The sequence below is a fragment of the Lactuca saligna genome, chromosome 3 (genome assembly GCF_052625555.1).
Source record: "Lactuca saligna cultivar CGN05327 chromosome 3, ASM5262555v1, whole genome shotgun sequence".
NCBI lineage: Eukaryota > Viridiplantae > Streptophyta > Magnoliopsida > Asterales > Asteraceae > Lactuca > Lactuca saligna.
In genome coordinates this window covers 167,846,752-167,918,840 of record NC_136419.1, presented here as the reverse complement: position 1 = coordinate 167,918,840, position 72,089 = coordinate 167,846,752, and the positions used below count along the sequence as shown (strand labels likewise).

The window sequence follows — 72,089 nt, the reverse complement described above, 5'->3', positions numbered from 1 at the left end:
TACCTATGGCCTGTGTGGTCTTGGAATTACCCAATGAATGTCTCCTAACGCCGCGACGGGGACCGGTAGAAGCAGACACAAATTGACTCACTACATGAACTGCATAAGCGGACGAATAGCAGTAATATATACCAGACCCTTATTACCTCCGTAGAAGTCACATTCTGGGGAGGCTCGGCTTCTACCCAGGGCAGAAGGTGGAGAAGGCTGGGCCGTAGCTACTATACTAGGATAAAAGTATGACCTCTTTAAGATCTGTGATAGATCTTTCCGATGATATCCATGGCCCACCCTCGAAATGGCCAAGGCTTTATAATCGGGTATAACTCGGAAGCCGGCTTGTGCTGGATTCCTGCATACCTCTGGCAGGCATCGCAGCTCTTAGCATGTGCTATGTAATCTGCAAGGACCGTAGGCCAGTAGTGGCCATGTCTCCGGATCTCTCGAATTTCCCTCAGCGCGCTCGATCTACCTATCTTTTTGAGTTTGATTGGTTTTCGCTCCAGCTGACCTTTCCATTTAATCACTGACAAAACCTACCTTTCCATTTTTCTTACCCTATGAGCTTTCAGCAAAGGACAGATTTCTTGGTCCATTGACATCGATCAAAGAAATAGACCTCCTTCTTTCACTTTTTTCGTTGTCTTCCAATTCAAATAGCCCCATTAAGTGAGTGTTCCGTGAGAAAAGAGAGGCTGACATCTTTTCTTATCTATCTATTTTCGTAAATGAAGAAGATAAGTGAGAGCTTACTGACTGCATCTTCTAAGAAGGGCTTGGAAGAAGAAATAGAATCTCCTTTCTTTTTCGAGAAAAGGTCCCATCCTTCAATATCATGATTGGGTCGACCATGCCAGATCATGAGTGAAATATCATGATCGGCTCGACTAGGCCAGATCATGAGTGAATAGAAAATAGAAAATGTACATAGCAGTTCCAGCTGAAATACTTGGAATAATTCTACCACTTCTACTAGGAGTAGCCTTTTTAGTGCTAGCTGAACGTAAAGTAATGGCTTTTGTGCAACGTCGAAAGGGTCCTGATGTAGTGGGATCATTTGGATTGTTACAACCTCTAGCAGATGGTTTTAAATTGATTATAAAAGAACCTATTTCACCAAGTAGTGCAAATTTCTCCCTTTTTAGAATGGCTCCAGTGGCTACATTTATGTTAAGTCTGGTCGCTCGGGCCGTTGTACCTTTTGATTATGGTATGGTATTGTCAGATCCGAACATAGGGCTACTTTATTTGTTTGCCATATCTTCGCTAGGTGTTTATGGAATTATTATAGCAGGTCGGTCTAGTAATTAGGGGGCGGCCGTTCGGTCGCCTATGATACTAGGACCAATAGGTCAAAAATGGGTTTGTGCCGCAGGTGTTGAACGATCCACTCTACACAGGTGTGGGCTTACAGGGCTCATAAAGCCTTTCATTCATCAATAGGGCCCTGGTCGGTCACTTTTATGGGCCGGGATCGATAAGTGGAATGGAAGTCATAAAAAAAATATCTTGATCTTCGCACCTCAGATCAAGAGGAAGGGTAGCTTGTCAAGCTGGCCTAAAATTTGAATTATTATTAATTATTATATATATAAATATATATAATTAATATATAAATAAAAACGTTGTCTTTTAACCGGCTGTTCTTCTTTGTCAACGCTACTAAGGACCTACAGGTTCGCAATAATTCAAATTGGTTATTTTAAAAAGAAAAGGCGCTATTTAGCCCTACATTAGTAGAAGTAAGCGGCTGAGTTAGCCTAGCCTACCCTAAAAGTGGTATAGTAGGGTATAGTAGGCGAGCGAGTTAGCGAAGACGCTTAGGCTAATAGAAAAGAGAGCGTCGGTGCGTAGCCTTCATTCTACTACGCTACGAAAAGGTTACGAAATCACTTAGCTCGACGTTAGGAGAGTCAAGGGGGAACGCCATACCTACATAGAAGAACCGCTGTTCGCTGACTTTCTAAGGTATAACCTTTCGCCCCCTACTGAAAAGGGGAAATTAGCTTTGCACCACTGATAGACTACTTAAGATTCAATTCAAAAGGCCCTACTTAGTTTCGCAAGCCTTTGTCATTGTCAGTCTACTAAGTAGGGCCTGAAGCCCCCTGTGAATCCGTAAATCTGAGGAGCATGCCGCAACAAAAGGATGGTCCCCTATGCATTTCATTCTTTCCGGAAGGGAAAAAAAGAAGTACCCCCCATCATAGTGAACCCCTCCTTGTGATCGGGATGAGGTAGATGCCTCCCAGCCGGGGGCGGATCGAATCGGAGTTTCCTTAGGTAGCCACCGACCTACAGTTATCCTTAAACTTCCGTGCTTGGTGGAGAAGAAGCGAACAAAGTTACGCTCGCTTGCTGTCTTGTTCTCTGTCGCGAACTGGGATCGCTCGCCAGCTAGGTCAGATTGGAGCAACATTGTATGAGAACATATTACCCATATTCGGGGACAAGGGGCGAAACGACCTCTCGATCTACTTACTGCAGCCCAGGAAGAAAAACGTCGTCTAGGCGTTACCTGTTGCTCCGATCTCCCCTACGCCTAGGGCGTTGTCTGGGCCCACCAAGAGCCATAGTTAGTTGCTGTTTCCATTTGGTAGTTTTTTTATCGTTGTTGATACCAGCAAGACCCAGCCAGATGATGTCTGCTGGTTGGTAGTGAGAGGACTCTTAGTACCTGCATACCCAAAAGGGGGCGCTGGTTCAAAAACAAGAATTTTTATCTTTCTTGCTCTCCCTTAGCAGTGGGAAAGGAGTCTATCTATCTGCCTAGCTTTGGTAGATTTCCCCCAACGCAATCCACAGAAATTCCACGAATCCCTTGGTGGATAAGTCCGACGACTCAGCAGCAGTGCGGAATTTTCTTTCTCGTCTGCTGGATCTGATCTATAGTTAGGGGCAATACATACCAAAAGGTTCGAAGAAGGATAATGAGTGAAGATCTGCCCCAGCCAAGTCGTCGACCGCTGCGGTACCTGAACTGAATGCTCTGAGGTTGAAAGGCAAGTAGATAAGCAGATTCCTACCTGTATTTTTCTTGTCTCGATTCGTCCACTGCTGCTACTGATAATGGAAAAGGTTATTAAGTTTACTTCTTTGCCTTCTTGAAGGTGGTTGGGCATTAACCAACACAACAGTGAAACCCGGTCCAGCTTTCGCTCCCTCCGCTTCCTCAGGGCCCTCACTTCCTCACTCAACTCACTCAGACGCTCGCCTCACGTCACTTCGCTCGCCTTGGGAGGAAGGCTACTGACGGTAGCGAATCTCAGAATACGAAGAAGATCAGAAAGGCCATCATAAGAGCAAACAAGGCAATGGCTTCCGTGAGAGCAAAGCCTAAAATGGCATAACCAAACAATTTAGTATCCAATTCCGGACTCCGTGCTACTGAATGGATCAACGAACTGAATATCTTTCCAATTCCGACTGCTGCTCCAGCTAAAGCAATTGTAGCAGTTCCAGCACCGATTTGAAACCCTCCATAACATCTTTCAAAGTTATCATTTCAGTCTATTAATTGGAAGCAGTATTTTTCTTCTTGAAAGCGAGTTAAGTGGCTCTCAGGGGCACGAACGGTATAACAATAAGTACTGATTCGACTAGCTCGAACGTGGGGAACGAATGCTTGAATGTGAACAAATAGTTGACTCTTGCAAGTTTGTGGCCAGCGATCACCCTCTAAGCTGCTTGATAACGAACTAAAGGGCTCGAAGCTATAGAAGCTCTACAAATAGCAGTTCTTATGAATTTATGGCACAGTTCTTTAAGCTGGGTAAAGGTAAAGTAAACAGTAAACAGCAAAGACTCCCTATATCGAACCCCATTTTTTGATATGCCTTAGTCTAAAGAGCTGGCTTAGTACATATCCATAAATATGTATTTTTGACTGCGGCATAGCTATCCCGTAGTTTTCCTTTTCATAAGATAAAGGATAGCCGTATAGGTATAGTATACGTAAGTTTACCTATATCTATGTATTTACCTTATATGCCTAAAATTGACAGATGAGTCGGGATCCTAATCTTACTATTACAATTAGAGGATCAGCTCTTATTTGCAATCTTCCTTAAAGAAAGTCTAAGGTAGTTGCAGGTCCATTTTACTTTTTTTATAATGTGCGGGATTTCTACTCTGAGTAGGCTTCTTCGTGCGTGCCATTCTAGGAGTCTTCATTTACTCCGGTATAAAAAGGGTTATATCAAGGTCATTAATTTCTTTCTGGTCCACCAATAATTTTTTTTTTCAACTAAGGTTTATTTAAGTCCGCCACAGCATGCCTTTTCCGTCTATAGCGGATAGGTAATTTAGCTACCTCCGCAGCAACAATTGCTTCAACGGGAGCTGTCGTCGTGGGATCCGTAATAGTGAGTATTGTAACTGATACCGGGAGTTTCATATCTAGTCTGCTTACGAAATGCTTACGCTTACCAAAAGGACTAGGGCATCTTGTCAAAAGAAAAAGCGAGCGGTGACTCTATCGGAATCTATAAAACTCGACTGGAAGCGGGTGGAACCCACAATTGAATCTGTCCTGTCTAGAGGTCTACGCCCTTAACCACTGCGTGTTTACTGACACACTATCCCACCTTAGGGCAGCCCCCTTATTTCAAATAGAATACCTATCCTATTAGCTCTGAATAGCTCTGAAGCAGGAAAGATTCTTTTCTTTTCTACACTACATTCTGGACGGAAAGGAGATGGTTGTTGAACATCTTCCTAGGCCCCTTCCATTGTACTCTTCCCTTCTTCTTCCCCTCCGACCTGTGCTATCCATTCTGCATGCAGTATTATAATATTAGTAGGTCTTGGGTCTAGGAAATGCCAACAGAGAAGCAAGCCGAACCACCATAAGCGGATCCTGAGCATGAGTCAGTACGTCAACAATCATAAAAAAAAACCTCCATATAGCACATTTCCCGATATAAGGATTCTTTGTCAGGTCTTTCCAATGTCGGGGACAGCAGCAAAGCACCTTTTTTATTCACAAATGATTGTGATTGTGGAGTTGAGGCAGGGAACGGTGCTAGATGACTTGGCGATTCTACCCTACCTTTTTCCCAGGATTTGATTGCTGCTTGACGAGAAAAAACCGCATGTTTGGCTCTATATTCAACTTTTTGGCTTAGTAAGCTCTTCTTTCTCTTTCAGGCACTTTACCTCAGCAAAGGACGCGATGAAGGAGTCACCATCTGTCACATGGGTGATCAGGGCGGACATTGTTCTTTCGTCAGTGCAGTCAGATTGGATCTGAGGCAGAATGGATAGATAGAGTCTGGTTTCGCCAGGCGCTCCTGTCCCTTTCCATAGAGGATGGCTCCCCCCTTGGGCTAACTCAATGACCCCACCCACTTATCGTTCCTACCCGACCTTACTTCTGAAGGCGAATAACTCATTATCGATAAGAGAAATTCGTGATCCGAGCATTAAGATAGAGTAAAGCACACAAGCAACTAAGACAGAAGGAACTGGAACAAGGTTTACTCAACTCATCTCGACACGCATCATGAATCAACTAGACTCGTGACAACCTATATAAAAAAAATTTAGGTTATTTAATGAAAAGAAATTATCTGATTCATTGAACGCTATCTCTTCGCCTGTGGTGCCACTTGTCGTTCAGGAAGTCAATTTCCTTTTCGAGGGAAGATAGTTTGAGCTTCCTTTCCCTTTTGCCTCGAATGACTGCTTTAAAGTCAATTGTGATAGAGCTCTTTGAAAGGAGGTTAAGGCATCTGGATTAGGTGTAGGACTAAGGGACTGAATTGGCACCATCTTTTCAGCTATGTCAAAGAGTCATTTCCACGCCACGGATGCTGGAGTTGTCTAAGCCTAGGCTGTCTACTATGGAATGAAGCTAGCATTGGAAGCTTTCTTTTACCGAATAGATGTGGAGACAGGCAGTGCAATGTGGGAGCCGTGCTCCAACAAGACCCGAGCCTAGCATTGGACACATTGTGGATGATATTCAAGCTAGAATTTATTCTTTTTAAGTTTCTAATTGAATGCGGATACTCATAAGAATGGTAAGAGGGTGGCACATCAATTAGCTAAACTATCCATTTAATCATCAGGGATGGGGAAAATATGGTTATAGGAGATTCCGGAATCTAATAAGCAGTCCTTCTGTGTAAAGTTAGCTAGTGTGGATTCGCGGAAACTCTTAATATTATCGGGCACAACAAACAACCAGAAGCCATATCTTTCGTCGCTTGCTGCCAAACAACCTATTGCTATTGACAAGAGTCGGTCAATGCCATTCAATGTCCAGCCAATAACCAATTGAGGAAGCAAGCCGAATCCTTATATACGAGAGAATAAAGGGATCATAGCGGTGAAGGAGGACGACCGGAGAGAGGAGCTTACGAAAATAAGCTACTAAAAGCGACGAGGGCAACATGTCTTTACTGGGGAAAGCTGCCAAATCATTCATATTATCGGAAGCTCTTGTCAAAGGATTTTACCTCTGTTGGACCTAAAGCTTTCAAATCGGAACCTGAAAGGTAAGGCGCGTTGGTTAAGTATCTCATTCCACAAAAGTTGCACAAATCTCTTAAGACATGAGAATAGGAAGGCGTATACCTTACGTACTTTTTATTAGCCGGTGTGTTGATGATCCTCGTGTTATAATTTCTATCTATTAGTTGATGATCGAGCTCTTTATGATTGAATGAAGTGAAAGATCAAACTCAAAGGGCTCTCCCTTTATCGTCATCATCGCTATCATAGTTGCTATCATCGTCGCTAAAGCTCCTCCACTTTCCTCCTTCCTTTGCTAACGCTCCTCCCTTTGACCAAAAACACAAAAGACGGTGCATGAGGGAGAGAAAGATGTTGCTCTCATACCAGATGCTTTGAGCAAACTAGCCTATCTCTCGGCAGGATGGTGTGCCCAAACTGTCATTTCATTCGAGGCGGGATCGGAGTAAGGGGCGAAGTCTTGAGCATCGGTACTCGCAGCCTCTAGGTTTAGGTAATCGTCAGATTTCCAAAGCCGACAGGCCTTCACGCCCCGACCCTCAGATGCGGGGTTCACTGAGCAAAGGAGTCGGCAGATGTTACATTTTTTTAGACTCCACCTTCGCGAAACTACTAAAGAGAAGGCTAACAGTCTTTAGCGCAGCTTATTAGGGATTTCCCAACGAAAAGGCTTTGTCGAACCCTCTTACGTTAACCTACCTTCTTGCCAGCGAAATAAAATTTGAGGTCGCGCATTCAATGACTGCTCTAGAGCCGACTTATTCGGGCATTTCCAACGCTGTGAATAGAAAGAGATTTTTACCCTTCTCTCTCCCCATATCTGTCTGTTTCGACCAAGCGAATAAAGCCGGTGGCTGCTGCTCTACTATATAAGTACCGTGCGTGAGGAAAGGATCTCGCGTGGTAAAGCATCTCGACGCTCAATAGCCGTAGTTGACTATAGACCTTCACGAGTTACTTGTCATCACCCGGAATCACAAATCTTTACCAAGTGCCAGAGATTGGTTTGGAACTTTCTTGAAGCATCAAGCTTGGCATCCCAAAGCCAGCGTAGTCCAGGCGAACTTAATAATCCAATTTTCAAAACTGTGCCCAGCCAGCCTATCCCAGATCGGGCACTTATCAACGATCGACGTGACATGAGTCAAAAGACAAGGCTTCTAGTTCCAAGCGCTTGCCCTCATGCCTGGTAAGGTCATCCAAGGAAGAGGCACGAGCTAATCTTTTACTGGATGAAGGCCGGGGCGGTATAAAGGATAGGCTAGTCCAGCTAGATTCTCTCAAGCTAAAAGGGTAGTTTACCCGCATTGGCATTTGTAACAAAAAGAAAGACTTTGAAACCAGTTAAGACTTCAATGATTTATTTCTATATACAAAAAAGTAGGTGATAAATAAAAAGAAAGACTTACAGTATGAACTGTAAGAAAGGTTTAAACTATTGATTTATCCCGCCTAAAGAAAGAAATTATAACACGAGGAAGAAAGCCTACGGACAGCCTAATCTTCATCTCTAGAGGTTTGGAAGGAGATGTCTATGCAGTGACTGGAGTTCAAGAAGGAAGGACATTCTATTAAAGTAAAAGGAAGGGAAGCAAGATCATAAAGGCCAATGTCAGGTCTTTCTCGCCAACTCGGATTCGGATAGTTGATTCCCGATTGGTTAAGCTGTTGACATCCAAAGGAAGATGTGACATTAGAATCTTCCGTGGCAGAAGCCTATGGATAGAGATCACCTTCTCCGCTCTACGCTGACTTGGTCAAGGTACTAAAATAAAGTAAAGAAGATCATTGAAATCAGTGCCGTCTTCTCGGGTCAGAATTAAGGGAAGATAATTACTGAAGCTGGCTGGCTTGAAATTGAAAGAAAGGTCGCTTCAAGAAGCTATGCCGGATCCTTTCGTTGTTCTCTCGCTCCTCTCTCGGGACTGTAAATGGATTAGAAACCTTTGGCATTACATTCAAACTTGAAACAAGGCATGTGTAACCGAGTCAGGGTCGTAGCGATAGGACTAGTAAAGTCAAGCCTTACCTTACTCTTGCAAGTCTTTTCGTGTGCTTTGTTGTTCTCAGATGCTACATAACGGCTCCTATAGCAGAATAACTGCTATTAGTACGAATCCCCTGCTAGTATGCCTTCCTTTCGTACCGATCGTCACTGTCTTTCCTTGATGACTCAAATCAATAAGACAAAGAGTTACTAATAGCTGTAGTTAGGGCCTTTGCCAAAGAAGAAAGACTAACTTCTCCGATTTCTGTTCTAGAGCCGAGAGAAGAATGCACACTGCCTATCCTGCTTGAAGATTGCCAGATTTGCATTTGCAATAGCAAGACTCTTATATTAAAGTAAAGATATTGGTTGTGTTTGTTTTGTTTGATAAGTCTCTCCTTACTAGACTCGTGACCCAGGAACTCCCCCTTAAGGTGCATTTATGGTGAGTAAGCCGAGTCCCTTTTTTTGGATAATCCTTCAGTGCACTATCAAGTAGTCGATCAAACAATCCCTTTATGACTCCGCTTTCTGAGTCGTCCACTAATTCAACTAGATCAAGGCGTCTGAGTATAAGTTAACAATCCTAAGAACGTTCTAAATTCTTGATTTAGAAATTCCGTCAATCAATGGCTAGTCAAACTAAGAAAGAAAGCCAGAACCTCCATGACTAGGACAAAAAAAAGACGAATGGAATCCTTGCCTTTTGCCTCTATGGCCATCCAACCCTCTCAAGAAGACCATTAGTTAGAGTACTTTCTTTCTTTGTAGTTATCAGGCATGTGAAGATACAATCAACTTAGAAGGAAAGTTGTTGTTGCTCAACTTTAGAGCACCATCTCACCATGTCATAAGCTTTCCAGATGTCAGTCCAGTGCCAATTCAAAAGAAACGCTCTTGGCCGATTAGTTGGCTTAAAACGGCCGATATGAGCTGAGATATCGGTCCTATGAATCTGTTCCCGAGGGTCGAGCTGCGTTAAGCTCTTATTCTCCGATTCTGTTAACGCCGTCAACGCGAACTGCCGATGCGGCTTCTGACTATGCTTTCTGCGGTCTTCGTTTCGACTCTTCCGCTGTGAAAAGAATAGGTTGTTCTCAGGTGTAAAGGAAGAGCTTCTAGTAACAAGTGAGGTAAGGAACCCCAAGGAAAGAAGAAATCAAAGCTCTCTAGCCGGGATATCAAGATTCATGTGCGAAGGGACAAGCGAAAGGCTTCCTGGTATAAGAAAGAAAGTAGAGCTAGGCAAGGTCTTCTGTGAGTGAACGAGATGAGGATCGAGGCAGTTAAGTTCCACCAGGGAAGGTGGGAGGGGGTAAGGTAAAGTTGAGATAGGATCGTAAACCGCCACCCTTCCGCATCCGGTTGAGCCGATTGATCGAATGGCCTCATCAACAATAAGGTGGACTTCAATTGACGCGATAAGGTGTTAGAAGCACCCTGATGGGCCAGGGTATGCCGATGGTTGGAGGGCTACTTAACATCATTCTCTAATAAATCAGCCCCATGAGATCATCCCGTTGCACCCCTCACGCAACGTTAGAGGGCTGGGTCCCCTCCCAAGTCAAGTTATAAGGTAAGCGCTGTGCTAAGTTTAGAAGTCCGTCTATGTCGATTCAGTTGCAGTTATTCGCCTTTCTTGCGAGCCAGAAGTTTGAGTTGTTTTCCTTTCATTCACCCTCTCCCGCTATCCTAAGCCTTTCTTTCGTCCTGCCATTCTTTCTGCTAGCTATCTAGTGGGAGAAAAAAGAGAAGCCCCTCCTGTTGGCGTGCTATAAAATTGAATTTGAGTGATAGGCCAATGCTAAGTGTTCCATGTCGTTGGATAGTCGGTTCGAGGGCAAGGAAGGAAGTTCTCATTTTTAAGCCTGCGAGCTAGTAATTCCTCTCCTCGATAAAATGGGCATACCTTTAGATTTCCTTCGCTTCGTAAAGTAAACGACAATGGAAAGAGTGAAAAAAAGAGTGGAAGTTGCCCCTCCTAGGGTTCCAATTTTAGTTTTAGGTTACATTGGAGTCTCTTACTAGTCCATTTCTAATCCCTTTTAGCCAGTTTCCTTCTATCCCATTGAAGCAGTTGTACCAATTGCAACAGTCTTAAGGCCATTAGTTGGAGTGCTAAGTGTTGCTTTGGCAATCGAGTTTTTTCTTACATCCAGTGCTACATCTAGAGGTCCAGTCCCCTAGGTCATTTGATATCTCTAGTCTGAGTTCCGTTCAACAAGCCAGTTCTGTTAGATCGCTTACAGTCCCCGTAGTGTCCAGTAGCTGTCTCTTTTTCTTACCTTAACCTTAGGCAAGCGAAAGACAGAGGCTTGAAATCAAAGTTAAGATATCTCCATCCGGTGGGAGTTGCTATCCATATAGTTCCATGGCAGTTCTACTTGTAGCCATTGATAGTTCTCTTGCATCTGCTTTCAATCCAGCAGAGTAAGGGGCAAAAGGATCTGACGCAAGTTGGAGGATCGACAGAAAGCTAGGGTTTTTATTCTCCCTTATTATCCTTTTCTAAGGAACTAAGGAGTTAACGATATCTCGCTTAAGGAGATATCTAGCCAAGCGATTCACCTGATCCAGACACGCCAATAGGCGGGTTTAAAGATAGTAAGTAAGAGTAGTGGCATTCTCATCAAAAGGATAAGTAAGTTCGCAATCCAGTGATAAAGTGAAAAAAGGTGCTTTTTTCTGCGCATATTCCCTGGTGAGGATATGCATATAATATTTTAGGTATTAGAGTGCATCAAGATTATAGGTTACAGTTTCTAATCTATAGGATTGATTCTGGCTTCTGTAGGACTACTAACTAGATTATGCTTTCTCTCCGGGCCTTTGCTAAAAACGTTGGAAGGAAATCTGTGTGAAGGCTTTCTGTGGGTAAGGCAAAGGTAGATGTAATATTGCGATATGTGTCTTACCTTGGTAATTCCTTTATTTACCTAGTGGGTCTAACTTTATGTCTAAGGAAGAGGATAATCGCCCTAAAGAGCCTGCCTAGTCCTTCTCGAATCCTGAGAGTTCTGTTCCATTTCGTAAGCGAGTGTTCAGTGTGAAGTACTTCCATTCGCCCCTCCTCCAATTGCGGACTCCTTGTCAGAAGAGTTATCAAGCGCAAGGGAAAAGACTAGCAAGCCAATTACAGTCTTAAGGGTTGGTGTTCGAATTCTCTTCTCATTGGATCCAGTTGGAATTGTAGTTCTCTTTGCTGTTGTGCCAAGCGAGGGAGTTCTTTGATAACTCTACCAAGAATTAGGGTGCAGGCAAGTTTACTCGCTTCTCCTCGAATTGCATAAGAAAGATGGTTCTGGAGAGAAATCCTACCCGCAAGCATTTGCTTATAGAATGGTGGAGGGAGGAAGAGGTAGCAATACATTCCGCCTGATGCTTGATCACTGCATTCGTGATATATCAAATGAGCTCTCCGATCTATGATGAAGAGTTCCTGTAGATAGGATCATATTTCTTTCTAGTCCTAAGCATTTTAATTGGACCTTTCTCCTTGACTTAAGTTTTGGAATATTTTCATCCGGGATTGGAACGACCTATGTTGTAACGGAGGAGAGAAGGTGAACCAGCTTCCTTTGGTCACCTCTCCCGTCTGGTCGAGTAGCTTTCGCTCCTTCCTACTTACTTTATTATAATATAAGCGGGTGGCCTATTGGGAGCTTTTTAGTCATAGTGGGAGTTTCGGAAATAACTTTGCAGGTCAAGATCATAGGAAGAGGGAAGAACAAGGGAGAACATCTTTTTGAAAAGAAGACGATTCCAAAAGAAACTCAAAATGGAGAATAGGATGCCTTAAAGGTAAATAAGAAAGATCATAAATAAAAAAGAAAGAAAATAGCTGCTTAGCCCGCGGGAAACAGAAGGTTAGGTTAGGAAGGGAGAAAGGATATTTACCAAGACTACTGAAATAGCATAGATTCGGCTTGGGAGTTCTCACTCGGGCTACTAATCTCCTCTTCTCCTACTCATAAGAACCAGAACAAGCACTCGTAATCGTCCCTAACCTCTGTCTCTAACCTATTCCTTTTCCTCTGTCCTTTTACCCTTTGAACAGCAAGCCGGAACTGGATTACATTTCAATAGAGAAAGCTATCAATGGTCACATTGAGACGGGAACAGATGGGAAGTTCGCCCTCCAGTTCTATTCCTTTGGATGAGATGGCGGTGAGCAATCTATAGAGAGCAAGGGATGCTAGCGCTCTTCTACTCATATTCCTTGCTTCAGTTGGTTCAGGAAGCTTTGGCATCGAGATGCATTACGATAGCTATAGCTAGGCCAGGTGGGATTCTCTCTCTATCTAATGGTTATGAAAAAAGTGATGAATCAAGTGGATCCTTTGCCCCTTACCTCAGTAGCTGGGAAGGCAGGCCCTTAGCTTCAACTAGTTCAGTTTGAGTCTTTCTCAGGAGTAGTTGCATTGCAAGTAGGCAGAAAATAAGTAGTGCGTTAGCTTATCTGTTCATTTTCAAACAACCCTTGTTTGTGCTCCTTTATCTTTCTAAGCCGCTCTCGCTAGCAGGGAATCTAGTTCAGCAAGGTCCATAGGGTGAGCTCGCTTGAAACTGGGGCGCGTCTGGTGGTATCGTATATAAGATCACACGCCTGCTTGCTTTTAGGAGCGATCTGTTCATCCAACTCGAAATATCGTAAGTAAGAGAAGAAGAAGAATCTGACGCCCAAAATTCCCATGTCTTTCTTGGTTGGACCAACCGGCGAAATCCGTCTTCCTTAATTGGAAGAGCAAGAACAAGTCTCTCCATTTTTTTGGGGGAGCAGAGCAGTCAAAGAATGAAACAGATCAAATGATTGTTCTAGAATGGCTATTTCTCACAATTGCTCCTTGTGATACAGCGGAACCATGGCAATTAGGATCTCAAGACGCAGCAACACCTATGATGCAAGGAATAATAGACTTACATCACGATATCTTTTTCTTCCTCATTCTTATTTTGGTTTTCGTCTCACGGATCTTGGTTCGCGCTTTATGGCATTTCCAAAAAGAAAAAAATCCAATCCCGCAAAGGATTGTTCATGGAACTACTATCGAGATTCTTCGGACCATATTTCCTAGTATCATCCTGATGTTCATTGCTATACCATCATTTGCTCTCTTATACTCAATGGACGAGGTAGTAGTAAATCCAGCCATTACTATCAAAGCTATTGGATATCAATGGTATCGGAGTGCGCCTCTTCACGAGGGTGATTTAAGTGCAACGAAATGCCTTAAGAATATGGTTCGCGAAGCATCTGGCTTACCGGTAATCTCCCATTCCCGCCGTCGAGAGACTTAAATAACTATAGCATGCCAGAAACGGGGAGTTGAGATGGTTAGACCTAGACCCCGAAATGCTCCCAGCATAGAAGCCTATGGTTCCATCTTGTTGTTGTTGGAGGTACACATCCCTCTTCTCGGTGTGGAGCGATATACGAGAAATAGATGCTCAGCCTGAAATGTCCGATAACGGCGCTGAAGTAGTGAATCTATCGGCACCATAGCTGTGGCATACAACTTTGGACCTAACGGCCGGCCCAGTAACCTTTCGGAATGGGGGATCCCCGTTGGCAACAACCACGGTAGTAGTTGCAGAACTACTGGGCTGGGAGAGGACAACCTCTTGTTCCTGCTCCTCTTTCTTCACTTCGGGGACGGAGGTCCTACGGTAGGTAACAGCAGGTACAAGCAACTTGACCGAAGGGGACCAGCGCTTCTACTCTTCCACCAAGGAGCCATTCGCAGCGAGAAGCAAGGGATGTCGTGAACGGTGGGAGGTCACAGAGAATTTACCTATTCATAGAGTGATCCTATGATCGATACAGGATATAGACTATCTCTTTCTTTATTCGATTCTTTTTCTGAAAAAAAAAGAAGGGTGACTCAACTTCTCAGCTAGAGTTGGGGGTGGGACTTGTTGGCATAATGCAAGCTGGAACGTGGGAATTCGAGGTATCATGAACTACTACTAAAAACCAACTTTTTTTCTTTTTGGACAAACGATATCAGGTCAGGTCTATGGATGGATCCAGATCTACGGGCCGGCCGGCCCCGGCCGATGAGCATAGGGAATCTATACTCGAGCGTTCAACTGGGCCCCTGACAGGATAGGTGAGGAATCTTGATATTTTTTATTGGGGCCTACAACTTCTCCGAGCCGACTAGCATCCCTTTCCACTGCGCATTTCTCGAACAAAGAAGACGACTATAGGATCAAATTCGCTTTCCATGGTGAACTGGTCGTCCCATACCTTCTGCCTGTCTCATATGTGTGGAACCAGGTCTTTTTCGGTTCCAGCCCCCCCCCCCCCCCCTTGAATACATAGGTAGGACTGGGTGAGAAAGGGTTCCCTGTTGCCAATAAACTTCCCCGGCCTTCAATTCCCCTTACTCATAAAGGGTCTTACGGTCGGTACTAACTAAAGAAAAAGAGTCTTCTTTCTAAGAGTAGGTGTGGAGAGCTTTTTTCGGGGAAACTTGCAAGTACAGTTTGGGGGGAGACGGGCGTCGACCCAACCTTATGAGTATTCAGACTATAACAGTTCCGATGAACAGTCACTCACTTTTGACAGTTATACGATTCCAGAAGATGATCTAGAATTGGGTCAATTACGTTTATTAGAAGTGGACAATCGAGTGGTTGTACCAGCCAAAAGTCATCTACGTATTATTGTAACATCTGCTGATGTACTTCATAGTTGGGCTGTACCTTCCCCAGGTGTAAAATGTGATGCTGTACCTGGTCGTTTAAATCAAACCTCTATTTCGGTACAACGAGAAGGAGTTTACTATGGTCAGTTCAGTGAGATTTGTGGAACTAATCATGCCTTTATGCGTGCGCCCGGAAAGATAGGCCGACTGCTGAGCCCACTCTGGCTCAGCCGCACCACCCAGGGTGCGAGCCACCCGAGAAGCAAGCTATTACAGCGAGCGGCTGGAGCAGTATGGAGCCAAGGAGCAAGGCAGTAGATAAGATAGAAGAAGGGGTCAGGCTCCCGGTGGAGCAGAGGATACGGTTAGGATAACGAACTTGAAACGCGGAGCCCGAGCGTCCGGCGAGCGAGTGGTTAGTGGCCAATAGCGCCCTAGTTGATGGCATTCCTCTCTGCGGCTGGCACTCGAGGAACCACGGGGCACTCCATACAGAGCAAACAAGTCTTAGGGATGAGACGCCCGCGCAAGGACCTCAATTCTCATTAGGAGGTCGAACCAAGGACCTATGGAAGTCGGGGCTAGCCCGTCCCCATGGGCAACGCAACAGTGTCCTGAGGGAGGAGTTTAGAGGCCTTATAGTAGCACGGACTTCTTTTTATTTCTAGGTCATGCAAAGGGGGCCAGTCCAAGATCATACTGTTCCTCTACAAAGACAACAGACGCTCTCAACGGCTAGGCGCCACTCTCTTTCTGAGTTATTCCAGCTTCTTCATGATTTCGTGCCGCGGTGAACAAACAAAACAAAAAAGAGGGCCATCTCAGCGGAAGGAGAAGGACCTGAAACGGCAGAGACTACTAACCCTATTCTTGTTCCTAGCCGTCTTTTACGAGTCCGGAAAGCCTCCTCAGAGGGATCCTAAAAATAGAATAGAGAAGGGCGGGCAGGGCTTCCGCAAGAGCCTCCCCCCTCTTCCCGGTCAAGATAGATGGGAAGGAGCCCTATCAAGGCCATAACCAGTCTCTTTATTTATGTACGTACACCTTTGTTTCAGGGTGGGGCCGCCCTTCCTCCTGCTAATCCGGCCATTTCCGAACCTGTCTTTCTCATCCCATTCAATGGAGGACTTTTCAATTCTTGCGATTCCCAGCCCCCTTAGCTTATTATTTTATATATATATATATATATATATATATATATATATATATATATATATTATTTGAAAAGGGTTCCGCTCGGCTAAATAGGCTCAATGATCTCTTTCTTCGCTTCGTTCGATAGGCCGCTCTGCGTGGTTATATTCATACATGTTCCGACTCGCCGGTCATTATGGATCTAGTGGCATGGCGGGGCAAAAGAAAAAAGGGGGGGGGGGGGGGGAAGCAACTACGAAGCTTCGTAGACTCGACAAGTCGCTCCGCTTATAGAATATAATAAAGCAAGCTAGCGACTCTCCTAGTAGCAAAGGAAAGGGGCATTCGGGAAGCGACTAGTCGCTCCTGGCGAAGCTTCTAGAAGGCCGACCACTACATAGAGAGATCCATATACCAGTCATGAGCGATAGCGAAGCCTAGAGAGGCGCAGGGCAGGATCCAAGAGCTTAGAAAGGGTCAGGAAAGGAGCAGAGAAGGGGTTGGATTTCACCTATGATCAGATCAGTGGGCAACCATAGTTTACTTTTTTCGTAGTGTTGTTAACGTTGTTGAAAGCTCATTACTCATTTAAGTAGGCCTCGCTTTTCCGAGCTGCTCCCAGCTCACACTATGGTGGAGGAGGTGCCGTGAAGATCTAGGAGTGTGAGCAGTACGAGCTGAAAGGCTCCCATACTGTTTGGAGGGCAGGGGGCATAGATGCCAAACAAACCTGACCCCTATCTATTGTCGTAGAAGCTGTTCCTAGGAAAGATTATGGTTCTCGGGTATCCAATCAATTAATCCCCCAAACCGGGGAAGCTTAAGCGGAAATGAAAGGGTAGGGTGAGGGAAAAGAAAATGGGGGAAGCAACTAAATTGAAGGCTTCGCTCCCAGATCGCTTCGTGAGCTCATTTAGTAGATAGCGAGTGTGCGCCCCTTTAGAGAAGAGATAGGGGTGAGTACTACACGAGCTCGTAAGTCAAGTACGGAACGAGCCTTGTCTACGAAGCAGAGCGACCTCGTCTTGCTTGCTTCTGGCGAAGCTTCTAGCACTGGATAATAGGCATGGCAGGAATATGACTTTTTAGGTCGACCACTACACTACATAGAAGCGATAGCGAAGCCAAGCCGTATAAAGGCGAGCAGCCCTTATAGCAATAGCAAACGGCCTACTTATAGCCCTTCCCAATTTCCAGTAGTAAACTTCCCAAGTTTAAGCAGGATAACCCCCTCTCTATTCTTCTCTTCATGTATGTGGGCTGCCTGCCTCGTCCTGAATAGACGAACAGGAACAAGCTGAAGAAGCGAGAGAGATTTGAGATTCCGTAAGTAACTCAGTGCTAAGAAAGAAGGGCTTGGAAGAAGAAAATGAAATACGAACAACCGCGCTGGTTGTAATAGATCGACTTTCATGCTAGTTCTTGCTCCAACATGAAAGTTCCATTTCAGGGAAGGACGACGTACTATGATACTTTCTGTTTTGTCGAGCCTTGCTTTGGTCTCTGGTTTGATGGTTGTACGTGCTAAAAATCCGGTACATTCCGTTTTGTTTCCCATCCCAGTCTTTCGCAACACTTCAGGTTTACTTCTTTTGTTAGGTCTCGACTTTTTCGCTATGATCTTCCCAGTAGTTCATATAGGAGCTATAGCCGTTTCATTCCTATTCGTTGTTATGATGTTCCATATTCAAATAGCGGAGATTCACGAAGAAGTATTGCGCTATTTACCAGTGAGTGGTATTATTGGACTGATCTTTTGGTGGGAAATGTTCTTCATTTTAGATAATGAAAGCATTCCATTACTACCAACCCAAAGAAATACGACCTCTCTAAGATATATGGTTTATGCCGGAAAGGTACGAAGTTGGACTAATTTGGAAACATTGGGCAATTTACTTTATACCTACTATTCCGTCTGGTTTTTGGTTCCTAGTCTGATTTTATTAGTAGCCATGATTGGGGCTATAGTACTGACTATGCATAGGACTACTAAGGTGAAAAGACAGGATGTATTCCGACGAAATGCTATTGATTCTAGGAGGACTATAATGAGGGGGATGACAGATCTACTAAAGGGAAGTAGCTTGATATTGGTTCGAATCCAATTCGTGAGATGGCCATCTTGGTCATATAGATGTCTTGACACCCTGATTTTATTTTCTCATTTTCGAATGACTGTCCCATTCCATTTTTGGTAGAACTTCAAGCCTGGACCCGCTATACGATGTATTAGTAGAACCCCTGGGATACGACGCCCTGCTCCTTGAGTATCCTGGGATTGAATACCCCGACCTCCCGGAGGCTCCCGAGAAAGCTATTTCAGCCTTCCGGACAGTTAAGGGCAATTCATACGCCCCTCATCGATCTGAATCCCCACCCCCGCATAACACTTACTATATTTTTCAAGAAAAACTGAAAAAACGCTTCACTTCCTGACCTTATTCTCGAGTAGGAAGGGTTCTCGCTACTAAATAAATTTCTTCAGTTGAAGTAGCTCTTTCCTGAGATGTCTTTCAAGCTGAAGAAGTAAGGGCTTCTCCAGCGTAAGCAGGTTTAGGACAAAGGGCAGGGTCTAAGGCAGTATCGATCGAAGGTGCCCCTAGGGATATGGCTATTTCTTCTCGTTCAGCTTCTCCAATATCCGTTGTTTTAGGACTTGAACTAGATAGGGAAGTTTCCTTCTTTTTTGTTGAGGCTCATTCCGGAGCATCCCGCGCATCTCTGTCAAGCCCTCCAACCTCTTCTTTCTTGGTATATGCTGTCTTTCCTCAAGGCTAAACCCAAAGGTATCTAAGGGAATCAAACCCAGCTTTTCAGGTAGCTGCTTCAATTGCATGCATCTCACCCCCACGCTCGTTCGTTCCCCACGCTCGGTTGACTTGCCATATTAGTCTTACAATACGCTCAATTCAAATGAATATGATAAAGTCTAATGACATCTCACACCACCATATAAAAGAATAGCATCTCACACCACCAAAGGTAGACTGTCCTCAAGTAGAAGTCTTTGCTGCTGAAGCTGGTTTTATGAAGAATCCCGGGGAAAGGTGCTTAGGCTGTTTCAGTAAAGTAAGTCAAGTAAGTACTCGGATGGGATAAGTGCCATATAAAGAGTATTCTCACTCTAAGTAAGGAAGTACCTTAATTATATAAGTATGTTCCGCTTCTGCTTTCCCGGTTAGTTCGAAGTTAAACTTTTTGAATCGAAACGAACAGATGACACAACGTTCCCAACCACGTCATGAGAAAATAGTTCTAGTAAAGAAGAAATCCCGTAGAGTATGTGAACTAAGACATTCAAGCTAAACCTAGTTTATCGGATATCAGACTTTCAAGTAGAATGTCAGAAGTAGAAGAAGGGAGTGAGGCATTAACGAGTATCCTAAAATCGTGTGAGTAAGAAAGCCCCTTTTGACTATCTATCTATAACTGGGGGAGTTCTCTGAAAGCAAGGGAGTGAGCGGATAATAGCCCCCGGAGATTGAGGGGAAAGAGTCTGTTGCTGCGTCCCCTGCAGTGTCATTAAAGCCAGTAAAGGTAAAGAGAGAAGGTGCCCTTGTTGATTATTCATATTCGAATGAGAAACTAACTGCAGACGAGTCTCTGGGATATGAGCAAAAGGTAAGAGATCAAACCGCTTCTGCCGCTGCTTCGGGATAAAGGGATTCTCACTCCAAGTAGGGAATTTTCTCAGTAATAGGATAGATGAGTCTCGGAAGTTAGAACAAGGCCCTGGCATCTATGCCAAGTGAAGCCTCATGAATAAGTATAAGGAGAGATGAAAGCCAAGTAAGTAGCTGCAGTCGCAGGTGTCTTTTCTGTGTTTAGGAGTTCTTCTTCGTTTAGTTTCGGAATCTGGTTAGGGAGTTTCACTCTGGGATGGGCCAAATGCTGCTAAGGTATCGCCGTTTGAGAGGAAAGAGTGAGAAGCACTAAACAAGAGAGAAAACCCTATCTATCTGGAGATATACCTGAAAGCAAGGAAGTGCATCACGGGTGTGGGGCACTACCGCTTATCCTTTCACACACCAGTAACACGGGCTGCATTATGTCCTCAAGTATCTGCTCTAGTAAGGAAATAGGTGAACAAGTCTGCTATTCCTGACTTTCAAATAGGTATAGAAGGAAGAGAGTAAGGAGTTGAGTCCCGTCGATGTAGGCTAGAAGAACAATCCGTCTCATATGCAGGACAGTCTAGTATCCATATCTTGAATAGGAGTTAGTGTGCATGGTCAATTCCATCTTTCCGCTGAAGGAGAATCCAATACCAGTACTCAAATAGTAAGTATCGAGAGTACGATAGTGATTAGCTGTCGAAGGCGATGAAGAAAGGAATTGGCTTGCTAGAGGACTTGCTATATTTTGTTGGCGTTCAGTGAACCGATCCAGCCTTTGTTTGAGCCGGTGGGTTGTGATTGAGCTTAGCTTGGCAGATCTCGCACCGTAATGCTAGTGCTTATTTACGAAAAATAGATTGTTGGTATGGCAGCAGCTACCAAAAGCACACTAAGTTAGTCACAGGTAGAAACCTATGAGCTCTACTAGCTCTCCGACTCTATAAACTTGTCTGTCCGGCCCATTTACCCCATCTTTCTTGCTTGCTATGAGCGTTGTTACTGCTACTCAGAACGGTCTTTCTTTGCCGGTTGCCGAAGGCTCTTAAAACCGACAGAATGACCCGGTAACGTTGCACTCCATCGGCTGATTTAGCAGCAGTAGCATCAGTGGCTTGGCTTTTCGGGCTGAAGGAAGAATCCTAGGGTGGAACCAGAAATCAACGGATAGAACCGATTCAACAGGGACTGAAGCTGACAAGCGATAGCCAAGTTAGGTGTAGGAAGGAAGATAAGCATCCAAATCCTCTTTTTATTCCTTAGCTTAGTCTGCTCTTAACACTTCTCGCTAAGTCCAATAAAATACAGACTCTCTATGACTCAAAACCCCCAACCTACATCGTACCAGATCAGACTAGTAACATCTCTTAGATGGCTGCCTTCTACTTACATTTACATAAGGACTCACCCTAGGAATGGATTTGATTCATACCCAGACTAGTCCTACCTCAGCTTTTAACTTAAGGAAGTAGCTAGCCGCTGTTGCTATGCTGTGTTTGACGATTGTTGCTAAATGAATAGTCAAATCAAGGGAATGAATCAAAGTTTTTTTCCGGGTATAAAAGAGGTTTCAGTTCTGATTTAGACTACGTACGAGGCATAGGATGGATAGGCACCAAAGACCAACAGCAAAAGAATAACCTAATTCTCTTAGTCAAGGTAGGGGTTCAGATCTCATCATGCCTTTTTTTTTGCATCATTTCACCAACCCTACTCACCTTCCTCCTTCTGCTCTTGCTTGCCACTCCATTAATTATTATCAAGCGTAATTCGACGGAAGCTATTCGAAAACTATTGAACTTGCTCCGAAGTTTATGATTTGGCTTTTGTGTGTCACTGATTACGGTTTACGATTGGATTGCTATCTTATCAAATGAATGCTATAGCCATTGAGGCTATCCATTAAAAAAGGAAGGGAAGATTACAATTTTTTTTATAAAGAGGTACCCTTCATCAAGAAAGCTTGCATAAGAGATCCTTCTTACTGCTCTATCTAGAATGAAAATCTAAAGATAAAAATCAATGTTAGGCTGTGGGGCCACAAGGGCTGGGACCCCTAAGGAGAGGTCAACGAATGCTCTTCGAATTGGTCTATAGCCGATGAACCGACCAGGACACCCCCCCCCCCTTTCTGCCATATCTCTCACCGCCTCAGACTAGCTATCCCTAGCCGAAAAAAGTATGAATAGAGCAGTTGAGTGCCTTTCCTTCCCCTATCTTTGTTTGCCACCACCCGACTTAATGGTAAGAAAGCCCGCCTCCTAAGAATGAAGGAATGGATTAATCACCTTTGGGGTTGGTGGATGGATCGCCTTTCCTTAACATAGATGGTGGATGGGCTTCACTTAACAAACAAGAGAATGGGCCATACGGGTGCCTACATTGTTAGTCTATTTGATTTACGGGAAGAGATATTTATTGAATAGAAAGAATGAAACCTGTACCAGCTTATCGCCAACCGTGCTTCCTACCAACTCCGCCTATCCCAGACGGTCGGTCCTATTGATTTAGCCGCACCTAAACCCGCAACAGCTGCCTCTAGTCCGAAAGCAACTTACTTTTCTGATGAATCTTAGCTTGCTTTTTGAATACAGTCAAAGTGGGACATCCCTTGTTCTCGCATTCCTTGCCCTTCACCCTCAGCTAGTTGCCTTCTTTCCTAGGGAATTCAATCACATCAGATCAGTGAGCTAAAGTCAGTCCCTCAACAGCTAAAGTAACTGCTTGATCTATCACCCTCCGTGATTTAAGCCTGTCACCAAGCCTTAAGTCAAAAGCTCTGGTTTCAAGCCCTTTAGTTTAGGGCACCAAGTGAATCAAAGCAAGAGCTTACTCAGAGCTTGAACTCTATTTAAATCAAAGTCAAGCGAAGCAAAGCAAGCCAGCCAAAGAGGGATAGGCATGATCATTCTATTCTAAAGGTAGAGATCCTGAACTAAGGACTGAAAGCTAGAAGTTCTTTATGTGAACATAGGATCCTATATAAACAACCAGAAATGCTAGACTAACTGCTCTAGAGGCAACCTACTGGAGAAAGCCAGAGGATGGAAGTTACTCGGTTAAGAGGATTAGGGAATAAACGAAGGAAAGAAAGCTTAACTCGCTCGAACTTCCGAGGGCCAGTGAACTCAATCTTGAACCCCTGTTTAGCTTTCTCTTTAGCCTATGAGGTTTGATGATAGACCGTGGTAACTTCAGAAGCTGAACACTTTCTGCCTATCAAAGTATCGAATTGATACCATATGGGTCATCGTTGATAGATTGACCAAGTCTGCACACTTTCTGCCTATCAAAGAAACCGACAAGATGGAGAAACTTACGAGAACATACATTAAGGAAATCGTACGGCTACATGGTGTGCCTATATCCATCATCTCCGATAGAGATAGTAGGTTCACCTCAAGATTCTGGCAATCACTACAACATTCCCTGGGAACAAGGCTAGACATGAGCACCGCCTACCATCCCCAGACCGACTGACAAAGTGAGAGGACAATCCAGACTTTAGAAGATATGTTGCGTGCTTGTGTAATTGACTTTGGAAAAGCGTGGGATACCTATTTACCCCTCGTCGAATTTTCCTACAACAACAGTTATCACACGAGCATAAAGGCAGCACCATTTAAAGCCCTCTACGGCCGAAAGTGCAGATCCCTTCTGTGCTGGTCTGAAGTGGGTGATACCCAATTAGCCAGGGGGCAAGCTTCTGACAGTACTCTCACCGGTCCGGAGATCATTCGGGAAACGATAGAGAAAATCGTTCAGATCCGTGAACGATTGAAAGCCTCTAGAGACCGACAGAAGAGCTACGCTGATAAGCGAAGAAAACCTTTGGAATTTCAGGTGGGAGACCAAGTCCTTCTCAAAGTCTCACCCTGGAAGGGTTTGATATGCTTCGGTAAGCGTGGGAAGCTTAATCCGAGGTATATAGGGCCTTTCGAGATTCTCGTAAGAGTCGGCCCCGTAGCTTACAAACTCGACCTACCTGACACACTTCGTAACGTACATTCTACATTCCACGTATCTAACTTGAAAAAGTGTCTGTCCGACGAGACTCTCGTAATCCCACTCGACGAGATCGAGATCAACGAGAGCCTCAACTTCGTGGAAGAACCTATAGAGATTGTGGACCGTGAGGTCAAGTAGACGAAACAAAGCCGTATCCCTATCGTGAAGGTTCGCTGGAACGCCAAGCGAGGACCGGAATTCACTTGGGAACGCGAGGATCAGATGAAACTGAAATACCCTCATCTTTTCGCTTAGTTATTTGTAACTTCTTACTTGCTTAAAATTTAATTTCGGGACAAAATTCCTTCTAACGGGGGGATGATGTGACAACCCGAAATTTCCATTCTATACAAACAGTATCACTTCAATAGAAGCTATAACAGTCATAGTCGATTTTCAGACTTTTCGTATAAGTTGGAGTAATTTAGGGTTTACACTTCAGTAAATATCAGGATAGTGGATGCACTACGGTTTTGTGCAACACTGTTATTCCAACACTCGGTTATATTAGAAATCAATTCCGGAATAAAAATATTTTCTGCAAAAAATATTTCAAGACTATAAATAGATTTATTAACTAAATTCATTCATTATTCACATTTCCAACTAGAGAAAAGCCATTTTCTCTCTTACGGATCTTCGGGTTTTCGTCCCAAGTCGTGAGTACACTTCTCTAGTTGTTATTTAATGCTTGTTATATGCTTAATAACATAGATTACATGTCAAATATGTGAGATTCGGGAGTTTACCGCCCAAGAACGTTCTTGGGGAGTAAACTCCAAAACGAAGCTTAAAAGCTATCTAGTCCCATTTCCTTGTTAGGTAACTAGCTTAGGATGATATGTATGTACATTTAAGGCTAGAAAACAATCAAGAACACATAGCTTTAGGAGTTCATGGCCCAAGAAAGTCTTAGGCCGTAAACTCCAAATTCAAGGGACAAAATGTGTCCTAATTACTCCTAAGTGTGACAACCGTCAAATTTCGGTCAAGTCAAAGTCAACTAAAGTCAGCAAGTCAAACCGTTTGACTCAATTTCCCTGTGAGTACTAAAATTTACACTATGAAACTTTTACATAACTCTCTATTCTAATGAGAAATCATAAAGCAAAAAGTGCGAACACCTAGATCTCCTTAACCTAAAAACTGTGGTACGTGGCGAGCCAAACCGATAAAACAATGATGCATAGTCATCGGGAGTGTGTAAGATCCTTAAACAAGGCTTAACAGGGTTTACGAACCATGCATTGCGATGTCGGACACTCACAATTGTCACACATGGAACCTCTCTCAATCGTTTTCACTCTATCTCTCTATCTATGTCAAATCTCTCCAAGTATGTGAAATCTCTCTCAAATATCTCTCTGTATTAGAAATCTCTCCAAGAATGTCAAATCTCTCCCAAATCCCTCTAAGTATGTGAAATCTCTCTCAAATATCTCTCTGTATGAGAAATCTCTCCAAGAATGTCAAATCTCTCCCAAATCTCTCCAAGTATGTGAAATCTCTCTCAAATATCTCTCTGTATGAGAAATCTCTCCAAGAATGTCAAATCTCTCCCAAATCTCTCCAAGTATGTGAAACCTCTCTCAAATATCTCTTTGTATGAGAAATCTCTCCAAGAATGTCAAATCTCTCCCAAATCTCTCCAAGTATGAGAAATCTCTCCCAAATCTCCCTCAAATAGTTCCCGTAACTTTTTAGAATCATTCGGGTCATTCCGGCCCTTAACCGGGTCAAAAACGGCTGAAAACGGGGTAAAAACGAGAAAATGGACCTTAGGAACTGAAACCCTTCTTAAGGAGCCGAAGCTCCTTAAGGCCGAGACTAGGAACCAAAAAGGCCCTAGGACCGAACAGAGCCTCTGTTGGCCGAAACCGGAGGACCGAATCACTGTAGCTGAGACCGAGCCTCGGTCTCTGTTCGCTGCTCGTACTCTCTGTCGCTTCCTCTCCTCTCTGTCGCTTCTTCACTCTCTGTCTCTACCCGCCTCTCGGTCTCTGTCGCCCCCGTTCTGTCGCTTCTCGCACTCTCGGTCTCTACTCCGCCTCTCTGTCTCTCTTCCCTCCTCTCGGTCTCTGCTCTCTCTTCTCTCCTCTCTGTCTCTTCTCTTCTCTCGGTCTCTCTTCTCCTCTCTCGGTTCCCTCTCTCTATCCTTTCTCCCCTCTCGGTTCCTACTCTCCCTCTTCTTCCCTCTCGGTTTCAGCATCAGAACGCCGAACCTCGGCCAGAATTCGGAAATTTGTCACTTTTAGCTCATTTTTTATATTTTTAACATTTTAAGCCTGTTTTTCGTGATTTTAAAGCGAGATTTTCTCCAGAAATTATATTTTAACATAATAAACTCCAAATATTCATAATTTAAACATATTTTTGATGAAAATCATTATTTAAATAATAAAAATCAAATGGGTGAATTATTAAAGGTGGAGTGTTGACTTTGCCTTATCCAATGTCACAAGCAACCACCCCACACCCACTCTATGACCAGCCATACCTCCCCACCTTACCTAGGTCACTTCAATGTCCCTTACACTCAATTTACACTCATTCCCACGTTTTTAGAGCTGGAACAAACATCCTCTCTCCTCATTTCTCTCATTTGCTCTCATTTCACTAAGTATCAAACACCACTTTTCTCCCAAACTTTTTTTCTCCACCAAACTCGAGATTCAAGGTTGATTATCAAGTGTTCTTCCACATTTGGTAAGCATAATCCATTCTCCTTATGATTATCTCACTTATTTCCACTCAAATCATGGATATCTTACACAAACTCCATCATATTTGTGTTAGATCTTCAAATCTTCAAGCAATCTTCCCAAGTGTTCTTGAGTTGAACACCCCTTCTCTCCATCATCCATCCACTGGAATGACTCAAGGTGAGTTCATACCCCTACATTTTTATGTTTTCTCAAGTTTTCAGGGGGGGAATACAAGTTAAAACACTAAGAACATAACTAAAATTTTTTAACAGCCTTCATCAGAAACGTTCAACTCCATTCACGGACTGTTTTGGGCATCTTAAACATTTTTGTTTTCAAAACTGTACAAGGTGCAAATAGTTCAAGTTTTTAGCTTTAAAATGACTACTTGCACATCTCCATACGATTTTTCTACAATTTATGGTGATTTTTACAAAACTGCCTATCATTTCAAACAACAATCCGGACCAGTCTGTGATTATGGACTTTTTCACCCAAGTTGGAGGTCATTAAAAATCGTGATAAAAATTATGAGTAAACTAGACACATTTTGTGAACTCTCAGAATTTATGGATCTAGTTTTCGACTTCGTATGATTTTTGTATGATTTTTCCAAAACAGGGCTGAATGGCTAAAGTTAGCCAACAGCATGTAAATATCATAACACTTTGTATTATGTTGAGCAAAGTGTATAAACCTAAGTTCTAATTATTGAATGTGTTTCCTTGTTAGTTTGTCATCATGAACTGAAACTAAGGCATTCATAATAAATATTGATTATTCATTTTAGAACACGTATATCAAACTATAAAAGTATAGTTTAATAAATTCATAACACTAATACATTTCCATAAAAGAGTTCATACATTTTAGATAAATTATAATAGGTATAGTTTATGATACATCACTCAACACACTCGTACAAAAAGGGTACATTCATACAAGAAAGATTTATATTCACACACATTTCACGTAACTTTGTTAACCTATAGTTTGATAAATTCATAACACTAATACATTTCCATAAAAGAGTTCATACATATTACATACATTTTAGATAAACTATAATAGGTATAGTTTATGATACATCACTCAACACACTCGTACAAAAAGGGTACATTCATACAAGAAAGATTTATATTCACACACATTTCACGTAAACTTGTTAACCTATATTGTGAGACTCTCTCTCTCTCTCTCTCTCCCCGTACGTCCGAGTGCGGGATATAATTCCTGGTAGTTATAATCAGAATCTCCTTGAGGGAGAACGTGATACTTGTATATAGATCTATATTGGGTTTGACACCCCACACCTTGCTGCTAGCTACAGTGGGACCTGCAGGTCTACGGGTGACAAATGTCATTTTAATTTTCGCGATGCCTGAGAACGTCGTGGCAGGTTCACATAGTCATAGTATGATTATAGCGACTCACATAGGGATATAACAATCCATAAGTTTACGGGATTTTATTTTTAAAACCTAAATGAGTTTTATGTCGATTTAAATCATTTTTTTTTATCTCTATGAGTACAGATATTACTGTACACTTTTGGTTTTGGTAGTTACGACTACACATCATTTGAAACCACATTTATACTTTTAAGTATGGTCAATACTTGTTATTTCTCGGTCCCCTAATTTAGGACTACATATATATAAAGTATTAACAAACATGAGAACATACAGAAATTTCATTTAATTCAAACGCGTCCATGTCCATTTAAGCACATAACATTTTCTATTAATAAGAAAGGTTAATTATACATTTTGGTCTTCAGTCATAAGACTACATTACACAAATTTTAAAGAAAATATCGGATTTTCTGGATTCATATTCTAACGCTTTTACAAGGAAAACGATTTACTTTTCTAACGAAATCTCTTATGAACTCACCAACCTTTGTGTTGACACTTTTCAAAACTACTTGTATTCTCAGGAATTCAGTGAAAACAGGAAATCAACAACGTTTTGAGGATGGGACGATAAATCGTTAAACAGTTCATTTTGTATCATAATGTAATTGATGTGAATCATGTAAACATGTGCTTTGATGTAACGTTTTCAATTATATTTGTGTTGGTTGTATTTACTTTGAGCACTATTATACTCATTGTTGTGATACTCTACATGAAGTCCTCCACCCCCGGACGTTTCCGCCATCCTTGGTTTGGGGGTGTGACACTAAGGCTTTAGACTTTAATACCCATTTAATCCTAGATAATCTATGGACTTTTAAACATCAAGAACACCCCTTAAAGGGAGTTTACAGCCAAGGAACAACTCTTGGGCTGTAAACACCAAGTAAGGGCACCAAAGTGTACCTAGGTTCCTCTTTAGCCTTAAACAAAAGCCTAGAAATTATCCTACTTGTGCAAGGGACTTGAAAGAATTAAAACACCCATCCCTTGAGATTTTATGGTTGTAAACTCCAAAAGAAATGGTCTTTTGGCCGTAAACTCCTCAAAGGAGTATTTTAAGGCCCTAAACTACCCAAAGGATTAAACCACCAAGCAAGGCTTATTCTAGAAATCAAACAACACTTCAAAACACCAAAAACCACCAAGATTAGAGTTCACGGCCGTAAACTCAAGGGTTTATGACAGTAAACTCCTTGTGTGGGGTTTATTGGGTAGTAAACTCTTATATAAACCCTTTGGTACATTAAACCCCTTTAGCCTTGTCCCATAACAACCTAGAAACACCCCTTAGGACCTATAACACTTACACAAAGTGTTTACATGTTCCTGAGTGTCCCAACTTATTTCATTAAGTTATTATTTGGCTAATTAGTTTTATATATATATATATATATATATATATATATATATATATATATATATATATATATATATATATATATATATGCTCATTATATGATAACTAGGCTCGTGCGTGTGAACAAGTCTCCGTTTGCCACCTAGCACGGTATCCGATACTTCAATCCAATCCACTCGCCACAAGTGAGTTCATACCCCTTTAATTAACCTTTGAAATGCTTTTAAATGTTTTAAATACTTTATGGGGGGAATACAAGTTAAATATGTATAGTTATTATATCAATCACATGTGATTACATTAATCACATGCGATTAATAACTAGAAAACCAATGATTTTATCACTGTTCAAACTATTTATCAAACTGTTCTACTTCAAAATGTTTTACAAACTCTTTTACTTATCAAATGCTTTTATTAAACTTTGTTTTACTTCTTATAAATTGCATGCCCATATATGTATAGATATATAAGAAATGTTTAAAGGGCTTAGGAAGGCCATCCGCCCTATTTCCTTTTTCTCGATTTGGATGTGGTCTGGTGGGATTTCGGGTAACCGTCCGAAGGTCGTTTCAATATTAGTTATATATCAAATATACATGTATAGACATAAAAGTACTTCCATATTCATACTTATCAGTACATCATCAGTAAGTTACCATCGGGGTAACATAGGATCATACTACTACAACTTCTAGATAAATGAGTCAGTTCATTCATGAGTCAATACTTATTACTACGAGTACTTATACAACTATACTAGAAAGAGAACATATAAAACTATACTAGACAGAGAACATATGCAACTATACCAAAGGAAGAACATATACAACTATACTAGAACAGTTCATTACATTACATATACAAGAACACGTTAACAATTGTGATCCACTGTATCGGAGCATGCCTTAAATGTCATGGCCCGAGTTGTAGCCAAAATTCTCTTGGAGGGAGAGCGTGAGTTTGCGTATAGATCTATATTGGATTGACTATCCTACACCTTGCTGCTAGCTACAGCCGAACCTGCAGGTCTGCGGGTGCCAAACGTCAGTCCGTTATTACGACCATTCGTATGTCGTTGTTACCAGTCGATAGTATGGTGCAATTTATCACATGATACCTTAATATAAATCCGGTTTAAGGTAGTTAGTACAACAGTAGTTCCTATAATACAACACTACAGTACTACAATAATTTACCCATTACATACTTTTAATGATTGTTTCACTTAAACTTTAATGTACAAACTATATTTTGTTAAATGATAGTTACACTTGGGAAATTACACACTTTTACAACAAACGAGCATACAAAACAGTTAAGCCTTGGTAGAAGTCTACTTTAATAGAAAATATAGGTTTTTCTGAGAGATTCAAACTCGTACAAACAATTACAAACACTTACTAAGATTTTACAAACTTACACTTGATACATGTTCAAATGTTTTTGGATGACAAATACCGACACTAAAATACTTATTAACTCACCAGCTTAATGCTGATAAACTCTTTCAAAATAACTTGTATTCTCAGGTCATCAGTAGACAGGTACCGAGGCCAGCTTTTGAGAAGTTGGAGCGCATCCAAGACTCATCTTATTATTTTGATTTACATTATTTTTGGTGTCTATAACTGTACAGAACACGCTTGTATTAAAATTATATATTTAATGCAATGGATGATGTTGTTTGCTTATTTACATTTACTGTGTTGTGATACTTTACATGACGTCCTCCGCCCCAGAACGTTTCCGCCGTTCTTGGTTTTGGGGTGTGACATATTCTGTGAAAATGTTAACACATGCATATCTCATTCGTTTAAAGTCAGATTGACATGCCGTTTTTCCAGAGTGTATTTTAGAGTTTGTACATGATTTTAGACTATAATTTGTCAATTTTGGTTTCATATTCAATGAGTTAGATTCCCGTAGAGTCGGGATATCAATATGAAAAATTTCAAAGTTCAACCCAATAAGTAGTAAGTAATTACCAAAAAAATCCATTTTTCCAGGTTTTCGGGTTCTAAACCCACTTTATCCGGTTCCAACCTACCCACTTTGATGTTTCTGGGTTTTCTTGTTCTACACCCACTTTACCCGTACCGTACCCGGAACCGAACTGGAACCGGTTCCTATATACCAGTCCGGTTTCTGGTTTTACAAAATCCCGTTAACCAGTTCCGGGTTTTTCGGGTCCGGGTCCATCCGGTCTGGGTTTGGACCCACTTTCATCCCTAATCATAAGTGTCCTCTTGGATTATCCTAGGCTGAATTTCTTGTAACCCAAGCATAAGGTAGAAGTATCAGTTCGGAAATTGTTCACATAATCCAAGTTTGTATCTAGATCTCCACCACAAACCCTACTTGTTCTCACAAATTTCATTTATGTCATTAATTAACGATTGGTCCACAATCATTCCTATGTTCCCAACCTTATCATGTTCTCAATATAATATCTCTCTCTCTCTCTCTCTTTATATATATATATATATATATATATGTGTGTGTGTGTGTGTGTGTGTGTGTATATATATATATATATATATAGAGAGAGAGAGAGATGTTATATTGAGAATGTGATAACGTTGGGAACGATGATGGTTTCATTGAGAATCTGAAAACGAAATAAAGATCTTGAGATTCAACTTCACCTACATATTTCTCATTTGATGCTCTAACGTTCGAGCATACCGGCGCGGCGGGATATGCCTAATCATAAATGATTATAGGATGCAGATTTATAATCACATATGATTATTCTTGTTTATACATATATACCTATTTATAAATGATTATATATATGCACGTTCACAAATTGATTAATCATTTAGGATTATGGTGGTTGGTAGAGAAGGAGATTGTCGTGGCAGAGCAGTGGTACATGTGACAGATTTAGCTAGGTCACTTGGTAGAAAAGCGGGTTTCATTTTTACAGATCTTACTTGACTATGAAGTGTTCCTGATCCAAAAACGCAAGGTAGGACCTCGTTATTTGGCGAGGAGTGTAATGAAAAGTCTTATTCATGGACTTACATGGATCGAAAGAGATACACTAAAAAAAATAGTTATAAATCGGTTTATATATGATTTTCAAAAGAAATTCTATATCAAATGTAATTTGTGTTTTCTATAAAATATTCCCCAAGTCAAATAAAGGATTTTCTAAACCATTTTATACTTATGAATCCAAATTAAAAAGGAAAATTGTTGCAAGGTTTAACACTTAGATTTAATTATTGTAGCCGATGCTAGAGAAAATATGTTTAGAGCACAAATAGTGGGATACTCCATATGACTAACTCAATTTCATATGAAACTTTCTTATAAATCATGAAAATGATGTGTTTAAGGAAACTTTGTATGTCAAGTTCACTTGTAAAAGATGTTTTCAGGGGTTTTCGTCTCTTCAACAACCTTTAACATATGCCATTTTTTATTCTTTCTGTTACATATTATAAAAAGTATAATGGTTTTTCTTTTTTATTTTTCAATTATTTATATAAAATTACTCATTAATACAAAATAAAAATTGCATATAGTATAAAAAATGGATTCTAAAGATATAATACCATTACCAATATATTAAGTATTAAGTACTTTATAATGTACAAATATACTTGAAGTATCAAAATAGTGTTTTATAAGCTTATGATTAAATATGAAACAATAAAAACTTTAAAATACTGTAACGCTTGTGTTTTTGGGCTTGCCATTTTTACCAATGTGATAGTCTAGGTTAACCTTTGTAACCCGTTTTGAAATAATAGAAGTGTATTATTTGAGTATTATGTGTTTTGTGCTTAATTGCTTAATTATGTGGTTTGATTAATTAAGAATAAAAATAAGCGTCAAAATTTAAGTGTAAAATAAACTCTATATCTTTAGATAATGTTGTAGTAGTTGAAACAAGGTTTCCGAAGATATAAAGAATGCCGAAATCCGAGTTATAACAAGGAAGTTATGACCTGTCGAAGTTTCGCGACAGAGCCGACAACGTTGATTAACGTAAAAAGTGAAATTTACATTAGAGCGATATTTAGCCTTAGTGATCTAAACGAGAATCGAAGATCTCGTTGTTAGTATTAAAGCGATAAAAAGTTAGGCGAGAACGGACGTCAAACGAAGAAGTTATGAATTTATAACGAAATTTTCTGTCCCAGCCTATTAAAAATAAATAATAAAAATAAATTCAAAATTAGCCGACGGAGTCTAAATGAAAGTTGTAGAGCGTAGTCTCACCTTCGCGTGGATATAAAGAACGTCGAAAACGGAGTTCGTATGAAGGAGATATGAATTTTCGAAGTTTATTAAATAATTAATAATTAAATTTAATTATTAAATCCGGCCTTATCCGAAGACAAGTCACCGGACTCATCCGGAGTACGCCCCGCGTACAGCAAGAAATGTCAACACTTCGGATGACGCATGCAGTGACGACTTCGGAGCCATGTACGCCCCGCGTACGAGGAGGTTCCAGCCTCCTATAAATAGGATGCGAGGGGTTCGGGCATAGTTGCTCATTTCTCCTCCGTTTCGTGCCGAAGCTCTGCGTTTTTACCCCCGAAGCCCCGGTATCATTCCCGAGTCCCGAAGCAAGTCCCGAGATCCCGAAGATCCCGAGAAGTGCGGTTTCCGAGCCGAAGCTCTGCCCGCGAGAAGTTCGATTTTTGTAGAGATCTTCCAGATCTGCTAAGGATTACTACTTTTGCAAGTCGTAGTGCTGTCTGATCATCTTCTGATCAAGTGAGTGTATACTACCTTTCATAAACGCAATAATAATACAAGTATGGTTTGAGTGTATTAAGTATATTGTTGTTTATACGTGTGAGTGCGTTGTTACTTTCTCCTAACGTATAATTATGAAGTATTTTATACGAGATACGTGTTATGTGTATATTTTGTTGTTATGTGTGTGAATGTATATTCACTTTCTTCTATCTTACAGATCTGATTATTTCTATATGAAATACGTGTTATATGTGTGTGCCTCATCTGTTATATGGAAAATGTATTGATCAAGCATGCTATACAGGTTTTGAAAATATGTATAGAAATGTATGTTTTTATCTACTAATATGTTAGGTAGAACATGGGTAGATAGTTGGTGTGTAATAAACAGATGAGAGGCCTCGTTGTTGTTTTGATCCAGTCATCTAGCGGAATTTAGATGACGACCACAGACTTTTCTAGACAGTCCAGTGGAACGCTAGCAGGCTCATAACCTGTAGGTGTTAATGAACTTGGGTGTTTATTCGCTGTATTCCATCCCCCTCATGGTTGCCTTATTTGACTTATATTGATGAGGAACCCCCGCAGCATGTGTTGTCATCCCGATGAAAATATTCTTAGATTAGGTCCCTTGTGTTAGTTATTTTAGGGACATAAAGTGAGAATAACAGGAATGGGTAACTGGGTTATTGTTGGTTGATAATAATTAATTTAATTATTTATTGTGGGTTGAAAGCCCTATATGCTCACCAGGCTCCCAAGCCTGACCCACTCAGTTTTATTTGTATTACAGGAAGTGGCGCAAGGGCGTAAGATGGATGAACCATCAAGTTGTTTTGTTTACAAGTCTGTATATGTAAATATTTGTTGAATGACTTGTAATGTTATCGTTAATGCTTATTGGTCTATATCGGAACATGACACCCCGAGTTTTGATTATATAATGAAAAATACATTTCTTTTATGAAATGCTTTGGTAAACATTGTTTTATCATGTTTTGTTTTTGGAAACAAATTCCGCAACTCTTTCAAATCAAAAGGATTTACTCTGAATTTATTTTAAAAGCATAAATGAAAATCGGTCTTTTCTGGCGGAGATTTTGGGGATGTCACAAATACATTGTTTCCATAAGTTGCTAGTTAAAAAAATAATGCAAACTATTTTTTTTCTTCAAATTATTTGAGATTAAAATCAACAATCAAGATTCTTTGTTAATTTTAGTTTATAAAATACCATCATTTGCAATGATTTTTTTACAATTATTTTTAAATCCGAATATCTTCTGTGTATAGTCTTTACTTCAATATTTATGTATCAAAATTTGTTATTGGGGTACATACTTTAATATTTATGTATCTAAATTTGTTATTGAGCTACATGTTGGGATGTTCGTTTGGATGAATCGGTTTGATCTAATCCAATCAAGTGAATTCAAATGGATTTCGGTTTTTAAAACATTGATCCAAGTAGTCCAAAATAATTCAAATTTGGTCGGATCCGATCCAATTACAATTCGGTTTAATCGTTTCTATAATTCGATTGTCAAAAATCGAAACATTTTAAAACGGAATAAAATTATAATATTACCCAACTTTACACAAGTAAAAAAAAACAAATTATTTGATTGTGATTTAAAATTTAAAAACAACTACTAAGAAGGAATATTATAGTTTAATATTTTATAGACAAAAACTTTTGAAAGAAAAAAAACTACTAAGGAATATTATTCTGTTTTTTGGACTATTCGGTTCTTTTTTTACAAATCAAGACCAAACTGAAATCCAAAATAATAATTCAGTTTTGTTGAATACCAATTCAAAAGTCCAAATATCCACATCAAATAGTCCAATACAAATTGTCCAATTGGACAATTCAGTTTTATCCAAATACTAAAGATCCCTAGGTACATGGAAATTTGACGTAGTGGATAATGCATAGTCTATCATCTACTGGTACATAATTTCTCATCCAATATCCAATTAAAAAAAGCATACTTAATTAATATGAATTGATCATCCATGTTCATAAGTAAGTTAGACCTGTATTGACATATCTTATCGGTACAAATAAAGATCCGTATTGATATAAATTATCATATTTCTATATATTTTTCATAATCGTAAAAATAACAATAACTTGCTATAAAAAATAATATTTATAATAGAATGTTCAAGTTGGTTAATTTAAGTTGTATATTTAGGCGGGAGAGAGAGAGAGAGAGAGAGAGAGAGAGAGAGAGAGAGAGAGAGAGAGAGAGAGAGAGAGAGAGAGAGAGAGAGAGTGTGTGTGTAATATTTTACTATTAACAACATGTTCAACACATAATGTTTAGAAGTGTTCGAGAGATTCTAACATTTAAATAAACACTCACACTACTAGTTTCTAGTATTTAATTTAAACAAATTCCTCCAAAACCAAATGGTACTTCACGTTGCGTTTAACAAAAAACTACTAACTATAAACTACAAGCTATCCGCTATCCGCTACCCGTTACCCATTATCAGGTAGTTTTGTAGAACACTAAGTCTGAAGAAAAAGATAGAAATACCAAATACCACATTTCCATGTATCTTGTACACACATACATGTCATTGTATGTTTTCATTCTATAGTTACATACTTGAAACATTTATATATCTATAAATTTTGGACGAGAGAGAGTGTAATATTTTATTTTCTATTAACGGCGGGTTCGACGCAGAACATTTGGAAGTGTTTGAGAGATTCTAACGTTTAACAAAGCGCTCCGTTTTGAATAGAAAGTCTCGTTCAACACTACAAGTTTCTAGATTGTATATTTGGACAAGAGAGAGTATAATATTTTATTCTATTAAGTGTGTGTTCGGTACAAAACATTCTGAAGTTTTTGAGAGATTCTAATGTTTAACAAAATGCTCCGTTTTGAATAGAAAGTCTCGTCTGACACTACAAGTTTCTAGAATTTAGTTTAAAGAAAATGCACCAAATCCAAATGTTACTTCACGTAGCGTTTAAACAAACGTTACCAGCTATAAACTACAAGCTACCCGCTACCAGCTAGTTTTGTCGAACACTAAGTCTTTAAAGAAGAGAGAAATACAATATACCACATTTCCTTGTATCTAGCATGAATGTTATATACACATACACATCATTGTACGTTTTCATTCTATAGTTTGTTATATATATATATATATATATATATATATATATATATATATATATATATATATATATATATATATATATATATATATAACAAACCTATTTCTTGAAGTTATATAAATCAGTTAATTAGCTATAATAAAAATTTTAAATTAGACAATAAGATCCAATATATATATATATATATATATATATATATATATATATATATATATATATATATATATATATATCCAAGATTAAATAAGAAGGAAATTTTCAGTAGAAATGTAAGAATTTTTTTATATAAATATGTTTTTAGCAAAAAAAACAAAATGAATCATTTGACAATTCAAAAGTAATATGATTCACAAAAAAAAATTCCAAAAAAAAACATCTTCATGATTCATTATTAAGTAAATCTAGAAAAAAATTATTTTTATAATAGATTTAATGAATATTAACAAAATCATCGTAAAAAAAAATCATCGAAATGTTTTTTTTGAAATTTTAATCATGTTATATTTTATTCATCTAGTAATTTATTTGTTTTGTTCGCCAAAAACATGTGTCGAGAAAAAACTAGTTATCTTCCTACCAATAAATATTGTATGTGTCTGTGTGTCTATATATATATATATATATATATATATATATATATATATATATATATATATATATATATATATATATATATATATATATATATATATAACATACTTATTTCTTGAAATTATATAAATCACTTAATTAGCTATAATAAAATTTTTAAATTAGACAATAAGATCCAAATATTCATATAAGTATAAGAATGGTCTCATTTGTTGTCTATTAAATCATCTTCCTATCTCTTTCTATTTTAAAGAAGTTAATTTACTATAAGAGTAAACGAAATGATGATCAAGCTTCTGGATAGATATATGATCATCTTGTGTGTAAGCTTTCTAATGTTGTCTATTTTTCATGAATGTAAGGTTTTTTTATCTTTATTTTACACATTATTTCATTATTTTTTATGGATATTTTAATAAGTTTTTTCTTTTTGAATTTATAGGTGGGAAAATTGAAATGAATGAGATTAAAGTTGTTGGTATCTCAAAAGCACCTTGCGATTACCATTGTTCAACATCATCCGATGGTAAAAATTTTTGTTGTTGTAGTGACTCAGGAATGTGCTTCCCACTTATTGATACGTGTCGAAGAGTTTGTAGGTTCAGTCAAAGATGTTGTGGTAAAAGAATGTGATTGGTATTATTTTAGATGTCTATATAATTAATAATCTTGTAAAGTCTACATATATGTTTGACTAATATATTTTTATCAAGGAAAACCATAATCATGCTACCAAAAAAGATTTGGATATAGTTTTAGTCTATATTTTGGTGTATATTAAAATACAATTATATAATCTATATAAGAAGTTTTGTTTCATAAAATTACAAGTTTTTGTATATATTAAAATTCTTTAATTATATATTGAATATATTGGAGCGAGGTTCCCCTTTTAGAAAAATAGAATATATTGAAAAGGAAGAGTCTATGTATTATTAGTGACATTGGAGGAACAATAAATTTTTTACAGGTATAGTATAAAAAAAATTCCGATAATATATAAAGAGAAAACTAAGGTGTTGTTTGGTTTTACAAAGTGAAAATACGTGAAATCTGTAGACCACCTCTGCAACCCTATATAGCAGAAAAGGTGGATTAAACGGCTGCATCATGTAATAAAAGATTTGTTCATTTTTTAATGTATGCAGACTGCTGCAATAAGTTGAAATTAACCAAATAATAGTTAAAAATAATTTTAAATCAAATATTATTTAATTTAGACATATATATGCAAATCAATACATATATCATTATGGTAATATGATTTTTAAAGACGTTTATGTAAAATATATAAGCATAATATTTGCTAAATAACAATAAATAAAACTGTTAATTTAGAAAAAAAAAAAAAAAAAAAAAAAAAAAAAAAAAACGTGTTTATTTTGTTAATTTTTTGAAGACAAATATTATTTTTCCGGTTAGCTTCAATAAATTTTGTAATTTTAGTGATTAACTTTATAAGTTATTAGTATATAGTCATAGACAATGTTACAAAACAAATTATTTATATGAAATTTACCAAACGATTTTAAAATAATGTAAAATATATTAGAATTGTTGATAATATCCTTCATAATATGTTTAAAATAATAAAAATGTTGTTGAAAAAAAAAATTTTAAAATATGTTGAATAGTATAACTTAAATAAGTTGTGAAGAGGTTTGAAGAGGAGGGTCTAATGTTGCGCCACGCAACACACGTGCAACATATTTTAAGTTAAAAGTATTTTGAAAAACAAACGTGTGTGTGTTGTACAGTGCAACAAAAAGTGATCAGAAGTGATTTTTTTTAGAAAAAACAAACAATCCCTAAATTAACCATAAAATTTTCACAAGTTACAAAGAAACGAATATAGAGAGATAAACTACAAGGAAAAAGGATACCTTGTAAGTTATATATTCATACCAATGATAGTTATAGGTTGCAAGAGTAAACGGATGACGTCTACTACGTTTTTTGGTTGATTTTCGATATACCTTTCATCTTCGTTGTTTTGTACCAAATTAGAAAAAGAACAAAATCAATCAAAAACAAGAATTCTTTTATTTCTACTTGTACATAACATCATATAATAGCTTACATAACAAAGGGTCCACTTACATTTATATCGTAGAAGGCTACCTAACACAAATTGAAAACATTGATCATCAAATGTTGGATTAGGTGTCTACGCCCATAACTATAATTGGTATATACCTGAATTGATAGTAGCACAGTCATTTTAGGTTCCCATCAAACCTAGCAATTGGACAAGTTGATTCTAAAGAGAGAAATTAACTTATTAGGTGAATAATAAATTAAATAAATGGTTTATTAATCTGTTATGAAAATAATATATTAATTAGAAATCATATTATTTAATTAATAATTAATCAGAAATTAATTGGAATTAATTTTGAGATTAATTTGATTAATTAAAAGTACAAGGATTGTTTTGTTATTTGTAAAGGATGACTCTAGAACCTCTTAGAAAAGGTGGAAGAAAATCTTTAAGGAAACCCTAAGAGATTTTATCCAAGGGGCTTGGGCTACTTGGTCACCAAGTAATGAAATCTAAGGATTATCCCCTAAACCCTAGTTTTGGCGACAAGTTTCCTCAACTATATAAGGAGCCTTCTAGCCCCTTGATTTCGCCACTCCTTCTCTGCCCAAGGCTTGGATGAAATCTTGCCTCCCATCTTCTCTTTCTTATTATCCTCTTGCTAGCTTGGATGTGATTCAATTAAGGCACGACAATTGTGGTTCTTTCTTCTAAGAGATCTACAAGAAATTTATGTAATCCTAAACCTTTCTGTAGGTATTTTCGAAAATAGCCTAGGGTTTTGTAGGTTTCTTTTTTATGTTATGAGTTAGGTTCAATAGAGAAAACATAGATCCTATTTAGGTGGCATGCAAACTTAAGGTTTTATTTTGGTTTGTTTACCTGAATCCCATCATCAAATTGTTGTAATCTCACTTATCTAAATGTTGTAGTCTCTACAAGGAGGTAAAAGTGAATGATACCAAGAAACCATTATTTACTGTAAACAATCGAGTAAACAATTTTTATTATCAAAATGTTATAGTCTCTATAAGAAGCTAAAATTGAATGACAACAACAAACCATTATTTATTGTACATTATGCAACATCTATTTTGATTTTTTTTTTTAAATTTCAAGAATATCTCATGCTGTTTTTGGGTACTATCACCAACTAAGACTCAACTCCTATTAAGCGTTTCTTACTAATAAACAAAATGTGTATGTATTATAAGTAAAGGGAGCATTCCATAAACAGTACATACATACATCACGCACATAAATATATGTTAGAAATGTATAGATTCGAAAACAATAATGTAAGCGAGAATAGAAAAAGATCAAAATACATATAAAAAGTAATAAGATCTTCAATTCATTCGAGCAAAAAATAGTTCGATACAATGACGAAGGAACTAATCAGAAAAAGATACTGTCTCTATGTAATTCACTCTCATATATATACCGCGTGAGAAGAGAGTTGGTCAGGATTTGACCTATGAGGTCAGGACAACTAAGTCAATAGATTGTCACTAAAAAACTGTGAACCTAAGTATTAAAGTGAAATACAAACATGGTCAGTATTAGGAACTACTACTAACGAGCATGGTTGCAGAAACTCGGGAGTAATCGTGGATTAATTGTAGATGAATTGTTTGTAATTCTCCAACCGATTAGGATTAGTGTGTTTGACAGAAATTATGGATTAATCTAGTTTCACGGGATTAATCGGTCTTTACGAGATTAATCGGTCAAAAAAAGTCAACAAAAGTCAAAAAGTAAAAAAAGTCAAAGAAATGTCAAAAATGTCAAAACAATTTCAAAAAATTAAATTTCTTTTACTCCAAAATTTTCAAAATTTCAAAATTTCAAATATTATACCAAAATGTTCATATTTTCAAATTTTCAAAATTTCAAATTACAAATTCTCTTATTTTCTAATTTTGAATTACTTATTTTTCTTAAATATATTAAGCTTTGATTAATTTTCTTATTTTAGTAATAATGTATGGTCCCTGATTAATTCCCGATTAATCTTCATCAAGACTAATTAATCCCTTTAATACCCGTCGAGCTATCATCGAGCGATTTTTACAACCTTGCTAACGAGTTAGGATAGTTTTAATAGATTTCTATTACTCTTCGGTAATGTCTAGAAATATAGCTTTTTCATTTGCATTGAAAGGACAAGTTCCAATTGATTAATTTATGGGGTAAGGAGTACGGTTAAGTTAATTGATTAATTTAATAATCCTTAATTGATTTATTTTATAAATCATACATTATTTTAAATTTAATTAATTGAATAATAATTTTAAAATTTAAAATATAAAACCTAGTATTTTAAAAAGTTTAAAATACACCTTATACTATACATAACATTAAAATTTTAATTATTACTATAAGTATAAAATTAAGTCGGTCAAATCAATAGTAGGTCTCATTCACGAAACCATGTTATAAAGAGGGTATAAGGAAGCGGCCTATAAAATGACCGTTGAATGGGTCTCCACTTTTACCCACAACTCTCTTGTATGGTGGAGGGTCGTTAGCCGAACGGGTTTGATAGGATAATTAATCCTCATTAAAACTATAATGCTATTAAAAGTTAATAGAAGCTTTTTCATTAAATCACAAATCTAGTTACTTTAGGAAAAATGTGAATTTGTATGCTAACCCATGAAATTGCACATTACACTTTATAATTCGTTAGTGGAGCATGTGTGGTTGATGTAACACCCCGAGTTCAGAAGAGCAAAGTTCAGGGTGCTTAGTGTAAATATGGAAGACAGACTCGGCGAGTCAATGGATAGACTCGATGAGTCAAGTCACGAATCTGGTCATGTGTTAAGTGACCAAATCGGCGAGTCGGAGGAGTAACTTGGTGAGTTGGTGTTGGGTGGAGAGAACCCTAATTTTCGGGGTTGTGCTCTATATAAAGAGCCTAACATCTCTTCCCCAGCCTCTTTACCTTCCCTTTGAGTTCCAGAAGCCCTAGATTCGTGTGGGCTTTCTTTTGTGAGTAATTAGAGCCTTGGAGGAGGAAATCTTGGAGGGGAGTTGAAGAGCAAGAAGATTTGGAGCAAGGGGCTTTGCTGAGATCTGGTTCATTCTCTAGTGGGAGCTTGCATTGGAGGTAAGAAATCTGTTCTTGAGCTTTTGTGCATCTAGATTTATCAATTGTGGGGTTTTTGGAGCATAAATGAGGTCCATCTCGAGTTTGGTGTATGATTTGAGGTTGCTACCTCAGATCTAGGATTATAATGGTCCAGGAAGCCATAAAGTTCATGCCTAAGAGTTGTTAGTGAAGCCTTCTTGTCCTAAAACCTAGCCCAAGAGTGTTTTATGCTTAGATCTCTTTGGATTCACGTAAAGTTTGCAACTTTACGTGAGGAATAGCTTGTGGAAGGGTAGATCTATGGATTGGAGCTCCAGAATGGCCTAAAAAGCCACTGCATGGGTTAAGAACTAGAGGTACTCAGCGAGTCACATGGGTGTACTCAGCGAGTTGGATGAAGATAGGCAGGAACTCGACGAGTTGGAAGAACAACTCGGTGAGTCTGTTGAAGGGCCTTGGACTCGGCGAGTCTGTTCATGGACTTGGCGAGTCTGGTTGTGGAATCCAAACCTTTTTGGTTGAGCTGTAAATCGGTGAGTCGAGGGACGACTCGGTGAGTTAAGTAGGAGGTGACTCAGAGTTTGTGGGACTCGGCGAGTCTTGGGGCAACTCGACAAGTTGGGTCGCGATATGGGAGTGTTCAGGGCCTAGGGACACGACGAGTCAGTGGGCTGACTCGGCGATTAGATTCAGTCAGGAAGTTTGACTTTGACTGAGGACTTTGACTTTGACCAAGAGTTGACCAGTTGACTTCCAAGGGTATTTTGGTAATTATTGGTATTTATTGAGTTCAGTCATTTGGTATTGATGAGTGGTAGAGTTCGTGTTGGAGGTTGGAGCAGCGTGATCTTATCTTTCCAGTCAGTAGTTGCGAGGTGAGTTATCCTCACTATATCGATAGGGTCTAAGGCACCAATGCCGATCCTTTATCGGATTGTAATCCGGGTAGTAGTCGTGATATGTTATTGCCTTGCTATGTTGATATCCTGGTAATTAGGATGCTATATGTTATAGACCTGGCTAAGGTCGGTATCATGGTATGTAGGATGGTATATGTTAGTGACCAGTTAGATCGGCATCCTGGTTAGGATGTTGCTATGCTATGTGATCTGTTAGATCGGTTGATTAGTTGTGAATGGTTATATGTTATATGTTTATGTGCACATGGTTGTTGGACTGGGTTGGGTTGAGGCGGGTTCATGCTCTGTGCTGTAGGCCAACATACCCAGGGCGGACCGGTTAGACCGACGGCCCAGTGAGAGGTCCGGATAGGCTTAAGGCCCCACGAGGGTGGACCAAACGTGTTGAGGCTCGGAGAGTGGACCAGACAGACTGAAGGCCCGATGAGGGCGGACCAGTCATACTTTAGACTCAAGGAGTGGACAAAGTCAACTAAAGGCCCGGTGCGGGCGGACCAGTCACACTGCAGACTCGGATATAGAGATAGTGGATCGGGTGGACTAAAGGCCTGGTGCAGGCGGACCAGTCACACTATCGAGTCGATATGCATGGCTGTTCTTATTTGTATGATATGTTACGTGTATGGTGTATGTGGTTGATATTTTGGGGGTATCTCACTAAGCCTTCGGGATTACAGTTGTGGTTTAATGTTTTCAGGTACTTCAGGAGACCATGGCAAGGCGAAGGCGTGATCGTACCGCTCCTCATGTTCTTGTTTTACGATATGGTTCTAGGAATACATTGATAATAAATGTATTGAGAACCTTTTTGTAATATCTTAATGAAATTGGGTTGTTTTTGAAAAGTTTAAATTGACTTGAATTTTTAGAGTGTTACAAGTTGGTATCAGAGCCTTGGTTTGAGTGAATTGGAGGAGCATTCGTGTGAATCCAGTCTCAAATCAAGGAAAGTTTTCAAAAGAGAATTTAAAATGGTTTTCAAAAATGAGTAAAGGAGGACGTGGAGGTACGATCAGCTGGAGCCAATAAGTAGCCCCAAAATACGATACGAGTTATTTGATTATGTGATATGTTAGAACAGCATGCTAGTACTAGGCTAGGGATCTTCAGGAATTGCATGATAGAATTGCCTGATTATATGATGCCTGCTAGCCTAGGGTTCTCTTGTGATGGAATTAACATCATTACTGCAGTTATTTAGTGTATGCATCATAGTTATACATAATTAAGATCTTATAGCCTAAGAATGTTTGATTTGGCCTTTTGTTCTGTTCTTGCTTGATTGGGAGCTTAGGGTAGAATTGGATATTTGAAAGTCTATTAGGTCCAGTATTATGAATGACTAGCATACATTAGTATTGTAGGGTTGGTGGAAGTTTCATGGTCGGGTGAGTTGTGGGACCGGTAGGTCAGTATAAGATATTTAGTTTTCCTTTAGGATTGAGGATTTGTTGCTTGTTATGTTATTTAATCTTTAGGGTGTTGTGGTGATACTTGATAGAAATATGGGTAGGTGTGGAAGGTAGTATGGGCCCGTACTATTGAAAGCATAGGACCCATATGCGTATCAAGGAACTCACAACCTCTAGGGTTGAGTTGAGAGTTGGTTCCCACGTTTGTGAGAGTTATCTGATGTTTGCGGTCTTTGCAGTATAGTAGTTACGAGACATGCTGGCAGTGGATCCGGGTTAGGATCGGAAGCCGGAGAGGGCGGTCAGGGTGGATCGGTACCACCTGAGGTCATCGGTCAGATGAGTACGGTTGAGTTGGATCCTAGGATTCGTGAGATCCTGCATGATGAGGTTGCTTTTATGTTCCGGGCCGAGTTGTCGGAACTGTTTGGGTCAATCAAGACCGCCTTGGTCAAGTATTTTGATGAGCGCTATGCGGCTCTAGCAGAGACAGTGGCCGCAACAGCCGCAGTGGCTGTAACAGCGGCAGGGGGAGGAGCCAATCGGGGTTTCCAGTATCAGGACTTTGATAACACAAATTCGCCTACCTTTGATGGAGTTCAAGATCCGATCGTCGCTATGAGGTGGTTGTCTGATGTGGAAGGATGTTTCTTCACATGTTCATGCCCTGCTGATCAGAGAGTGAGGTGTGCTCTGAACCTGTTGAGGCTCGGAGTGAAGGATTGGTGGAGATTAACCACGGGGTCATATTCGGATGTGCAGCGGGCTACGATTACTTGGGATCAGTTCTGAGACATGTTCAGTACTCGTTATGTTCCACGGGTTGAGAGAGAGATGGTTGGCTCAGGGGTTCCTGGAGCTGAAGCAGGATACAGAGTCGGTGACGGAGATCACCAGGATGTTTACTGAGAGGGCGATGTTTTGCCTAGAGTTTGCTTCGGAGCAGGCTCAGATGTCCCGATATCTGAGTATGCTCAAGAGGAATATCAGGCAGTTTGTGTCTACACAGAAGTGTGAGACCTTGTTGGAGTTGCAGGAGGCCGCTCGGCGGCGTGAGTTGGAGATTGAGTTGCAGTTGAGGGAGCAGAGGCAAGCCCCGGCACAGTCGCAGTCGGCACCGAAACAGTCCAAGACCGTTGATTCTAGGTTGGGAGAAGAGGGCGGCCTCATTTGTTGGAAGTGCGGGAAGGGTCACACCGGAGTTTGTAGGTTCGGTGGTGCATGCCGCAAGTGCGGGAAGGAGGGACATTATGCGAGGAATTGTTGACAGTCAGCCTCGGTTCGGGATGTGAGGATTTGTTATCAGTGTCATCAGGTTGGTCACATGAGGGCCAACTGTCCACAGCTTACTGCAGGACCGGTGCAGGCTCCAGCACCGGCCACTTTGAGGATTACGGGTGGAGGTCAGGGCGGAGTAGAGCCCCCGAGGGCTCCTGGACGTGCCTTTCAGCTTATAGCAGAGGAGGTCAGGGCGGAGCCGGATACGTCTGCAGGTATGTTTCCTTCTTGATATCTTGGTATATTGTGATTGTGATGGAGTATTATATATATCTGCTAGTCTCGTTTGCATGATTCATGGTATGGTATTCGTTCATCTTTTCGTCGGGTTTATCGTATGATCGAGGGTTTTGGTATTGGGAGTCTTAGTTGGTTATCATCCTTGAAGACTTGATGGTCAGATTTTGATTGTATGGTCTTGCTGTCGGGTATAGTAATTACGATTTGAGAAGTGTTCAGCGAAGAGTCGAACTCCCTTAGAGTTCAAGATGTGTAATGTCAGATAAGTGATTTTGTGGAGGTTACTCGTTTTGATTCAGTTCAAGTAAAAGAGAATTTGTTGAGTAAGAATGTTTAAGTGATGTCGGTTGGGTCATCAGTGGTTGGTAGTCAATGCTCTAAGTGGGGGAGAACTGGAAAATTCTCAGGAGGATCGACAAGTATTTAAGGTTGATTAGTTGTTTGGAAGTCAGCGGTGTATCAGTCAGCCAAGAGTGTGGGCTGGTTTGAGTAAGTGGTAGACTAGTGGGGGCAGGAAGCAGACCATGGATTTTGGGTAGATGGTGTTTGATGTTAGGCTTGGGTTTAGGCCATGGAAAGGATTCCGGGATCAAAATGGAGTTAGAGTTCGGAACCCCTTGAGGGCTAGAGCAGTATGTTTGGGAGACATTCCCAGGAAGGATAGTTCGGGATGATATATGATAGTCTGAGCAGTCCGGGGAGACTGAAGGCCTGTGGGCATACCATTCAGGCCGAAGGCTCGAAGAACGGTCCAGACATGCTGAAGGCCCAGGAGGGCGATCCACACATGCTGAAGGTTCCGACAGTGGTCCAGATAGGTTGAAGGCCTGGTAAGGTGGTCCAATCATGCTGAAGACTCTGTAAGTGTTAGTGGATCAGGTATGAGGAGATTGAGGGAAATGCATCGCCAAGGGTGATAATTGATATGGTCTAGCCCCAAGTACTGATCATGTTAGCGGGAAGCAGTGCATGGAACCGAGAGTCCTTGCGAGCAGATTCAAAATATATGGAAATTTGAGGGTAGCGGTTTCTCTACATGGATAATGTAAAGTAAAGTGTAGCTTAGTGGCACGTACCGGTGCGACAAGGGTGAATGAGTGGATCTCCTGGAAAGGAAGGGCATGTAGCTCCGGAAGGAGCGTGGGTACTTCAAAAGAGGATGAAGTGGAATAAGTGGATTGTTTTCAGTGCTTCAGTTATTGGTAGTAGGTACTGGGTTTGTACCAGTGGTATGGAAACACATCCAGGTTGAGTGTCTGTTGAGGTTGCGGAAGGATTTCCGGTGATGAAGAACCAGAGGAGTTCAGAAAGGATGCAAGGGTGGAGTCTTGGACTCTCAGTATGATTATGATCAGGAGGTTATGTATGTAGTGGAAGTTCATCATGGGGGATGTCTGGAGGTATTGTCAGTGTGATGGGTTCCCAACCCGAGGATGCTAGAGCAGGGTCAACACATTTATGCGATTGCGGAAGAGAACTCATGAGAGTGCTCGGGAGCTAAAGGATGTATCATCCTGTCAGCATGAAAAGAGTAGAGTTGAATTTAGAAAGGAAGATGGATAATTCCTAACAGTGAACTCGATAAGGTTGTGTTAATAAAGGCAAGGGATAGCAGTTGGTAGCAGTGAGTACCCGATCAGAACTCGATGGTTCAGGGTATTATCTAGTCTTGCGAGAGGCAAGTGTATATGGAGATCAAGAGTGATAAGTGTCGCTATCAGAGGAAAGAGTCGGTGCTCGACTTGAGACAGTTGATACGAATCGGTAAGCAAGGAATTGGATGATAGCAGTGATTGGAAGGATCTGAGTCAGTAGAGATCCGAGGTTGCAGTGTGGGGTTAGGGTTATTGGAATTGTGTGTTGCGGCAACCTTTGAGGACGAAGCCTAATTTAAGTGGGGGAGAATTGTAACACCCCGAGTTCAGAAGAGCAAAGTTTAGGGTGCTTAGTGTAAATATGGAAGACCGACTCAGCGAGTCAATGGATAGACTCGGCGAGTCGGGTCGTGAATTTGGCCATGTGTTAAGTGACCAACTCGGCGAGTCGGAGGAGTGACTCGGCAAGTTGGTGCTGGGTGGAGAGAACCCTAATTTTCGGGGTTGTGCTCTATATAAAGAGCCTAACACCTCTTCCCCAGCCTCTTTACCTTCCCTTTGAGTTCCAGAAGCCCTAGATTCGTGTGAGCTTTCCTTTGTGAGTAATTAGAGCCTTGGAGGAGGAAATCTCGGAGGGGAATTGAAGAGCAAGAAGATTTGGACCAAGGGGCTTTGCTGAGATTTGGTTCATTCTCCAGTGGGAGCTTGCATTGGAGGTAAGAGATATGTTCTTGAGCTTTTGTGCATTTAGATTTATCAATTGTGGGGTTTTTGGAACATAAATGAGGTCCATCTCGAGTTTGGTGTGATATTTGAGGTTGCTACCTCAGATCTAGCATTGTAATGGTCCAGGAAGCCATACAGTTCATGCCCAAGAGTTGTTAGTGAAGCCTTCTTGTCCCAAACCCTAGCCCAAGAGTGTTTTATGCTTAGATCTCCTTGTATTCATGTAAAGTTTGCAACTTTAAGTGAGGAATAGCTTGTGGAAGGGTAGATCTATGGATTAGAGCTCCATAATGGCTTAAAAAGCCACTTGATGGGTTAAGAACTAGAGGTACTTGGCGAGTCACATGGATGTACTCGGCGAGTTGGATGAAGATAGCCAGGAACTCGACGAGTTGGAAGAACAATTCGGCGAATCTGTTGAAGATTTCCTTGGACTCGGCGAGTCTGTTCTTGGACTCGGCGATTCTGGTCGTGGAATCCAAACCTTTTTGGTTGAGCTGTAAATCAGTGAGTCGAGGGACGACTCAGTGAGTTAAGTAGGAGGTGACTCAGAGTTTGTGGGACTCGGAGAGTCTTGGGACGACTCGGCGAGTTGGGTCGTGATATGGAAGTGTTCAGGGCCTAGGGACTCGACGAGTTGGATGAAGATAGACAGGAACTCGACGAGTTGGAAGAACAACTCGGTGAGTCTGTTGAAGGGCCTTGGACTCGGCGAGTCTATTCTTGGACTCGACGAGTCTGGTTGTGGAATCCAAACCTTTTTGGTTGAGCTGTAAATCGGTGAGTCGAGGGAGGACTCGGTGAGTTAAGTAGGAGGTGACTCAGATTTTTTGGGACTCGGCGAGTCTTGGGGCAACTCGACAAGTTGGGTCGCGATATGGGAGTGTTCAGGGCCTAGGGACACGACGAGTCAGTGGGCTGACTCGGCGAGTAGAGTCAGTCAGGAAGTTTGACTTTGACTGAGGACTTTGACTTTGACCAAGAGTTGACTAGTTGACTTCCAAGGGTATTTTGGTAATTATTGGTATTTATTGAGTTTAGTCATTTGGTATTGATCAGTGGTGGAGTTCGTGTCGGAGGTTGGAGCAGCGTGATCTTATCTTTCCAGTCAGCAGTTGCGAGGTGAGTTATCCTCACTATATCGATAGGGTTTAAGGCACCAAGGCCAACCCTTTATCGGATTGTAATCCGGGTAGTAGTTGAGATATATTATTGCTTTGCTATGTTGATATCCTGGTAATTAGGATGGTGTATGTTATAGACCTCGCTAAGGTCGGTATCCTGGTATGTAGGATGGTATATGTTAATGATCGGTTAGGTCAGTATCCTAGTTAGGATGTTGCTATGCCATGTGATCTGTTAGATCGGTTGATTAGTTGTGAATGGTTATATGTTATATGTTTATATGCACATGGTTGTTGGACCGGGTTAGGTTGAGACGGGTTCTGATTTGTGTTGTAGGCCAACATACCCAGGGCGGATCGGTTAGACCGAAGGCCCAGCGAGTGGTCTGGATAAGCTGAAGGCCCCACGAGGGCGGACCAGACGTGCCGAGGCTCGGAGAGTGGACCAGACAGACTGAAGGCCCGATGAGGGTGGACCATTCATACTGTAGACTCAGAGAGTGGACCAGGTGAACTAAAGGCCCGGTGCGGGCGGACCAGTCACACTACAGACTCGGATATAGAGATAGTGGATCGGGTGGACTAAAGGCCTGGTGCAGGCGGACTAGTCACACTATCGAGTCGATATGCATGGCTATTCTGTTTTGTATGATATGTTACGTGTATGGTGTATGTGGTTGATATTTTGGGGGTATCTCACTAAGCCTTCGGGCTTACAGTTGTGGTTTAATGTTTTCAGGTACTTTAGAAGACCGTGGCAAGGCGAAGGTGTGATCGTACCGCTGCTCATGTTCTTGTTTTACGATATTGTTCTGGGAATACTCTTATAATAAATGTATTGAAAACCTTTTTGTAATAACTTAATGAAATTGGGTTGTTTTTGAAAAGTTTAAATTGGCTTAAATTTTTAGAGTGTTACAGTTGACCAACATACTACTAAGGACTAATAAAGAATGGTAAAGGGTATCTCATGAATTATCGTTGTTGATGGAGCATGTGTGGTTTACCAACACATCAATTGGGATGATAAATAACAATAAGGTTACCATGCACATTTACATGGTTATTTACATCTTGTTTGTGATCCTCGGTATCCCAGTCACAAATGGAAAAGCATAATCTGAGATTAAACATGCCACTGACTAGTTTCAATGTATCTCAAAAGACCTAGGAGTTTCACTTAACTTAATTTGTTTTAATTTCCATTTTCTGTTGGTGGAATTGGTAAATCGTCATTTACATACATTTATATAATTAAAAATTAGATTACGACATCCCTTTTCTAATTTGTGAATTTTATAGTTGGATCTTAGCATTAATATTTTATTTTGGTTTTCTATATTAAGTATTATGCTTATCTAACTAAAACTACCTTTCATTTCATATGTCTACTCCAAATGATGCTTCTGGTACCTCCTCCTCCAACCAAAACTTCTTGTTGTTGTCTGTCTACTCAAATGTGACAGCAGATGGCACCAATTACAATGAATGGATGTGCAACATCAAAATGGCCCTTCGTTTCGAGGAGAAGGAATATGTCCTTGAGAAAGAACTAACTGAGATTGACGAAGACAAGACCACTCTGTGACAACAACCAAATCTGGTCAAACAAAGTCAACAAATGTCAAACAGGTCAACTTAATTTGTATTAGAAATTTTGGAGAAATATGATATCCCCTAATGTTTCTAATGTACTATTGACAAATTATAATACAAAGTACCTCTCTGGAGTGCTATTATCAAATATAAACCCTAATTAGGGTTAGTACCATAACAACTCGATAATTCAGCTATATTATTTGGGAATAAATAATAATCCTAACACAGTGTAGTGGAGTTCATAAACCTAACACTACGCGGAAAATTCATAGCAAAGGCTACAAACACAATTTTTTGGTGAATTCATCACCAAATTCAACAAATTCTATACCCGGCTAAACACCAAATTTTTAACGAAACAAACATGGAAATTCGACCAAACTTTCATGTAACGTATTATTATTTTGATAATAATGTTTCTTATAATAATTTGAATTTTTATAATTCAAATTAAATATTTTATACATCCTTTATACCATATTGATTTTATAAAAACATCATCAATTTTATAAAAATACCAAGAGTTTATAAAGGTTTGATTTTTTTTTTATTTATAAAAAGTCACTAGTTATTAAGTTGTACCTTAATCTTAAATGGACAACCACTTAAACCCTAGAGTAGCTTACCATTAGTCTAATCCATGTCCCCCATACCATACGCATAACCCCCCTCCTTCCCTATCTCTCTTTAACTTACGGCCGAAAGGCCTTTTTCTCCCATTCATCTTCATCATTTTCTTCTTTTTCTCCAAGAAAGAGATCTCATCTTACATAGTCAAATTCTTCCAAGTGGTTCATGATTTTTTGGTAAGTATTTCCTTCATAATCTAGTGACTACACACTTATAAACTAGTTTCAATCCATTTATACACATTATCATGTGTTACTATTCATAGGATCTTCAAATCTTCAAGTGTTCTTAACTTGAATCTTTCCATCTACAACCTCTTATCCACCAAGAAAACACACATAAGGTGAGTTCATACCCCTTCATTTTCGATTTTTTCCAAGTTTTTATTTTTATTTATTTATTGGGGGGGGGGGGGGGGGGATAACATAACTTATTATACATGCTTCTTCTTTAAGTTGTGTAAGAGTTTTATATACATGAAAAGATGTTATTACTTAGTTATGTGAACATTTATATGTCGTGTGTTTATTTACAAATGCAAAACTATGAAATATAAGTATAAACAAATTATATGTTCTTGAGAAAAAGGTCACAAAAACAAAACTATAAAAACTATGGTTTTTATGAACCTAATATGATTTTCTAGCAAAAATGGTTATAACCAAGTTATTACACCATTTTTGTGGGGTATAAACCAAAATATGTTATTTGCAACATATTGCTTCAAACCAGTCAAAAATACCAAAGATTTAGTTTTACAAAAACAAAAACCTACAATTTATCATTTTATGCAAAAGTGAGTTTTCTAACAAAAATAGTCATAACTAGGTTATGGTACCATTTTTGTGGATTTTGACCAAAAATATATTGTTTAAAGCATATAAATTTAACTTGACTTAAATATCAAAAAAAGGTACAAATAAGTTTTAGATAGTTATATTCACTATTTACCGTTTGTGACTTAAAAAGTAAAAAACTAGTAAAATGGATATTTTCATACTAAGGACTCACTTATTGGTGCTAAATGTAAAATATTTGTAATTTATGAATATATAAGCATGTTAGCATATATATATATATATATATATATATATATATATATATATATGTGTGTGTGTGTGTGTGTGTGTGTGTATGTATACAAACCAAATATTATACTAAACTATAATAAGTATAGTTTATGGGACATTAACACTATTGTAACATTTTTGAACAAGACGGATAATTATATAAAGGGTTATATAATTATTTTATACTAGTTTATTATCATGGAAAAGTGATAATTATACATACAAAGGTTTTCATTACAACAAAACGTAAATGTGTTGGATCAATTTTTGTGAGTCAAAGTCTTCATCGTACCAACCAGAGTACCTACAAAAGTCATGTATTATAACTAGAATCTCCCATAAGAGAGCGTGATACTTGTGTATATCCCGCACCTAAGTTGCTTGCAACAACTAGACCGGCAGGTGTCGGGTGACAAATGTGTAACATTTCGATGCCTGAAGAATGTCGTACATCCCATCTATGTTTTAGAATGGTTATAATAACTCACATGGGGAAACCAACGATAAATTTAGTTTACGGGGAAATGTACATTCAAATGGTTTTATATAAGATTAAAACTACATATTATTATTATAAGTATTAAAATACGTGTACATTTAGGTCTTAGGGTTCCTATGACTACACCCATTTTTTAAGTAAAATATTGGATTTTATGGAATCGAACCCTATCATTTTACAAGGAAAGACTTACAATCCTTCATAAAAACTCTTATGAACTTACCAACTTAATTGTGGATACTTTTCAAAACTACTTGTATTCTTAGGAAATCATTAGAGCATGTGACTACAAGCTTTTGTGGATGGGACACTAAGGTGTCAAACAAGTCATTTTAAATCATCATATTGTAATTAGGTTTGAAACATACAAATCTTACAACAATGTAACTTTTTCAATTATATTTATGATGGTTGTATTTTGCTTTGATCACTATTATACATGTTGTTGTGATACAATTCATGAAGTCATCCACCCCCAGATATTTCCGCCATCCTGGTTTGGGGATGTAACAGATTGGTATCATAACATTGTTTATAGTGAACTAAGTATATCAAACCATGTAAGATATACAACTATAAATACAATGGGGCTAAAATACTCTGACTAAAACATTTCATACAAGTATACTTTTAAAATATAATGATATATGTTTTTATATATAAAGTATAAGTACATACATACATACTAGAATGGTGTCATAACAAGAACACTACAAAAGTAACAAGATAAGTTGAACACTACGAGTAAGCCTAGGTGGTATGTAATTAGATATTAGATAAATATAGCCTGATCAACTATATTTATCCGAGATGTGACTAACATATGCTTGGGAATAGTCGTGGTGACCAAAAAGTCTAAAACATACCAACACCCCATACAAAGAAACTCTAGAACTAAACATAAATTTTGAAATAATACTATAAGAGTATTTTACGATACTATAGAAGCAGACACCTAGATTCTTTATGTGTCTCTTATACCTCTATTCTCACATAGACGTTCTATTTTAATAATACCCGATTCGTAACCATTATCGAGGACTTACCATCATCCCATCCTTTAAACATTATGGAAGAAGAATGCCACCACGCAGGAGTAACAGACGTGTCGACAAAACACCAGGAGCTTAGCCACCACCAACTCCACATGAGGACTTCGCTGCCTTCCAAGCCGCTGTGGCAACATTCATGGCACAAATCAATACTAATGGTACAAATAGGAATGAAAATAGTACGAACTATTCTAATCATGGCGAAAGCCATGCACATCGAAGAGGATGCTTATACAAGGACTTATCGAATTGCAATCCAAAGTATTTTTATGGCAGCGGAGGTGTCAATACTTTGACTAGATGGTTCGAGAAGACATAATTGGTGTTCGAAATTTGTTCGTGCCCGGAAGAAAGCAAGGTCAAGTTCGCAGCTTTCACACTCGTTGACGGGTCCCTCTCCTGGTGGAATGGCCACGTCCAATCACTAATTATGCTTGTGGGCCAAATCTATGCATTGGGAGGATTTAAAAATCATGATGCTTCAAGAATACTGCCCGAGTGGCAAAGTTTAAAAGCTAGAGCAAGAACTTTGGAACCTCACGATGGCGGGCTGCAATGTAACAACCTATACTACCAGGTTCAATGACTTGGCGGTGATATGTCCCGGGATGGTCACCCCGGAATGCAAAAAGGTGGAACAAAATATCCGGGGACTATCCCCCAAATTCCAGGAAATGTGGTATCTGGAAAGCCATCCTCGTTTGAGAATGCCAAACGCTTGGCTCAAACGCTTGTGGATCATGGAGTCCGCCAGGGCACAACGACGCCCACCCCCGAACAAACAAAAGGGGGAGACAACAAAAGGAAATTATGGAACGAGAAGAAGTGTCAACCAATGCAAGATCCCGCAAAGAAATAACAAAGCATGGCAGTCCACATCATCACTGTCCCTGTCGCCCAACACCAACGAAAAAATATGCTAGGAGCCTACCCAAATGCAACAAGTGAAACTTCCACTACAATGGAGCTTGCCCGGAGATGCATTGCAACAGCTGTAACAAAAAGGGTCATACCACCCGTTTCTATAGGGTGCCAGCTCAATAGACCACCCAGGCCACAAATGTCAGGGTGAGCCAAGCATGTTACGGATGTGGTGAGACGAGGCATTTCAAGAGGGAGTGCCCAAAGGCAAGGAAAAAATATGTCGGAGGCGTGGGAAGGGTTTTGGCAATAGGTCATGAGGAGGCAATGAAGAACCCCACCATGGTTTCCGGTAAGTTTCTCCTCAATAACTCATATGGAAGCATACTTTTCGATAGTGGTGCGGAGAGGGGTTTTATGAGCCACAAGTTTAAACATATACTCAAAAAGAAACCTCAATCACTCCATGGAATATTTTTTGGATTAGGTGTCTAAGCCCATAACTATAATTGGTATGCACTTGACCCGATAATAGCATCGTCCTTTTGGGTTGCCTTCACCAGAGCAATTTGATAGGATGGATTTTTGAGAAAGAGGTTATTTGTGATTTATTAATAGATTACAAGAATAATATATTGATTGATAAATCATATTTTTGTTAACTTTTATTGATCAGATTTTAATTTGGAATTAATTTAGTGATCAAAAGAGACTGATTAAATTAACCGAGATTGATTAGGTAAATAAATAATACATATAGTTTGGGCTAATGATCCATGTTGATTAAGGATGGACTAAATCTATGTGACAGTCCATGAAGATTTAGTCCAAAGGGGAAATCAAATGAGTTGTTGGATTGCTTAAAGGCCTAAGTAAATGAATTAGGGTTTACAAGTTAAAACCCTAGGAATTCTACACTTTAAATGGAACCTCTAGCACTCCTAAAATCGGCCAAGACTTCCAAGAAGAAACCCTAGCTGATTTTTAGTGCCTCCTAGCCTCTCTCTCATAATCCTTCATTGTTCTTGGTGTTTGTGACTTATTTGAGGTACTAAACTCTTGAAAGGCCAAGTTCTACAAGTTACAACAAGAGGTATTAATCTAATTTGTTTTATGTTGTAAATCTTAAAACTGTATGCTAGTTAGGGTTCATGCTTTGGATAAAAAAAATTGCATGTATAACTTGAGAAAACTTAGATCCAAAGCATTAGAGTTGTGTGTGCACCATAGGATGGTTATAGTGCTTAAAACCCATCAGTAGTATCAAAGCCTCAGGTGTTTTATGTCATATTAATGCATTAGTTAATTGTTCAAACCTGAAGCAAATCAAAATTTACTCTCTGCATAATGAACTCGACGAGTAGAGCCCACTCGACGAGTCCATTCATTGGCTCGATGAGTTGGATCATCTGTTGGCAGATTTTCGGGTTTTTGGGCCAGAATTGGATTACGATCATTACCATAAACTATTCTGACTGATAACATTCGTTTATGATAAGGTAATGATTATCATCATCCAATTGGAGGATAATTGTCAAATTTTAAGATAATTACTTGATTATATGATAAATTAGTTATTTGTAGAATTTGATTTGAATTATCTTTCTATATGAAATTAGATTAGGTCAAATTTTGTGATATAGATAAATTATATGATTAATTTAATTGTTTTCAAATTTGATCTAAGAGATTTTGAAAAGTTTCAAAACTTGCCCTCAAGTTTTGGAATTTAAAATTTTGATTAAAAGGTTTTGATTTTGAAATATTTAAATTCTAAACCCTAGAGTTTTAAAAGTTTAAAATTCAACCCTTATACTATTATAATACATTAATAACTTAATACTTATATATATATATATATATATATATATATATATATATATATATATATATATATGTATAAGGCAGTCAGTTTTACCGTTAGTATGTCTCATTCATAAAGCTGGTCTATCAGGGGGTATAAGGGAATTGCCTATAAAATGATGATTGAATAGGTGTCCACTCTCAACCACCGCTTCCTTGACTAGTGGATGGTCGTTAGCTGAACGGGTAGGATAGGAAATTAATTCTCATTAAAAAGTATAATGATAATTATAAAAAGTAACTTAATGCTTTTATAAATTCCTAACCTTAGTTACTTTAGTAAAAATGTGAAAATGGCGCTATTCCATGAAATTGCACTTTGCACCTTGGCAAGTCATTAGTGGAGTGTGTGTGGTTAATCGGAACACTAATTTGGACAAACAACGGTTGCGAAGGGTGGCTCAAGAATTATCATAGATCAAAGGAGCGTGTGTGGCTAACCGGTATGTTGATTAGATGATGAATGACATCAAGAGTACCACACATATTTGCATGGTTATTCACACCTTGTTTGTGATCCTCGCTATCCCAGTCTTAAACTTGAAGGGCATAATCGAGTTTAAACATGCCATTGAAAGGTTCAATGAATCTTACAGATCTAAAACTTTCATAAAACTTAATTCTTGTAAATTTTGGTTTTGGGTGGTGAAAATTAGTAAATCGTCATTTACCTCCCTTCAAATAATTTGCAACTAGATTACGACATCCCTTTTCTAAGTTGTGAATTATTATGTTTGGGTCCTAGCCTTTCATTTGGGGTGTTATATTAAGGAATTTCTATCTAATGAAACTTGTCTTTCTTTTTTAGATGTCTTCCTCAAACAATGCTTCAAACTCAAACTCTTCCGACTCTTTCTCCCTCATGAACCTATGTGGGAGGGTCATTTTCGATGGGTCGAATTTCACTGACTAGATTCGAAACATTCGTATGGCCATTCGATAAAAGGAAAGGGAATACGTCCTCGACAATGAGCTAAAGGATATTGATGAAGAAACTGCTACTCCTGAGCAACTGGATGAGTATAGGGAACATGAGAAGGACGCAACAAAGGTGTTGTGCATCATGCTATCCACTATCACTTTTGAGCTTCAGAAGTCCTAAGAGGACTTTTGGCCTTTCGAGATGCACCAAGACTTGATGGAATGGTACCATCAGAGTGCTCGACAAGAAAGGTATGAAATCATTGCCTTCATGATAACGACAAAAATAAAGGATGGAGAGTCCATCACGACTCATTTGCGAAAGATGCAACGATATGTGGACCGCTTGCTGAAGTTGAACGTCAATTTTGACAAAGAGTTGGCAATCGACATTATTCTACACTCTTTACCTCCTTATTATGATCAGTTCAGTATGACGTATCATATGAACATGGAGGAAGTCACTCCAAGCAAGCTTCAAGGCCTTCTGAGAACTACTAAAAGTAGTTTAAAAGGCAAGTCTGTTGTACCCACTCCTACTGCTGCTACCCCAGTCCTGGAAATTGGACATTGTAAATGGAAGAAAAGGAAAGCTCCTTCAAAGAATCAAAAAGGAAAGTCTCATGATGGATCCTCTTAAAGTAGGTGCAAATGTGGTTCTGATACTCCTTCATCCAATCCAAAGGAAGCAGAGTGCCTCTATTGTCATGAAAAGGAACATTGGAAATGAAGTTGCCCTAAATACTTGCAGGACATTAAGGATGGAAAGATAAAGCCCACGTTCGTAGGTATTTACATTATTCAATCTATAAACTCATCACATACTAGTTCTTGGGTCCTTGATATAGGATGTGGTTTTCACATTTGTTCTGAATTGCAGGTTCTAAGAACAAGTAGGGATGTGGAGCATAGGAAGAAGGACTTAATTATGGGGAATAGGAATGCGTTGCCTGTCACCAAGATTGGAATTTATTCTTTATTGCTTAGTAATCGGTTAGAATTAGATTTGGATGATTGTTGCTACTCGTCAGAGATGGCGAGACACATTATTTCTTTACATGGTTTGTATAAACAAGGTTTTAAAATTTTCATTTAACAATGAAATTGGTTCTATTAATGCTTTTTATAATGTTAAATTTTATTTTGAGGCATTGCCTTGTAATGGTATATATGAAAATGTGATGAGTGTAGACAACTTAGGAAATAATGTATGGCATATTGATTCGTCCAATGGTTTGGACAAGGCATGATTGTGGCTTTGTTGTCTTGGACATGTCAACAAGAAGCGCAAAGCCCAAATCCAAAACGATGGAGTGTTGCAGTCATTTAACTTAAAGTCGGATGACACGTTCGAATCTTGTTTGCTTGGAAAGAAGGCTAAGTCACCATTAACTGGTACTAGTAAAATAGGTGAGGGTTTGATGGATCTCATACACACCGATGTGTGTGGATCCTTCAGATCTACCACAAGGGTTACTAACCGCTTCTATGTATCCTTTACCGATGATTATTGAAGATATGGATATATTTACATAATCAAGCACAAGTTGGAAACCTTTGAATAGTTCAAAGAGTTTAAGCAAGAAGTGGAGAATCAATTGGGTAGGAAGATAAAGATGATCCGATCCGATCGAGGTGGTGAGTATCCTAGTATTGAATTCCACGACTATCTTAAAGAATGTGGAATTGTCTCACAATTGACGCCACCTAGGACATCGCAACTAAATGGTGTGGCTGAGAGGCACAATCAAACCTTGTTGGACATGGTTCATTCCATGATGATTCGAGCTTCATTACCTATGTCATTCTGGGGGCATGCCTTATAGATTGCCACCTATATCCTTAATCTAGTCCCAACTAAGAAGGTTTCCAAAACACCTCATGAAATGTGGACATGGAAGGTTCCCACATTAGCGCATATCAAGGTTCGGGGTTGCGAGGCTTTCGTAAGTTGAGAGACTCACAAAAAGCTTAAACCTCGTAGTGAGCATTGTATTTTCATCGGCTACCCACAAAAATCCTTTGGATATTTGTTCTATAGACCTAGTGAGAATGTGGTCTTCGTAGTGTGAAAGGGTGTCTTTCGTGAAAGAGAACTCACATGCCAAGAGGATAGTGGGAGGCAAATTGACCTTGATGAGCTTCAAGAGTTAATTGATGAAGGAACCTCTAACACTAGTGCTCAAACTAAGGATAAGACTCCTGTTAAACCAGTTGACGAGTCCTTACCTCTGATACGTTCCGGTAGAGTTAGCGTTCCACTTATGTTATACGGTTTTCATATAACAACTGAAGATGATATGTTTATCAGTGATAGTACATTGATAAATTTTGATGAGCCTAACAACTACAAGGAAGCCATGATAGGCCAAGAGTCCGCAAAGTGGAAAGAGGAGATGGACAGTGAGATTCGGTCCATGTACGACAATTGAGTTTGGAACTTGGTTGACAATGTACCAGGTCGTAAGATGGTCGGATGCAAATGGATCTTCAAGAAGAAGACTAGCATGGATGGGGAAGTACACACATATAAGGTATGATTGGTTGTAAAGGGCTTTACTCAAACTCCTGGAGTTAAATATGAAGAGACCTTCTCACCAGTAGCGAAGATTAAGTATATAAGGGTTACGCTACCATAACTACGTTTACTGATTATGAAATACGGCAGATGGATGTCAAAACCGCTTTCCTTAATGGGAAGTTGGCTGAGGATGCTTACATGAGTTAGCCAGAGAGTTTTTTAGATGCGAAGTACCCTAATAGAGTGTGTAAGCTTAAGAAATCCATTTATGGACTAAATCAAGCGTCTCGCAGATGGAATCTTTGTTTCGATGAGAAGGTCAAAGTGTTTGGTTTTTCGAGAAGCGATGATGAGTCATGTGTATATGTCAAAGCTAGTGGGGGTATAGTTAGTTTTCTGGTGTTGTATGTGGATGCCATACTTCTCGTAGGAAACGACGTTCCAACCTTACAGGAGGTTAAGTCCTAGCTTGGGAAGTGTTTCGCTATGAAGGACCCTAGAGAAGTTGCTTACATTATGGGGACAAGGATATTGAGAAATAGGAGTAAAAGACTAATAGGACTTAGTCAAAGTACCTACTTGGACAAGGTGTTGAAACATTTCAACATAGGGAATTCCAAGAAAGGAGAATTGCCTATCCAGAGCAATACCAAACTCAGTAAGACTCAGAGTCCGAGTACTGATGCCGAAATAGCATAAATGAGTTGAGTACCATATGCTTCTATCGTTGGCTTGATCATGTATCATATGACATGTACTTTACTGGACGTCGCTTTTGCTTTGAGCATGGTTAGTCGATATCAAGGGAATCCTGGTAGAACTCACTAGATAGCGGTAAAGAACATTCTTAAGTACCTGCGGTGGACTAAGAACTGGGTCCTTACCCTCATTGGGAGTGATGACTTGAGAGTGACAGGGTATAGTGACGCCATCTTTGAGACCGACATAGATAATTTTCGCTTTGAGTCGGGCTGGGTATTTACCCTAAATGGAGGAGCAGTAACATGGAAAAGTTTTAAACAGGAGACTGCAGCTAATTCAACGTGCGGATCAGAGTTCATAGTAGCAAGCAAAGCGTTTAAGGAGGCAATATGGATAAAGAACTTCATCGAAGACCTTGGAGTTGTACCAACTGTAAAGGAGCTTATGGAGATTTCCTATGACAATGAGGGTGCAGTCACCTTAACGAAGGAACTTAGGGATCATGGTAGATCCAGGCACATCGACAGAAAATATCACTTCTTAAGACATCGAGTAGAAGAGGGACTCTTCATAGTGAAAAGGGTATCATCATAGGATAATCCAATAGATCCCCTTACGAAGGGAATAAGTAGGGTGAAGCATTTGCAGCATGCTAAGAGCATTGGCCTAAGGGACGATATTAGTTTTCATGATTAGATAGGAAGTTAGAAACTTGTAATAAATATATGTAGTTGACATTTGATGATTAAATAACAAGGGTTTTATTTATAAGTAAAGTTTATTGTCTTCTATTAATCAGTTATTTTATGTTTCACTTTTGCATGTTTTGACTTCCAGAATAATATGATTATTTGAACTATCCACAGTCAATCATACTTCAGAAGTAAGTTATGAAGTTAGTATGTCATGAATTGGCTTGTATACATAGCAAAAGTTTGCTACAATGTTCATGAGTGTTACTGAAATAAGATTTGAGTATTGGATTAAACCCACGCTCAAATGAATCACTTCATGGAATTTATCACGAGTGATTGTGAGACGATAATATCGTATAGTCTTCAAACCAAGATATATGAGTTGTTGATAATGAGTTGGTTGTGTATTGATAGTATGAAAATGTATCAGTAACTTGATGTTATAAAACGTGTTATTGTGTATAACTTAACAAGTAATTAGTACAAGCATATAAGTCTAAGTTTATCTGTTCCTTTTATCCTAAGAGGATTAAAAGCGATATCATGGGCCCCTCGATGATTTTGTTTTGACTTATGTGCCAGTCCCAGTCATGACTCAATTGATGTGTTCAAATGAGTTCTATGTTAAACAAATCAGAAATCGGGAAACAAACTGTTGGACAACGAGTATGACTTCATTCCATGTCTTTTTCCACACGATATCTTGAAGAATAGAGAATTATATGATCACTTATCTAAAGGACGAGTCATTGACTAGATTAGAGTTGGAAAGCGGCTTTTGAGAGCTATGAATGCTAATCAGATTTAGAAGTTGCATTGGCAGTTATAGTTATTAGACTTATCCAAGTGGGAGACTGTTGGATTAGGTGTCTAATCTCATAACTATAATTGTTATTCACTTGACCCGATAGTAGCATGGTCCTTTTGGGTTGCCTTCACTAGAGCAATTTGATAGGATGGATTTTTGAGAAAGAGGTTATTTGTGATTTATTAATATATTATAAAAATAATATTTAATTAGGAAATCATATTTTTTAATTGGTATTGATCAGAAATTAATTTGGAATTAATTTAGTGATCAAAAGAGACTGATTAAATTATTGGGGACTGATTAGGTAAATCAGTAATACATATAGTTTGGTCTAATAATCCATGTTGATTAGGGATGGACTAAATCTATGTGAGAGTCCATGAAGATTTAGTCCAAAGGGCCAATCATATGATTTATTGGATTTCTTAAAGGCCTAAGTAAATGAATTAGGGTTTACAAGTTAAAACCCAAGGAATTCCACATTATAAATGTAACCCCTAGCACTCCCAAAATCGGCCAAGACTTCCAAGAAGAAACACTAGCCGATTTTTGGTGCCTTCTAGCCTCTCTCTCTCATAATCCTCCATTGTTCTTGGTGTTTGTGACTTATTTGAGGTACTAAGCTCTTGAAAGGCCAAGTTTTACAATCTACAACAAGAGGTTTTCATTTGACTTGTTTTATGTTGTAAATCTTAAAATTGTATGCTAGTTAGGGTTCATGCTTTGGATAAAAGGAAAATTGCATGTATAACTTGAGAAAACTTATATCCAAAGCATTAGGGTTGTATGTGCACCATAGGATGGTTATAGTGCTCAAAGCCCATTAGTATTCACAGTAGAAATGGCAAATGGTAAAACGGAAAGCACTGAAGATATATACATAGGATGCACCCTAACCTTAAACAATCACTTCTTTCAAATTGACCTAATATCGGTTAGAATAAGGAGCTTTGATGTTGGCATCGGCATGGATTGGTTAAGTCCTCACCATGTCGATATCATGTGTTACGAAAAGGTCGTTCACCTTAACCTATCAAGTAATGAAACCCTTGTCATCTACGGTGACAAAACCGACATAAACCTCCGAAACGTGTCTTGCATCAAGGCTTGAAAATACCTGCACAAGAAGTACCACACGTTCCTAGCTCACATTTATAACAATTGGTAATTTTAGGTTGAAAAATGTCGACCAAACAACCGCAATAAATTGTTATATTATGAACTAAGGAATAATATGATGGAATACAAATATTGTTATGGCTCGGAATACAAATGACGACAAAAATCCTAGACTTAAAAATTTAAGGATATTCTATATGAGAAGCACTTCATCGCTAAGAACTCAAAAACGTAGTACAAATCCCTTTGTCCTATAATCTTTAATCCGAAAGGAACGTGGAACATTGGTATAGATCTATACGGGTTGACAGCCCCGCCTGCGGTTGCTAGCTACAACCATCGTCTGACAAATCAAAACGATCGTAATCGTTCAGTCACTTATATAATTCACGACGTCAATGAAGCGTCGTGATGGTCACAATACATCTGCTCACCGTACTGCTTTACAGAGGCTTGCGCGTCCATAGTTCGGTTATATGTTCATACTAGAACCCATAAATTTTAATCTAGAAGTTTTATCGTTAAAAAGGAACTTTTGAACAAAATGGATAAGTGTTGAAAACGTTATTATATATAATTCGTATTTATAATATTTTTCAATACGATACTCATGACTCATAATTTCTTGGTTATAAACAATGAACCAAACTATTTTACTTGTATGGGATTAAAAGTGTAGACTAAATACCTATTTATAATCTTAAAAGGTCACAAACATATTATCGATTATAAACTATTGGAGTCTAAACCTATAAAGCTCACCAACATTTTTGTTGACGTATTTCTTAAACGTATGTAACATCAGGATCTTAAAAGTTGGAAGAATGCCTGCATGGTAAAGAGGATATTTCTCCTTAAATAAACTACTGACCAAGTAATCGGTCCTCTTGATATATGATTTATTGAACTTAAATTATGTATTAGTCATCATTTGGGATTTACAAAACAATGTATTTCTTCTTTTTCATACTTTGGGAGAATGTAATGTTATTTGAATCCTGTAATATTCGATGTATGTTGTTAACTATGAACCAACGTTTCACGTCACAACCCCGGTGATTCCGCCATCGGTCGGGGTGTCACAACATTTTTGATGACAACAGAGAAGTGAAAGAAATGGGTCTGTAAATTTCCTGACGTATTCCCAGAAGACCTTCCAGGAGTACCACCCATGTGACAAGTCGAATTCAAAATCGACTTGACTCCTAGAGCCACCCCCATAGCCAAATGACCATATCGATTAGCCCTGACTGAAATGCAGGAATTATCCAGTCAGCTGAACGAACTACTAAGTAAAGGATTCATCAAACCAAACTTCTCACCTTAGGGAGCACCAGTCTTATTCATAAAGAAGAAATACGGATCATTTCGTTTGTGCATAGATTATCGGGAGTTGAACAAACTCACCATTAAATACCGATATCCCCTACCCCCGAATCGATCACCTTTTTGACCAACTACAAGGTTCGAGCTACTTCTAAAAAAATTGATCTAAGGTCAGGGTACCATCAACTGCGAGTCCAAGAGGAAGATATCCCTAAAACAACATTTAGAACTCGCTACGGTCATTATTAGTTCGTGGATGATGCCCTTTGGATTGAGTAATGTGTCCGCGGTGTTCATGGACCTAATGAATCATGTATACCAACCTTACTTAGATAAACTCGTGATAGTATTCATCAAACAAAACATTAGAACATTTAGTATAACATTTACATCAAACAAAACTTATTAAGCATTTCTAAATCATTTAAAAGGAATATTTAGAAATCAACGTACATTTGATATATACAAACATAGTTATAAAAAAAATCGCGTTGAAATAACCACTGATGCGACAAAACTCTTTTTTTCAACTGTTTTCATATTTTAATCAAAAATTATTTATATAGTCCAAATATAGTTATAGTGTGTATAAATAAGTGGAAAATAAAAAAAACATTGAACATTAATAATCATAACTTTGAAAAAACTCTTAAATGTAATGGAAAATAAAAAAAGCACGACTAATTTCATTAAATTCGGAAGCAAAACTACATTTAAAATAGAAAAATCTTGAGTTGTAATAGGAGCTTCAAACACTTGAGTTGTATATAATAATGTAGTATAAATATTGACAATTATATGTTATAATAAAAATATTATTGGAATTTATCATTAAAATAATGACTTTTACACTAAGTTGTAACTAATTTTATAACTATTTTAACTATGATAATATAGATTGAATAAGTTATGTTTGAATTTAATTAAATAAAATTTTAATTTAATAATAATTATAGATAATTTTAAATGATTTTGAAATAGTTTATTTAAGTATTTTTATTTCATTTATTATTATTATTATTATTATTATTATTATTATTATTATTATTTCAAAATAAAATCGTTCTTTAGTATAATATAATCTATTTTGTAGTTTTATTATTTTTTAAACTATTATTATTTTTACTTAATTAAACACTATTTGTTTGGAAAAATTTCATTATGATATTTTATATATATATATATATATATATATATATATATATATATATATATATATATATATATATATATATATATATATATATATATATATATATATATATATATCGTACTTTAGTATTATACTTTTTCTTTTGTCCATAAAGCTATAAAATATTGGAAGGGAATTAAAGGTCCGCGTAAAATAATGAGTTGAAATTCCAAGCTATAACATTTGTTAAGTATTAAGATCAATTTAAAAAAATGTTAAGAGTGGATTAGTGAGTACGGAGTGTTACACATTAAGTATACTTTTATCACTTATATTTTCTTATAAACGTATTAATATTTTCTTTATTTTTTACTTTAACTTTATGGTGAACAACGAATAAGAAAAAAAAAATGACTAGTGTAATAAGATATAATAGAGTACTTATTTTTATAATTATAAAACATTTAAAAAATGGATATATACATATAAATTTTGCGAGAACATCATGAAGGTATTTTTATAACACATAAATAATCTTTGGGTATCAACCATAAAGCCTATCATATTTAACAAAATCAATTATCAAAAGGTCCATTAACGTTATTAATTACAACAAAATAAACTATAAAAACTAACATAATATGTAACTAATAACATAAAATACATGTTAAATAATGTTCTCTTGAATAGAAAAATGGATTGTCTTAATATAAAAGAGAAAGACGACATAAAGATACATACATGTTGACAAAGTTTATAAATTTTGCGAGAACATTATGAATGTATTTTTATAACACATAAATAATCCTTTGGTTTCAACATTAAAGCCTCTCATATTTAACAAAATCAATTATCAAAAGTTTCATCAACGTTATTTACAACAAAATAAACTATAAAAACTAACATAGTATGTAACTAATAACATAAAATACATGTTAAATAATATTCTCTTTGATAGAAAACTGGATTGTCTTAACATAAAAGAGAAAGACGACATAAATATACATACATGTTGAAAAAGTTAATTGCTCTAACTAATAAATCGCTTTAAGGTTGATTTACCAAAAGCTCATGAGAAGTAATTATCAGTCTCAATTCATCATTTTGTGGTTAAAAAAAGATTTGTAACACATAAAATATTTTTTTTTCTCAAGTATACTTTTACACACATGCCTAAATTTGAAGATTGGTTGATATATAAAACTTTACATGCCCCAAATTTTCATTTACATTTGGAAAAGTTGCAATTGCTCTCTTACATCCATAGAACCACTCACATAAATCTTCAAACTCTACAAATATAATCGATTATTTTGTGTTGACATATATGCAATATGCAAGCTATAATTTTCTTATATATGCTACATATTTCATTTGACTTGTCAATTAAATAATATGATTTGAAGAGTTTTGGAAGTTACAAATCACAACATTTCAATTAATCCTAAATTAAATTATATAAGCTGAATAGTCTTGAGAGTTTCAAATGCATGAGATTCAAGAAAAAATGTTAGCTTTATATGATACTATGTGAATGCCTGCGCGTTGCGTAGAAACACATATATAGTTGAAATCTTTACAAAAATATATTTTTTTTAAATATAACAATAATGTTGTTGTTAAATTTGATATAATAATTCGTATACTAAATTGATTTAATATATTGATTACTTTGAATTATATGATTATATATACATCTATTATAATTATATAATGTCAACCATTTGAATGATTTCTACCTGCGAGTTACTCATGAATAAAATTAAATATAATATATGGCTTAATGTAATTTATAGTGTTGTTATTGTTAACTAATTTTTTAAAATTTATTTTCTACCATTATAATTATTTAAAAAATCATACTTTTTTTTTATTTAAAGGTAACAATATAATATAAAGTTATTTTTAGCTATTGTTATTGTAAGTTATTTAAAGCTATTTATTTGATAACTTTTAATGATTATACAAATATCTTTAGAAAATAATTTAGTTAACTTGATATTATAATTTAGTTTTTGCATTTAGCACTATAATTTATCAGTTTTAAGAATTCACAAAATATTTATTGGGTTTTTAAGTGGAACTGAAATTTATATTTAAGTTGAGATTATAATGTTATATTTAAATTAACAATTTAAGTATTTTGTCCATACTGTTCCAAAGTTGTAGCTTTAAATTGATAATGGTTCACATACAACAACATATTAAATCTAATAAATTAACTATAATACATTAAAAGTCAAAGACATAACTTTATAAGTAGAAGTAAAAATATTATTTTAATATTGAAATTTAGTTTATTTATGATTATACTTTAGGTTTGATATTTATTTAACTTTATTAACCAAATTATAATCAGTATTAGAAAGACACTACAATTTATCACTTTTAACTATTTAAAAAAAATATTATTTGGGTTGTTTAAGTTAAAATAAAATTTATATTTAAGTTGGTCCTGTAATGTTATATTTAAGTTTATAATTTAAATATTTTATATAAATTGTTCAAAAGTTATAGCTTTAAAATGATAATTGTGATAACTCAAACTAAAATAAATGTATAAATATATATAATTTGACTATATTATTAACATAATATAATGGTGATTAAGTAGGAGTAAATAGAGAAATTATGGAATTTTAATTCCAAAACCCATCACTTTGATTAGTGTCATAAATTTGGACTTTTGGGTTAACTAGAAAGGTTACAAACTTAGGCATTATAAAAGGCATGGAAAATGGAGTGTAATGCCCACAAAAAAAAGTGCAAGAAAGGTTGGGCAAACAAAATTGGGGTTTGAAGTTCGTGAAGGTTTTCAAAGCTATTTTAGAAATTAAGGTATGTCTCTTCGATTTGAGTTTGATTAAGTTGTTTGAGTAGGTTTGTAGGATTTGAGTATGTATTTTGGCTCAATCCTATGTCTCTTTTCGGCCATGGAAGAATCGATTTGGTGAAAAACAAATGTTATATTTTTGGTAAAAGAAATGGTGAATTTAAACTTGCTTTATAATAAGTTATTCAAGATTTAGTATATGAATATGTTAGTATGAAATGGATATGATTAACGGTGGTTTTATAAATTTTATTTGACAACAATTTTTAAGTTTTACTTTGATAAAATGGTCGCAAACGTTTTTATTGTTCGGGTAAAGAAGAAAAGGATCTGGATCTTTTGTTGAAACGGTTTTCTTGACGTTTCAAATGATAAAAATGATATTTACATAAATGGTCCCACTATTGTTGATAAGTTATCAATTTTAGTTTTCACAAATAGGTACCATAACAAAAGATATAAAAATAGCCCCTCCAGTTTTTACAATTTGACAATTTTTAGTTTTGTACACCATCACATAAATGGTTGTTATTTCAAATTTACTACTTTATATTGATGTTAATATTACTTATTGTTATTATTCAAACAAAGTCTTTGTTTTAAGGTTTAGTTATTTTGACATTTGAGTATTAAATCTTTTACGGGTAAAGCTTCATTAAATGGGAATGACGACATGAATAGAAAATGAAGAAAAAGCTAATAATATTTTTTAAGTTGTTACGTACATTCTGTTTTATATGATGAAATAATTATTGGTTGGCCGAAGGAGACATATGTCTGATGGAACCAAAACAAATACATAAGATGTTTGTAGGATTAAGCCTTAGAAAATAAATGTTGGTTAAACGTAGGGTGCATGTCTGCGGGTAGCGTGACGACATCCGGTTAAGACTAACGCCATCAAGGTAAGTTTTTTCGTGTTCTGTGGTTGCTCGCACATAAATGTTTATCATATGGTTTATTATGTGGTTTCTGTTTATTTATTGATAGTATGTTTTATGATATGTATGGTTGCGTAGGACTATTATTTTCGATTTGTTGTGTACTGTGTGTGTGTGCTTTTTTTCGGACTTGTTTAGTGGGAATGGGTGGGGTGTTTAATCGTCGTGAGCATGACGGATGTGTGTGATCGGCGGGGATGGGAATTGAGATTTATACTAATTTCCTTGGATATTTAAAATACTTCAGTACAATGGATGATAAGTTGTCTCAAGGGGAAGGGAAATGGATATTTGGTTCTTTCTCTGGATAATTAACCGTTCCCCTAAATTATGGCGTCGGGTGATATATTTGTTGTATGATTTATTGAACATATATGATAAAACTGTTTGTTTTTTTAAGTGATGAACATGTATGTGTAACACGAACTCACTAGGCCCTAGGCTTACCAATTTAGATACTTTAAATGTTCGCAAGTAGGAAACTATTTAGCAAGTGGCAGGAAAAAAGTTCAAGGAGAAGGATTGATCCAGAAGTCGACAGAGAAATTCCGCAAAGACGTAACACCCGACGTTGTTTTGTTGAAGACTTTCTTTTATTTTATTTTGTTTCCGCTGTAGGTTAGTCTATAAGTAAGTGCTTAATTGATCTTGGGAGATGTTCGAACGATTATTTGCTATATAATCTATATATGAAAATTGGGGTGTTACAATAATGGTTTACATCCAACAATATATTAAAACTAATAAATTAAGTATAATATGTAAAAATTAAAAAAAAAAAAAAAACATAACTTTATATGTAGAAGTAAATATATTCTTTTAACATTGAAATTTAGTTTATATATGATTACACTTTAGGTTTGATATTTATTTAATCTTAGAAAATTTAAATACCATCCTACATTTTCTTCCTACTTTTCTTCTTACCTATTTAAGATGATGACAAGTGTACAAATTCAAAATCTCAATCAAGTTCAAATTAAATTTAATGACATTTGTCAACATCTAAAATAGGTAGGAGGATATTAAGAAGAAAAAGTAGGAAGCTATTAAATTTCACTTAATCTTATTAACCAACTTATAATACTTATTTGAAAGAAATTGTAAAGTCTTGAGAGTTTCAAATGAATGTGGTGAAAGAGAAAATGCATGGAAGTTTCAAATAAATATGGTAAAAGAAAAAATGCTTCCTTTATAATATAATATGAGCTGATATGATATAGATATAGATATAGATAGATAGACAAAGATATAGATATTGATATAG

At 37.9% G+C, this 72,089-nt stretch overlaps 1 long non-coding RNA gene and 2 pseudogenes across 1 annotated transcript; 2 read left to right on the top strand and 1 right to left on the bottom strand.

The window, feature by feature from the left end:
• Positions 1 to 2,204: 2,204 nt before the first annotated feature.
• Positions 2,205 to 3,122, bottom strand: LOC145036136 (uncharacterized; annotated as a pseudogene).
• Positions 3,123 to 17,509: 14,387 nt separating this feature from the next.
• Positions 17,510 to 18,782, top strand: LOC145037445 (NADH-ubiquinone oxidoreductase chain 6-like; annotated as a pseudogene).
• A 19,206-nt stretch (positions 18,783 to 37,988) lies between these two features.
• LOC145034020 (uncharacterized) lies at positions 37,989 to 38,577 on the top strand. The gene is made up of 2 exons (XR_013677834.1): positions 37,989 to 38,171; positions 38,257 to 38,577. It is a non-coding gene; the product is annotated as an uncharacterized LOC145034020 (long non-coding RNA).
• The last annotated feature ends 33,512 nt before the right edge of the window (positions 38,578 to 72,089 follow it).